Genomic DNA, 56663 nt, shown 5'->3' on the forward strand with positions numbered 1-56663 from the left:
ACGAAAGACATTTGGTATGAGTTTTGTTCGACTTTCCTTAAAGAAACAAAATGGAACTCATCTTCAATAGCTCCTAAATTACAGCGCTCACATACTAAATCAGAATGAGCAGTGTATTTATTAAAACTTTTTGAATTTTCAGACTATGTGGACAGACATCTAAACTTTACAAGTGCTTTAGTCAAATCTTTATCAATTAGCACTTAAATACTGTTCTTGTTCAAAAACAGTTTTATAAGAAGAATACGTTTAAGAAATACAGCCATGTCTAAATCCACTTGATGTGTCAAACATATCGGTGATAGAATTGCCAATCTTAACGCAGGCACAAACATTCTTGTACATGCTTTCTAGAATGTTATAAAACTTTCCATGAATACCATATTTTGGAGTAGGTGATAAAGTAATTTATTTCTATCAACCGAATCGAATGCCTTGCGGAAGTCAATAAATGCAGCGTAAGAACGGTGTTTAGGTTTTCTGAGATATGTTTGTGCTAATGACTGAAGTAGTAGCTTGGTTTCGTACTAGAAGGTATTTACACGTGTTTTTAACACATTGCAGAAAATGAAATTACATATTTACTTCCTTTGGCAATGACATTGTTAGTAGGCTATTATTACCACAGTGTTTTTCAGCCATGAATATCTCATATTAAATATAAAAAAAGTAATATTAAATTATATCTTCGGAAGATTTTATGTTTTTCGAAGAGGTTTGTAGTGCCACAAACACGCCATAAATATTCGAATGGCGGCTTGTTCTTTATGAGAAATTCATCTTTGAAGTGTTGTTCATGAGGTTAGTGAGTAAAACAATGGGTGTTTCCTAAGCGTTCGAAAACCGATAATAAAAGGACACTTTGATACACATGAGTTAAACAATGACCGCTCCCTCTAACTGTACTCGTTGCAAGACTGTAAAATGTTGGCTACGGTAATGTGTTGCCAGCATTAATGAGTAAAGACACCAAGCTTCTAATAGACCAGGACAAAATGATTTGTCCCCCGGGCGTTTCAAAGATGAATACGATAAAATAGTACTTTTGAGCTTAATAAGTGTAGCAGGAAGTTCAGAAACCAAAAGTGTTGTTTTATGAAATAATATTTCGTGTTTAATGGGAGTCTGTTTTCCAGCGTCTGTTGGTCATTTTCAGTCCAGTTGGATATTGTTATTAACGTAATTGTCTGTCTGCAATTAGAAGAGATTAAATGGATTATTACACTTCTAAAGAAACGTGAACGCGAGTGTGTGACTGGTTGTAAAAGTAAGGACTGATGGCGTTTTCATACCCTCTTAAAACCTAGCGCCAGGTAGGATAACAACATGTACCATCTTATACCGTATTTTGTCAGCACGTGGGTAAGGGCATCGAATCACCAACTTTCCTCCAGGCTTCATCCACTAATGTGGTCCGATGTGGTCCGATGTGGTCCTACCATTTTGTTCATTAACTTTTATGTTGATACACACCATCAAATTTGAGTTAGAAATCCGAGTTTCAACAACACGTGTTGCTCGGACTGCCAATGTGATAAAGCCTTAGGCCCTTTTCGCAACGACGGTAACTGAATAGTAAAAACATCTTTCCTACTCCACTCGACATTTTCAGGGTTAGAATCAGGGTTAGAATATTGGCCTTCAGTAACCCATGTTTGTCGTCAGAGGCGACTAACGGGATCGGGTGGTCAGGCTCGCTGACTTGGTTGACACATGTCATCGGTTCCCAATTGCGCAGATCGATGTTCATGCTGTTGATCACAGGATTGTCTGGTCCAGACTTGATTATTTACAGACCGCCGCTATATAGCTGGAACATTGCTGAGTGCGGCGTAAAACTAAACTCACTCACTCACTAGAAACATCAGAACGCTGAACCAGAGATTTGAACCCTAATTGTCTTGCACACTTACGGGCATATAGGCGAACCCAGCCCAGTGAATTGGGGCACATCGAATGACACTGTCGTGAAAATAAAACGGGGTCTTGTGGAAAACACAACTTATCTGTCGACAGTATACAGTGCACATTATGAAAAACACGTGTCAAGATTGTCTAGTTATGTAATAGAATTGCAGACTTCCTCTATATTATTATGCCTATCTCCCTATGGGCAAAGCAAGGGAAATATAGAAACTACAAAACGCTATATTCTGCTCTGTGCGTTACATGTAGTCTGTGGTCAAGTTAGGGGTAGATTTTTTAATGTATGTTTTAAGCATGATTCATTCATAACCAAAATAAACATTACAATGTGGATGTTCACTGCACATTAGCGTTACGTATGGTGATCTGTTTCAGTCAATATTCAACTATTACAAGATATATGTTACAATACTAATGTTGTGAAGTACTGTACGGAGAGTTATTTAAGCCATTGTTTCGTCATTACCGTTGCATGAGATAATGATGTTCGCTGTTCAATTTCAATGTATACGTTGTTTTGCCAGTAATCCGCCCAATCCAAATGTCACTACCACTAAATATTTCTGTGCTAAGCCCCTATTAGTTGCATTCAAAGGCAAAAGTTACTATCACATAGATTGATTGACTTCATCCTCACAAAATTAACCCTCTGGTGATGCAGGCCCCACTTGCACAAAGCAATCGCTACGATGATCTAACTATACGCTAACATAGACTTAAGATAGTCGTAGCGCACAGAACCCCTTTATGTGATCATATCTTCACCCTCAGGATAAGGTTACCAACAACCTCTTTCACAAAGCCCCTTTAGGCTAAGATCATCGTAAATAAAGACTAAAACTTTTGTGACCCTTCCATAGTCAAAACAATTAATAATGATATACAGTTATAAAGCGCCTGCATCCACGCACTTGTGCATGCTCAAAGCGCTAAGACATTCTCGTAATCCGCTTTAACAGAAAGAAATTCCAAGAATATTTCGGGATCGGACTTTTCACGAGGTACAGAATGCCACGAGCAGCTATCTTTATGATTTTAAAGGTAGTAAGAACGCACACTGAAGATTCAAGTAAGCGTTCCTATGCAATCACGCAAACACAGTTATTGTTAACACTTTGTTATCTAAGCTAAGGACGGTTCTTGATGGAGACTCATGGGGTTTCCTATTCAGGCGAATACAGGGCTTTCGACAGGACTATCGAGTGTGTGAGTGAGTTTAGTTTTACGCCGCACTCAGGAACATTCCAGCTATATGGTGGCGGTCTGTAAATAATCGAGTCTGGACCAGACAACCCAGTGGTCAACAGCATGAGCATCGATCTACGAAATTGTCAACCAAGTCAGCGAGCCTAAACACCCGATCCCGTATAGTCGCCTCTTACGACAAGCATGGGTTACTGACGATCAGCTGACTTGGTTGACACATGTTATCGTATCCCAATTGCGCAGATCGATGCTCTTGTTGATTACAAGGCGCGTAGCAAGCCAATTCTTTCGTGTAAGCCCGATAGGTTGCAAAGCTTTATATTTAGATAGTATAGAGGGCTTACCCAGCCTTTTTAGCAAAAATTACCTGTAAGCCCAGGCCTTTTTATCATGGTAGCTACGCCCCTGATCACTGGATTGTCTGGTCCAGACTCGATTATTTACAGACCGCCGCCATAATTATAGCTGGAATATTGCTGAGTGCGGCGTAAAACTCAATCAAAATACTAATACCATTCAGGGTATTTAGACAACACAATGGTTTTACATTCGCTTCTCCCTGAAATTTATATCAAGGTTTATAAAAGCTCAAGTTCAACTTACTTTTCAGGTGCCCAAGGCCTCCTTTTGTGATTGTTCGTCACCGTGTTTAAATAAGCTGAGAAAATCACATTACTGTGAAGCTTTACTTCGTCTGCAATGATCTCTAATTCCTTACTGAACGCACTTTTCAGTACACGTTTGATCAGACGAAATAAAATTGCCCTGCCATTTACTGTCTCAGGAATGGGAGATGTGGGTTAGAGACAAAGCTGGAATGAGGCTTAACATGATAGTGTGATAGAGGTAGAATTTGTTTGTGGTTTAACGCCACACATAGCTGTATGTTACCGGTCTTCACGTCTATACCAGCATGTGCATCTGTCTACGCAACTGAGATACGATCATATGCGTGAATCATATAAGCGAGCCTGATCCGGTTAGTCACCACTTACCACAAACGTGGATTGCTGAAGATCAATTCTAACCTGGGTCTTCATGGGTCAATTGAGGCCGAAGAAGAGGTAGGAGGGTGACTGAGGAATTGATGATGATTTGTGAGTGATTAGATTGAGGGACGGACGGACGGTAGAAAGGTCACTGACAGATTGGTGATGATGAGTGGGCACTTACGACTGAGGAAGGTAGGGAAGGAAGTGGTTAAGGGAAGAATGACGTGAATACTGCGTGTGTAAGTTGGGTTTCACGCGGCTTTTAGCAATATTCCAGCAATATCACAGCGGGGGACACCAGACATGGGCTTCACACATTGTGCCCATGTGGGGAATCGAACCCAGGGCCTTCAGCGTGATGAGCAAACGCTTGAACCACTAGGCTACCCAACCGCCCCCTGTGAATACTGAACATGAAAGACTAAGCAAAGTATGGTGTAATTGTGAGTGGAAATGATGGAGTCTGATTGATTGAGGGATGGAGTGTCATGAGGTAGGGGTGGATGGAAACACATACAAGAGTGAGACATGATATGAGGGAATAAAAATCTGACTCCAGATCATAGGTAGATGTTACTAGGGGTGGGCAATAATACAGGTTAACCAGTATATAGCAATTCAAACTTCACAATACCATATATTGCAGTACACTTTTCGCGAACCGGTTCACTGGATACAATCGGTAATTTTCTTGACATAGTCAAAACTAATAATAACATTTGTATTTCCTTTATATTATAAACATCAATAGCTTTGAAAATGTTTATCGGTCATATAATTGCATTTGCGTGACTTTTAAACCATATAAATAAAAAAAAATAGATTGGTACCGGCACTCCTTGTAAGGATAAACAAACCAGAATTCCTGCAGACGCTTTTTCTTGAGTTCCAAACTTTAGAGCAAGGTCTTCAATTTGGAAACATTTTCAACTGATCTTCCGACAGTGGCCAATGGCATTGTTTCAAAAGAAAGGAAACAGTAATTTCATTACCTTAACCAATGTGTTACACTTTCACAATATATTGCAATACATATTGTAATAGGCCAACACATATCACAATATACAGCAATACGAAAATTTTGGCAAAACCCAACCCTAGATGTTAGCTTTTTTAACACCCACATTCACTATCATTCATCCAAAAAGCACAAAGTATACAATTCATTCCATGACGTAAGCAAGCAAATATGATAACAATGACGTAAAAATAGATTTATTGATGACATCTGATACAAGAATGGCATTGTGATGGAGAATGCTAATGTTGATGATGAAGCTGCTGAACCCACCTCTACCTGGCTGACTTTAGCAGAGACATGATCTTACAGGCTTGAACACCATCAGCTTACAGAGCACAAAGACCAGCAAATCACACTGGGTGTGGTTGTACAAAGCAATCTTAGCACTAAGGTGACCCTAACTCCCATACCTTAACATACACTTAGGTAGTCTTAGCGCTAAGGTTGTTTGTACAACAGTACCCTGGACCACATGTTTTGCTGGGACTGGTGATACGCTCCAGGGCCTAGATTTTCGAAGCTCTCTTAGGGCTAAGATAGTCATAAGTGCCATACATTAACATTAACTTACGACTATCTTAGCGCTAAGAAAAATCTTCGAAAATCTAGGCCCAGGAAGACATTCCACAACGATTCTGTAGCTCTACAACTGATGTCCATGTTAAAGTATCGAAGTAATGATCACCATAGCATTACAACCTCTGAGTGGAACAGGACTCGGGATCCACTTGCACCAACAATCATTGTGTTAAGGCTACTATAAGTCTTTTTTAAAATGTGGCAGCAACAATAGCTTCAGCGTGAAGATCTCTTAGTGCAAGCGGAACCAGGCACAGCAGCATGTGTTTTGAGTATCCAGATCGGTCCATCGTTAGGTCACATAACAATATCATCTAGGTCAACACACTGAATCATGTAATGTCGGTGGAAACCCATCACAGACTTGGTGCCACTATGTCAAGGCTCCAAACACTTCTGTGGCAATATCGACATGGCCGATCTCCTTCAGAGCTATTTGTAATGCTCCGATTGTTGCCCTCTCTGGCTCGTTTTCCTGACAAAGAGAAACTTTGTATGAAGTATGCATTGGTAATTACATCGCTTTCAGCATTAATACAATGGTAAGGTCACCAGTAATGGAATTATACACCATAACCAGCATTTGAAATACCTGCTTGCCTGTGGCCGGGCCGGGGCTATTTTCAACACTGACTGCCAGATTCTCAAATTCACCTGCCCAACGGTCGGGTTAAAATTTAGACATGTATATGAAGATATTCATCATATTTCAGGATAATAAATCATTATTAATTCACTCGTAAAAATAAATGATGAATTCCCACTGGATGATAAACTACGTCGCTTGTCAAACCTAAATTATCTGACCTTTGGTCTGGTTGAAATATTGGGGTGTTTCATACCCTGCCATAACCGTATGGTGATTTGAACAAGGAAGCTTTGGCAGGAGACACAAATGCTTTTACCTAAGGTTACCTAAGCACACCAAATTACTTATGAAATATACTATGCTTATCATAAAATGCATTAAACATAAGTGTAGTTAGATGTTTGACAATTCTAACACATACAACACATCAGTATAAATGTATTACCTTCAACAAGTTGCCCTTTTCTGTCTGCAGACACTAGTGTACAATGAACAAGATATATAATCTCTGGCTGGGATTCATATTGACTGGATGGTCAGGGAGTGATAACCCAAAACCTAAGAACTCGTGTTTTCAGATTTTTATACATGACCTTGACCAAAAACTAAAAAATGTTGACAAAGGGCACATTTTTGTCAAACAAAGGGAAGGTGTAATAGAGATATCGATTATGTCAAGTTGGCTGCTTTTCACTCAACTGGACTGAGTGAGTACATGGTGTAATTGGCCGAGTGGAAATGATGGAGTCTGATTGAGTTGAGGAGGGATGGAGTGTCATGAGGTAGGGGGTGGATGGAAACACATACAAAGGAGTGAGATATGATATGAGGGAATAAAAATCTGATTCCAGATCATGGGTAGATGTTACTAGGGGTGGGCAATAAGCACAGGTTAACCAGTATACTTGTAATTTCGAACTTCCTATTACCATATATTGCAGTACACTTTTCATGAACCGGTTCGCCGGATTGCAATCGGTAATTTTCTTACGGCTGACATGAGTCAAAAGAAGCTAATAATAACATTTGTATTTCCTTTGTTTTATGAAAACATCAATGGCTTTGAAAATGTTTATCGGTCATATAATTGCATTTGCGTGACTTTTAAACCATATAAATAAAAAAATAGATTGGTACCGGCACTCCTTGTAAAGGATAAACAAACCAGAATTCACCAGGCGGCTTTTCTCAAGTTCAAACTTTAGAGTAAGGTCTTCAATTTGGAAACATTTTCAAGCCTGATCTTCCGACAGTGGCCAATGGCATTGTTTCAAAGAAAGAAACAGCAATTTCATTACCTTAACCAGTGTGTTACACTTTCACAATATATTGCAATACACATTGCAATGCAGCCAGTACATATCACAATATATAGCAATCACGAAAATTTTGGCAAAAACCAGCCTAGATGTTAGCTTTTTTAACACCCACATTCACTATCATTCATCCAAAAGCACAAAGTATACAATTCACTCCATGGCGTAAGCAAGCAAATATGATAACAATGACGTAAAATAGATTTATTGATGACACCTGATACAAGAATGGCATTGTGATGGAGAAGCGTAATGTTGATGATGAGGCTGCTGAACCCACCTCTTCCTGGCTGACTTTAGCAGAGACATGATCTTACAGGCTTCAACACCATCAGCTTACAGAACTTCTAGCGACCAGCAAATCACTGGACAGGTGTGGTTGTACAAAACAATCTTAGCACTAAAGGTGACCGTAACTCCCATGCCTTAACATACACTTAGGTAGTCTTAGCTAAGGTTGTTTGTACAACAGTACCCTGGACCACATGTTTTGCTGGGACTGGTGATACGCTCAGGGCCTAGATTTTGAAGCTCTCTTGGGGCTAAGATAGTCATGAAAGTGCCATACATTAACATTAACTCACGACTATCTTGCGCTAAAGAGAGCTTGAAAATCAAACTGGAAGACATTCCACAACGATTCTGTAGCTCTACAACTGATGTCCATGTTAAAGTATCGAGTAATGATAAGCCATAGCATTACAACCTCTGAGTGGAACAGGACTTCGGGATCCACTTGCCAACAATCATTGTGTTAAGGCTACTATAAGTCTTTTTAAAATGTGGCAGTAACAATAGCTTCGGCGTGAAGATCTCTTAGTGCAAAGCGGAACCAGGCACAGCAGCATGTGTTTTGAGTATCCAGATGGGGTCCATGGTTAGGTCACATAACAATATCATCAGGTCAACACACTGAATCATGTAATAACCGGTGGAAACCCATCACAGACTTGGTGCCACTATGTCAAGGCTCAAACACTTCTGTGGCAGTACTCGACATGGCGATCTCCTTCAGAGCTATTTGTAATGCTCCGATTGTTTGCCCTCTCTGGCTCGTTTTCCTGACAAAGAGAAGCTTTTGTATGAAGTATGCATTAGTAATTACATAAGCTTTCAGCATTAATACAATGGTAAGGTCACCAGTAATGGAATTATAAACCATAACCAGCATTTGAAATACCTGCTTGCCTGTGGCGGGCGGGCTATTTTCAACACTGACTGCCAGATTCTCAAATTCACCTGCCCAGCGATTCGGGTTAAAATTTAGACATGTATATGAAGATATTCATCATATTTCAGGATAATAAATCATTATTAATTCACTCGTTAAAAATAAATGATGAATTCCCACTGGATGATAAACTTCATTAAACTTGTCAAACCTAAATTATCTGACCTTTGGTCTGGTTGAAATATTGGGGTGTTTCATACCCTGCCATAAACCGTATGGTGATTTGAACAAAGGAAGCTTTGGCAGGAGACACAAATGCTTTTACCTAAGGTTACCTAAGCACACCAAATTACTTATGAAATATACTATGCTTATCATAAAATGCATTAAACATAAGTGTAGTTAGATGTTTGACAATTCTAACACATACAACACATCAGTATAAATGTATTACCTTCAACAAGTTGCCCTTTTCTGTCTGCAGACACTAGTGTACAATGAACAAGATATAAAATCTCTGGCTGGGATTCATATTGACTGGCTGGTCAGGGAGTGATAACCCAAAACCTAAGCACTCGTGTTTTCAGATTTTTATACATGACCTTGACCAAAGAACTAAAAAATGTTGTCAAACAAAAGGAAGGTGTAATAGAGATATCGATTATGTCAAGTTGGCTGCTTTTCACTCAACTGGAGTGAGTGAGTACCGTATACCGGGAAATTTTCGAGGTATCTAATTTTCGAGGTTTTCGAGGTTTCCTAACTTCAAACCTTTGGGTTAGATTTCCTATCGATAAGCATTTCAACTGCTAGTAACCAATGACTTCCTGACATGCGCATTAACTCTTTAATGCCTGTCTACAACTAATCTTAACGTTCAGTGACCCTGAACGGCCTGAATGAACAAACAACAGAAATGCGGTGTCTTGCGGTGTCGAGATTATTTAATTGTGTTGTAATTGTTGGTCCAGAATAACATGCATTATAAAAAATAGGTAATTCAATCAGTGTGTTACATGTGAAGTCAAACCAACTGTCAATACACTCGATGTCACTCTCTGGCCAAACGGACCGCATCGGCGATGCCAGGTTTGATGAATGCGCATCTTTAAGGGGATTGTTTACACAAACATCCTGGAGTGTCATGGCGTCATGTTTGAACACTGCCGACAGAGTGTTTCATGGGTAATTTATCACAACAAAGGAACAAAGGGTTGTTTTCATTACTATTATTTCTGCCATGGACTTGTATGCCCGGTAGTTTTATGCCGGAGAATATGTAAATACTGTTGCCATTCATGTGTTGAGGACGAAAAACATTTTCTTTTACAGTGTCCTTTTTATGAGAACATACGTCTTACTGTATTACCTAATATATTCAGTAACACATCTTTTACCTGTAATACTTTAGATTTTAAATTTAATTTTTTGTTATTTTCTACTGCTTTCTTATCTAACTTAGGTTTAATGTGTTTTAAGATGTTTTATCGTCGTAAATGTTTTAAGAATATTTCAACTAATTCTATCTAGTCATTATTTTATTAAATATTTTTACAATTTTATGTACCTTATATATACATTGTACTGTACGGTTATTTTATCTTATTGAAATGAGTTATATTTTACAGTTTTATACCGTGTCTCTTCGGTCTATTGAGGCCCTGCATAATCTATTTTATCTTTGTATATTTATTGTGTGTATACCTTGTAATTTTATGGCGTGACACGTTAATAAACAATTCATTCATTCATTCATTCAGTTATAACAGTCAGACGGCAGTTATCACTGGCTACTTGTCCATAGTTCACTGAGTATTAATCCGGTAAGTCATGTTTCTGGGCACTTTCTTCTAACCTCGAAATTAAAATTGTCTAAAATATTTATATATTTTAGGCCCCCAAACCTCGAAATTTAAATCACCTCGAAAGCTCTGGGGGTCTCAAACCTCGAAATTTTAGTACCTTGAAAATTTCCTGGTATACGGTACATTAATGTGGTAGGAAAGCCCACAGGTATGCGTATCTAAGACATTTACCACTTTGGTTAAACCCATGGTGATGGGTATGTTGCAGACAATCCTAGAAACATAAAGATGACGAAAAGGGAATTCAAATTTCTGCCTCGCAGAAGGGAAACAACTGATGACAGCAAATTGTTGAGCTGTGCGCCAATACCAGTGATGAACTAATCGTGAAAGTGACACTCACCATCCACACGGTCAGCATCTTGAGTCCTGCCAGTTTGGCGACCTTGTCACATGATTCCTCAAAGTAGCACATATCATCTTCTGGGAAGTTCAGTTCTGTCCCCAGCTTCTTCCAGTCATCTGCCAACTTCCCTGCCACTAACTCCAGCTGAACTTTCGTCAGTTGCTCCTCGGCAGGCTCGTCCTTGTCTGAAAACATAATGATCAACATATTTGCTGAGCATGATCATTCCATAATGCCATATTAGCAGAAAAGTGACTGTAACTCATAGTGGAGTTCCGATGATTGAAAAAAATCGAAAATCGATCGAAAGGAGGATTAAAAATGATTATCGATAGGAAACAAAATATTTATCGTTACACTAACTATTTAATTTGATGAATATTCACGAACAAACATGCGCTCAACAGCGTAAAGCTATGCGCATTGTAGAATTTTAACCACTTTTATTGTTTAATTACAATTCAAGTGTCTTACTTGCATGCGTGCATTTCACTGCATGACAGTATTAGTTATAACGCAAATTATCAAATCAAACTTATAAAGCAATGAAAGTTTAAGATGAAGTTAAATGTCAACAAAAACATGACCAGTCAACCTCTCTTGATATCTTGCTGTTTAGTTGTTCAAACACACACATATTTTCAACACTGACTTTGACCTTGACATGAATGTCATGGTGTATGAAATATGCAAAACTAGTACTAAAGAAATTGCTTATTGAAAAAAAGTCAAGGGAGGTCTTGAAAGTCTATGAAGAAAATCCAGTGAACCTTTCTTAAAATATCTTGCTGACAATTCAGGTTAACATGCTGAAATCTTCAAAGTGTCGTCGTGACCCTAAAAATTATGTGAAGGTCACCAAAATCGACTGGGCCCTTGGCCTTCCCTAGATGAAGCTTGGTGACAAATATGAAGAAAATCCACTGAATATTTTTTGCGATATCTTGATGACAATCTTAACATGCGATTTAACATGCTGAAATCTTCAAAGTGTCTCTGTGACCTTGAAAATTAAGTGAAGGTCACCAAAATCGACTGGGCCCTGCGCCTTCCTGGATGAAGCTTGGTGTCAAATAAGAAGAAACTCCAGTGAATGGCTCTTGAGGTAACGCGCTGACAAGCATAACATGTAGGTTAATATGCTGAAATCTTCAAAGTGTCTCTGTGACCTTGAAAATTAAGTGAAGGTAACCAAAATTGACTGGGTCCTGCGCCTTCCCCAGATAAAGCTTGGGGTTAAATATGAAACAAATCCAGGAAACAGTTCTTGAGATAGCTTAACATGCGGGTTGACATGCTGAAATCTTCAAAGTGTCGCCATAACCTTTAAAATTATGTGAAGGTCACCAAAATTGACTGGGCCCTGCGCCTTCCCTAGACAAAGCTTGGTACTGAATATGAAGAAAATCCAGAGAATGGTTCTTGAGATAGTTTAACGTGCGTCTCCTTGTGACCTTGAAATGAAGGTCAAGGTCACCAAACCTGACTGGCACCTTCCTTTTACTGTGATGAACCTAGGTACCAAATATGAAAAGAATCCCGTCAACAGTTCTTAAGATATTCCAATTCGTACGTACGGACAGAGCCTAATACTATATCCCCCGCAGCTAAATGCTTGTGGGGATAAACATTAATTAGAAAAAAACTGTGGAAAAACCCTTAAAATTGGTGATTACATTAAAACTGTATATATTTCGATTATAATCGATAATCGTTCACCACAAGTCCTCAAATAATCAATAGTGGATTTGGTTTCCGATTTCCAACACTAGCAACTCGTATACAGTGAGACCCGGGATACCCTGACCCCAGTCAGTTTTCATAAACACCAATCTCTTACATTATAAAAGTGACTGTCTAAAATGGATATGCAGTTTCCGTTTCCAGATGGTAAGTGAGTTTGGTTTTACGCTGCTTTTAGCAATATTCCAGCAATATCACGGTGGGGGACACCAGAAATGGGCTCCACACATTGTATCCATGTGGGGAATCGAACCCGGGTCTTCAGCGTGACGAGCGAACACTTTAACCACTAGGCTACCCTACCGCCCTTCCGGATGGTAAGTCTTACAAACCAACGGGCTAAATCAACACAAAAATGACTCGCTTATCCACGTGTCTTGACATGAGACAAGGTCTGCTAATCCGGATTCATGACGATCAGCAGAGTATTGGTGGTGATTTGTAGGCCTATCTGACACTGAGTGAATTGTAATTGGCAAATCAAAACAACCACGCTGTTTTGGAAGTGATTTTAAACCAGAAGTGTATGCTCGGTACCGTTTCAACACCAAGGCCTGGATGACAGTAATCCAGATATTCAGTTATCCAGACGATTCACATGAAAACGAATGTGTCCGGGTATCCGGGGTCTCGCTGTAATTTATAACTACGACAGTCATGGCACTACAAACATTGTGTGGAGTGGGGCCAGTGTCTTAGCATGACAAGGGCCTCATTCCATAAACCCAGATTATCACTAAGGTAACTCATATAATTTTTAACTACATCAGTCGAAGCTGTGAACATTTTGTGGATTGGGGCCTTAATATATGCTTGAAATCTTCTTAAAAGGCAATGTCCATAGTTCTAAGACTAAGCAAAATTTTGTCATGGTAACAAAAAATGAAGGAGTGGTGTGGATGGTAATCAAGCCCTTTCTTTTTAGTTATATTTTATTCGTTATATCATTGCTTGTCCCCAGTCCTCCATTTTATGATTTTGACCAAATCCAACAAATAAAAAATGACCATATATTGTCTCAGTCTTCATACTTAAAACAGAATTATGTTCTACAACATTGACACCTCTGACCCCTAATGCCTATTACATTGTTGCCGCACACATCTCAGGATATTCATTTGAAAACTTTGGGGACAAGAAATGCAGATAACCCCACATCTAGGCATTTGATTAACTGAAACACATTTCAGTTCATGGAAGACATAATTATGAAACCTCATGCAGGGTTTGATGTTTTGGATTTGAACCTTGAAAATCTGGACCATGTATTAAAAAAATTGAAGAACTTTGTACCTGGTTCATTGCCCTGTTTGAGGTCCTCTTCATCCTGTGTCTCTTTAATGGCCTCCTCCTCCTCCCCAATCTCTGTCTTCATCTCCTGTTGATCTCCATTCGTGTCTTCACTTGACTGGGACTGACAGATAGAAAATCAGCAATGAGGGAGTGACTTGGATGTGATGACAACTTAGGAGGAAAGCATAAAGTGATGCTGGTCTTAGAAATTTAGGACTTGGGTGAAACCCAGGACCATTGGTATGGTACTGACAGTGCTTGACACATAGCGAAACATATACAGTCAGACCTCCTTAATACGAACACTTTGGTTTTCTAAAAAAAAACGTTCGGATAGTGAAACGTTCGTACTGCTGAAACCACAGTATATGCACCGAGTTACTTCCCCTTGATATCTTTCCTTACTATCGAGACTCTGAGGTCATAGATGAAGCCTATGTTTATGAAGGAAATTATAAGCTTGTAAAACGTTATTGCTACTACATCCCATACACCATTTAAAAGATCTAATCCTACTGTTGATAAATATGAAGTTTATTTTTATAATGTTATTCAAAAACTATGGCGATTATATACAATATATAGGGAGATGATTTGGTGCCCGGTGAGTAGCGTTCGGAAGTCTGTGGATTCGGATTAACGAGGACCGGATTACCGTGGCCTGACTGTAGTTGGAAGAATATTGCTGAGTGCAGCGTTAAACCAACCAACCAATAATTACGGGCTTAGTTGACTGGTCTATCTGTGGCCCTGGTCAACAGTGAGTGATACCACAGTCAGCCATGTTCTATCTATATTGTTGTGGTCTGTCAACAATGAAATTTGGACCAACAGGCAAATGGTCCACCATTGATTGAAAGCATGAACAAGAAACCAGTAAACCTGACCATCCGGTCTTCAGTAAAAGTGGCAGTTGTACAAAGCAACCTTAGCACTAAGACAAGTCTATGTTAAGATATGGGAGTAACTAACACCTTACAGCTAAGATCACTCTGTACAATAGCACCCAGATCCAGATTTTAATCTGCTTTTACTAGACATTGGTTCTGGACACCTATTTTGACCTGGATTGGATAACCGATGACCTCTCTCAGTTTGGTCACGTTGTGACGAAACTACTTGTTCATTCATAACAAACACGTGAATTCATTCATTCTTCAACTTAGATGCATTGTGGGAATGTAAACATTGTGGGAATGGAAACATTGCGAACGTTGCCGTGTCGCTGTTTAATTGTGAATCGAACTGAGACATTATATCCGTTGAAAAACATACACGCAATGTTTCCACCAGTGATGTTAGCCGAGTCAAGCAGTTGCAAACCAAGAAACGGGGTGCTACGGAGTAGTTTACTGAAGGATGCTGTACGAGAGGCGATGACAACTGACATGCATCGTGATGTCGGTTACCAAGGGGACAGAATGGCGTAGTGATGTCAATACAGTGTGACGTCATGCAAAAGTGTACGTCAGAACAAATTCTTCCGCAACCTCTTTATGAAACCACAACAATACCAAAACTACGCTATTTTGTCAATTTAATGCATGTAAGACGTGGGTAATAAATAAAATACCAGACTCGGTCTCATTACATACGAATTATACAAAATTCGTGACCTTTCTATGGTTTCTGACCTCGCTTTCGCTCGGTCAGATACCATATGAAGGACACTCGTTTCGTATAATTCGTATGTAATGAGACCTCGTATAGTATTCTCTATATTATGTCATTCTTTTGGGAATATCTATATCTGCAGCACTTTAAACCACAAGATTTTCTTTTACAGCAATAAAACCTTACTGGCATTTCTGTGGCCAGTTTCTTGACCATCAGTTCCAGGTATTTGGGAATGGGTATTGCTGGAGTGTTGTTGTGAGTGAAGAAATGTGGACATCTACGGGCAAGGAGACGTAAAGCCTTCCACTGGAAACTTTGTTCGTAGATGAGTCTAAAAGCAAGCATGATAAAAACATCAACAACTGATCATATCATCTTCAAAAAAAAAAGTTGTCATAAAGCAGTTTTTTTAAGTGGAAAATAATCAGAAGCTACCTTTTACAAAGTGGTAACAAAAGGTGACAATACTTGTCTGAATCTATTTCACGCACTGTTAGTGTTGGTTGGAAACTGTAGGACCGCTGATTCCCACAAAATACAAAAGACACACTCAGCATTAATACAGTAACACATATAGTAACCAAGAATCCCCACAGGATCACTTCCTGACCACAGGGATGTTTCAGCCTGAGTACTAGAGTGAGTTTAGTTTTATGCCGCACTCAGCAATATTCCAGCTATATGGCGGCGGCCTGTAAATACTAGTAATCGAGTCTGGACCAGACAATCCAGGGATCAACAGTATGAACATCGATCTATACAATTGGGATACGATGACATGTGTCAGCGAGCCTGACCACCCGATCCCGTTAGTCGCCTCGCACGACAGGCATGGGTTACTGAAGATCAATTCATACAGCAAGGGCAGCACTTACTTGTAGTTGTCTTCAATCATCGCCTCAGGGTCATCCTGCTCAATGGCTTCTCCAAAGAAGTCATCAAGCTGGGGTAGAAAGTCTCTGAAAAAACACAATGTGAAACAAAATATTAAAACACTGAATTATTAACAAACACTACCATGATTACAATCTGAAACTTAAGGTCAAAAGAGAGCATCGTATTAACAAATTCAGTGTTGAGTGTTACATGATCTCAGTATCATGGATATCAAGGGATATGATATCAGTGTATCCCAGCATTATGATAAAGGATGGTATGACATGATAACAGTACAATATGATGATGGATATCAAGGGATATGATATCAGTGTATCCCAGCATTATGATAAAGGATGGTATGACACGATAAAAGTACAATTTGATGATGGATATCAAGGCATATGATATCAGTGTATCCCAGCATTATGATAAAGGATATTCTGACATGATAACAGTACAATAGGATGACGGACATGACCTAACAGTCATAAATCAAGACGCTACCTCTTTTCATTCTTGCAAGCATCCATGTTGTCTGGATTGATGTTCCATAGTCGAGTCAGCTCTGCACTGCCCATCTTGATAATCTTCCCACCACCAGCTTTTAAGTCGTCCCCAATACGTCGACGCTTAGCTCTGTACATTCAAGACGGAACAATGAGATACAGATGAAGCTAATAACCTGCATAAGTCACTCAACCCTAACATAGATAAATGAAAGGAGGCAGGAGTCCAGCATAAGCGTACCTGACTTTCATTTTCGGGGCATCCTTTGGCGTCTCCCTCTCATAGCTGGGGCAGCCCTCATTCTTCCAGTTGTTCCAATTCTCCTCCCTCTGCAGGATGTGCTGTAACATGGACAATATACTGTTACATACAGAAGGTGCTGTAACATGGACAATATACTGTTACATACAGAAGGTGCTGTAACATGGACAATATACTGTTACATACAGAAGGTGCTGTAACATGGACAATATACTGTTACATACAGAATGTGCTGTAACATGTACAATATACTGTTACATACAGAGTGCTGTAACATGGACAATATACTGTTACATACAGAGAGCTGTAACATGGACAATACACTGATACATACAGAAGGTGCTGTAACATGGACAATGTACCGTTACATACAGAGTGCTGTAACATGGACAATATACTGTTACATACAGAGTGATGTAACATGGACAATATACTGTCACATACAGAAGGTGCTGTAACATGGACAATATACTGTTACATACAGAATGTGCTGTAACATGGACAATGTACCGTTACATACAGAGTGCTGTAACATGGACAATATACTGTTACATACAGAGTGCTGTAACATGGACAATATACTGTCACATACAGAATGTGCTGTAACATGGACAATATACTATTACATGGAGAATGTGCTGTAACATGGACAATATACTGTTACATACAGAATGTCCTGTAACATGGACAATATACTGTTACATACAGAATGTGCTGTAACATGTACAATATACTGTTACATGGAGAATGCTGTAACATGGACAATATACTGTTACATACAGAATGTGCTTGTAACATGTACAATATACTGTTACATACAGATTGCTGTAACATGTACAATATACTGTTACATACAGAATGTCCTGTAACATGGACAGTAATACCCGTTACATACACAGTGCTGTAAACATGGACAATATACTGTTACATACAGAGTGCTGTAACATGGACAATATACTGTCACACATACAGAAGGTGCTGCAGGATGTGCTGTAACATGGACAATATACTGTACATACAGAAGGTGCTGTAACATGGACAGCATACTCGTTACATACAGAAGGTGCTGTAAATATGGATAACATACCGTTACATACTAGCGTTGCAACATGGATAATATACTGTTACATGCTGGCAGAAGGTGCTGTAAAACATGGACAATATATACCGTTACATACAGAGCGCTGTAACATGGACAATACACTGATACATACAGAAGGTGCTTGTAACATGGACAATGTACCGTTACATACAGAGTGCTGTAACATGGACAATATACCGTTACATACAGAGTGATGTAACATGGACAATATACCGTCACATACAGAAGGTGCTGTAACATGGACAATATACTGTTACATACAGAATGTGCTGTAACATGGACAATGTACCGTTACATACAGAGTGCTGTAACATGGACAATATACTGTTACATACAGAGTGCTGTAACATGGACAATATACTGTCACATACAGAATGTGCTGTAACATGGACAATATACTATTACATGGAGAATGTGCTGTAACATGGACAATATACTGTTACATACAGAATGTCCTGTAACATGGACAATATACTGTTACATACAGAATGTGCTGTAACATGTACAATATACTGTTACATGGAGAATGTGCTGTAACATGGACAATATACTGTTACATACAGAATGTGCTGTAACATGTACAATATACTGTTACATACAGATTGCTGTAACATGTACAATATACTGTTACATACAGAATGTCCTGTAACATGGACAATGTACCGTTACATACACAGTGCTGTAACATGGACAATATACTGTTACATACAGAGTGCTGTAACATGGACAATATACTGTCACATACAGAAGGTGCTGTAACATGGACAATATACTGTTACATACAGAATGTGCTGTAACATGGACAATATACTGTTACATACAGTGCTGTAACATGGACAATATACTGTTACATACAGAGTGCTGTAACGTGGACAATATACTGTTACATACAGAATGTCCTGTAACATGGACAATATACTGTTACATACAGAATGTGCTGTAACATGGACAATATACTGTTACATGGAGAATGTGCTGTAACATGGACAATATACTGTTACATACAGAATGTGCTGTAACATGTACAATATACTGTTACATACAGAGTGCTGTAACATGGACAATATACTGTTACATACAGAGTGCTGTAACATGGACAATATACTGTTACATACAGAAGGTGCTGTAACATGGACAATGTACCGTTACATACAGAGTGCTGTAACATGGACAATATACTGTTACATACAGAGTGATGTAACATGGACAATATACTGTCACATACAGAATGTGCTGCAACATGGACAATATACTGTTACATACAGAATGTGCTGTAACATGGACAATATACTGTTACATACAGTGCTGTAACATGGACAATATACTGTTACATACAGAGTGCTGTAACATGGACAATATACTGTTACATACAGAATGTGCTGTAACATGGACAATATACTGTTACATAGAGAAGGTGCTGTAACATGTACAATATACTGTTACATGGAGAATGTGCTGTAACATGGACAATATACTGTTACATACAGAATGTGCTGTAACATGTACAATATACTGTTACATACAGAGTGCTGTAACATGTACAATATACTGTTACATACAGAATGTGCTGTAACATGGACAATATACTGTTACATACAGAGTGCTGTAACATGGACAATATACTGTTACATACAGAATGTGCTGTAACATGGACAATATACTGTTACATACAGAGTGCTGTAACATGGACAATATACTGTTACACATGGAATGTGCTGTAGCATGGACAATATACTGTTACATACAGAGTGCTGTAACATGGACAATATACTGTTACATACAGAGTGCTGTAACATGGACAATATACTGTTACACACAGAATGTGCTGTAACATGGACAATATACTGTTACATACAGAATGTGCTGTAACATGGACAATATACTGTTACATACAGAGTGCTGTAACATCTGAGTGCTGTAACATGGACAATATACTGTTACATACAGAGTGCTGTAACATGGACAATATACTGTTACATGGAGAATGAGCTGTGATGTGCAGTATGTGCTCTGAGACATTCGTAACATGTACAATATACTGTTACATGGAGAATGTGCTGCAACATGCAACACGTTCTGATACATGTAGAATGTGCTATAACAGGCAGTATGTGCTCTGTGACATTTAGAATGTGCTGTAAAATTGAGAAAATGTTGTTAAATACTGTACATGCTCTGTGACATGCAGAATCTGCATTAACTGACTGACTGACTGAGTTTGGTTTTACGCCGCTTTTAGCAATATTCCAGCAATATCACGGCGGGGGACACCAGAAATGGGCTCACTCATTGTACCCATGTGGGGTTTCGAACCCGGGTCTTCGGCGTGACGAGCCAACGCTTTAACCACTAGACTACCCCGACGCCCCATGCATTAACCATACACATTAGCCTGACCACACCTACACTCTCCCTACCTGTCCTGTAGCAATAGCCTCTCCACCTCTGGCAGTGTACTTGTGATAAGCTGATACCTTAGCCCCACTCATCCCTAAAATCCGTACCTATACAACCTTCCTACATCAACTATGTTAGCAATGTCCCCCCCCTCAGGCAATGTGTCTGCGATCAGCTGATACCTCGGCCCTATCCACCCCTTATCTACCTCAACTGTGGCAGCAAACTTCTCCCCCTCAGGCGGCGTCTCCCTGATCAGCTGATACACCTTCTCCTGGGCATTCTTTAACCAGTTGCTCTGATCATCATTCAAGACCTGGGTAGCACTAGGTAGCATTAAAAAAGAAACCAACATTTAGATGTCAACAAATGCAATGCATCGATAATTTGATCAGTTGTTTACAAGCTTATGCCATGAAATCTTATCTAAGGAGCATGGTGCTCATCATTTAGTTTATGTTAGACAATACTATAAACACAGATTGAACAGATAGTAAGTGTTTTGTTGTGACTCACTTCTTGAACTTGACCTGAAGGTTGAGATACTGGAAGAGGATGAGGAACTGGACCAACACATAGCGCCGGAAGTTGCTGTCACTCAGCTGCAGATCTAACAGCTGAAATAGTGAGTGAGTTTAGTCTTATCACTCTGCTATAGATTCCACTGCTAAAATACTCAGAGCATCATGCCTCAATACCAGAGTGTACCAAAACAAGTCTAACACTTTTGGTACATTTACAGAGTGGATTACTGTGTAACTTCAGGCATATGTCTACCCTGGAACACACCCCGGGTATATCGAGGAAAATGCTAATAGTGAGTGAGTGAGTGAGTATAGTTTTATGCCACTTTTAGCAATATTCCCGCAATATGACAGTTGGAGACACCAGAAATGGGCTTCACACATTGCATCCATGTAGAGAATCGAACCTGTGTCTTTGGCATGACAAGTGAACGCCTTAACCACTAGGCCACCCCACCGCCCTGTAAATGCTAATAGACACACAGGGTGAAAACAGAATGACTGTACCTTTTCACTGGTGAGGTACTTTGCAAAAAATGTCTGTGTTTCCAGTTGTTTCCTGGCATTGGGGTTCTTCCTCTGGGACTTCAGATCATCCAGCTTCAGACTGTCAAAGGCTGCCAGCACCTCGTCTGCATTCTTTAATAACAAAAGTCACAATCAGGACTGAATGGCATCAATATCAATAAAATCTTGCCAATATTGATCATTCTAGATTAACTAAGCATTACATTGAGAAAATCATGAGAGCTCAGAATTATAGAGAAAAGAATTACCACAACAAACTGTTTCCATGCAACTTTCTCGTAGCATTGTGCCGGTTTTCGGAAATATTCCTGCAGTGACCAGAATCTCCTATAAAGGTTGTAGTCTATGGGAACACCACTAGAGCTGCAATGAAGAGAAGACCAACATAATGATGGGGACTTTCGGAATAAGATAAATCAGGACATCACTGAAACTGGAATAGTGTAAAGGGAGATAACCACGAGCAACTAGGATATATGACAGATCAGGATGTCATTAAAGCTTGAACAAGGAAAAGGGAGATATTCACAGGGAACTAGGATATACAATAAATCATGATGTCACGAGAGCTGGAACTATGTAAAGGGAGACAACCAAAGGAAATTCAGGATATAGGTCAGATCACATGTCACTGGCACACAGTAAAGGGAGATAACCACAGGGAACTATTACATACAATACATCAGTACATCAGATTGGAACACACTTGGATTGTGATAATATTATCACTTCCTTGACTGAGGAAATCCAGTTTGTATTGGAAGGTTTTTAAGTTTACCTGGAAAAGTCATCCATTTCCCCTTCCTCAACATCCATACTTTCATCCTTGCTGTCATCCTTCAGCTAAAATCAAAACAGCATATGTTCAACTCCAGAAATGTCAACTTCAGAAATATTACTCCAGAAAAATTTGTATTCACATATCATTCCTATATAGAATATTAAACCTGAACATTTGCCAAGACAACCTTTACACTTTAATCACTTAACACTCTTTACTGGGAAAGGTGTTCATGTATACAATTCAAATTCAAACTGGTTGCTGAAGTGATTTCCAAACAAAAACCTCAGAGAAGAATCTTACTTAGCTAAACTCTGTGCAGTTACATTCTTTGAATAGTACAAAAGATGGTAAGGAGAAAATACCAATGCAGTTTTTACCTTTATTTTGCGTTGATCTGACTTGACATTGTACACAGTGACGTTGTCCAGGTTAAACTGACTCATGAGGTTGAGAGCCGACTTCTCTGACAGCGGGAAGAGTCGGGACAGAAACAGTTGAATCCGACCACAGAAAACTGTGTTCTGGGACTTGCTGAGACGACGAATTAAATCTACAATGATGACAACAGGGTTCGTACAAATTATCAGCCATCAAAGTTAAAGGCCTTTTCAGGCGCTTTTTAAGACCCAATCAACAATTTTAAAGAACTATAGAAATAGATATAACACATAAGTAGTTGAATACACACAAGGTTGGTCAAATGTGGGACCGACCATCAGAAAGAAAAAAGTCTTAGCTACATCACTGCACTGGGCAAGTTTTGCTTCACGATGGAGATTAATCAACACTCACTGTCAATGCAAGTTATTGTTATTATGCAAAATATTGTTTCCTGTAAAATCATAACTTGACAAGTTTTGCACAATATAGGACATTTTCTGGGGAATCACTGGCAATTTGGGCCATTTCAAGGCTAAAACTATTATAAGGACTTATTAGGGTAAAATGTCCAAATTTTAGGCTTTTTCCAGCCCGTGTGAACCCAGGATAATAGAGTCTTTGAAACCAAATTCTTTTAAACATTATTTTAAATAAAAACAGTCTGTGTCAAAACATTTTACGTCACCTTAGCCCAAACCTTTGTTCTGGCATATTTTCTCCAGATTTCTCTCAATATTGCAAACAATACTAAAGCATAACTTCAGACTCTCGTCTTATGAGCACTGGCTTTGGGGGTCATATGTATTACAATATGACACGCTTCATGTCCCTTTGAGGGGCGGTGGGTAGCCTAATGGTTAAAGCGCTGGCTCGCCATCAAGACCCGGGTTCGAATCCCCACATGGGCACAATGTGAAGCCCATTTGGTGTCCCCCTACCGCGGATGTTGCTGGAATATTGCTAAAAGCGGGCGTGAAACCAAATTCAGTCAGTCAGTCAGTCATGTCCCTTGAGCTTTAGAACTTGCTGTTTGTGTACCAAGCCTTTTACCTGGGTTAATTTGATAAAAATGATACATATATAAAGTATAATATTTATTTTGGGACTTGCTCCTGTTTAGATTTTCTCTTGAAACTGATGAGCATCAAAACTCCAATGTATACTTATGTATTTGATCGTGTTAGAGGACCCAAACGTAAGCAAATGTAAGTAAGCTAAAGGGGCTGGCTGTCAGTTATTTTAACATATCAGCTTTATACTTTGAATTTTGACATTTCTGTTGGATCTTTTATCACTCAATAATTACACTAATAATAGTATTAATAATTTTATAAAACTAATCTGAGCATTACATATGGATATAGAATCAGTGTCAGGCCTACCGCTTTCTGCTGCAATTTAGCAGCTTCACATTTGGTGTTAGTCTGTTATTACATGTCTTACTAAAATATTTACAGTGAAAAGAGACAGCAACAGTACATTCTAAATATTGTAGTAAAAAAAATCACAACATACCATTGCACATTCGTAGGAGATAGTTTTTTCCTGCATCATAAAACATGCTCTGAAAAAAAGGAAATATGTGTCAATTTGCAAAATTGAGTTCACAAAGACAAGTATACAATATTCATGGCTCGTTAATAAACTCATGCTATTTGTGCACATTATCAGAAAGTCACTGGAAAATGCTTGATAAAGTCAAAGCATTCCTATCAGGATGGGACAATGAAAGGAAAAAGAAGTCGAAGTCAACCCTTCCCTTATTGATTCTACAGGTACTACATGCCATGTTATTGATGACAATATACGAGGCCTTCAACAAGCCTTCACTCACAGACTTCCACGTTGTCACTTTCTCCTCCACGATGTTGAAGACCTCCTCACACTTGTCCAAGGTCATCATGTCAAAGATGTCTGACAACATCAGGAATGGAGTGGAGGCAGAGCACATCTCTGTGAGAAATAATGAACACAGTCATACAAAGATCAAATAGTCGAAGATTAATGTTTGCTTAACACCACACTCATCAATATTCCAGCTGTAGGACAGCGGCCTGTAATTAATCAAGTCTGGACCAGACAATCCTGCAATGGGTGAGGTGAAATTGGGTTTAACGTCCTGCTTGAGAATATTTCGCTCATATGACGACATGCATGCGTGTGTATGTGTATGTGCGGCTGCTTGTGAATATTGTTAGCAACAATCAATGCATATTGAGTACAGTGAGTGAGTGAGTGAGTGAGTGAGCGATGCTTCATTTTATGCCGCTTTTAGCAATATTCCAGGAATATCATGGCGGGGAACACCAGAAATGGGCTTCACACACTTCGACCACTAGGCTACTCTACCGACTCGTATTGGGTACAATGACACACTATCAACCAAGTCACTGAGACTGACCACCCTGACCACCATTTTGTCATTTGACCAGAATAGTTGTCGAGGACTTGTTTTACCTTATCTCTCCTCTATATTGTTACATATGTAAAGAGAGACTGACAATTAGTCCTTGAAATATAGTCATGTTTAAGGTTTAACAAAACTAGTTCGATAAAGAACACTTTAGCATCGAGTTCCTTGATGACTCTTGATTTCCAAGCAAATAATTAGGAGATAAACATACTGCGTTGGAAAATCAGAGGTATATAATGAAATTGTAATGTATGTTGATCTCCATTCTACCATAACCGTGTTATTAAGATTTTAAAGAGATATTTACTGTGTTGGAAAATCAGAGATATATAACATGGTCATATACCTCTGAATGACTTTAATTAACCAATCACAATCTAGTTTTTACTAAAGTCATGGTAGAATTTGTTAGATCATGAGTTGTGATTGCACATATCTTCTCAATCAATTATGTACAATCCATTACTGTCCAAACATCATTCCTTCAGGCTGGCTCAGGGGAGATAATTCATAATTCCTCATAGGTCTTTTCTTTTTAATGAATGCAACACCAGTCTTTATCATGACGTACATGTGTACATTCTTATAAATGTTGAATTATATGTTTTAGGCATCAAATGTTTTTGGCAGTGTTTTCTCACACTATAATTAGGTGGGTTGTGTCAAAGAGACAATTTGAAAGCTTGAATGATGGCTTGTGTTTAAGATAAAGTTGACTTTAATAAGTCAGGGACATGTTTTACAATTGTTCATGCGATAATAGGGAAATCCAAAGATATTCTTAAGCATCCAAACACCCATTACATGACGATATTTTGTACTTTAAAATTCATCTTTGAAAAACATATTTACTATTACTATTATCCAATGGTTTCCAGTGTGAAGTCTATTCCTGTTTGGAAAATGTCTTTTCCTAACGCTCACAAAATTATCTACCTCACAAATAAAGCAGTTACTCAAAATATCACCTCATAAAAGCAAAGTTTTTAGGATATAAAAATAACAGGTGTGGCATGTATTTTCAATTAGTTCAATTGCCAGCGATTTCTTCTATTGTGACCAAAAGATGCCTACCGATATATATCCACATACAGATATCTGTTACCATGGAGACCTATAGATACCTACATACATATCCTTTATGAATCATCGTATCTGATACCATGGTTAATTTTCATTATGAACTCACCTTTCGATGCAGCTTCTACAGAAAAGTGTATCAGAGCCTTGAAGACATCATAGCCCTTTTGGAAAACCTGAAGTGGAAAACTAGTCACTTAGCAAACAAACTACTACAAATTCAAATATATATCATTAAACGATGCAATGAAGCTTTTGAGACCAGACTCATGGTGTATAGTTCTGACATAATTGCAACCCATAAGAAGTTTTCTGTTTCTTGAGTGAATTCAAATTGTCAGTCCAAAGTCTCCACTTATTGTGTTGCGATATGGCAATGCAATATCGTATTCTGATCCAAGGCCCGCGATGCAAAATACTGATTTACAACTTCTGTGTCAATGTCTCTTATAAACCAGGGTCGGTGTGGTAGCCTAGTGGTTAAAGTGTTCACTCACAACACCAAAAACCCATGTTTGATTCCCCATATGGGTACAACAGGTGAAGTCCATTACTGGTGTCCCCCACTGTGTGTGATATTGTTCAAATAATGCTAAAACTGGTATAAAACTAAACTCAGTTACTTAAAGAAAACACAACAATTTACAACACTGAAAGCTTCTCCAAACAAACCTGTCTGCATCATGTACATGAGATTGGAAATAAAGCTTGCATTCATATGTCTCCATATTGTATGGGAAAGCATCTTGGGATACCAAATAAGGCAGTTCCTGTTTCCACTATGGTCATGTTTCTTATAACTGTGATCATCATAAGTCTATGGTAAAACATACAAGAAAGATTCCTTTGTGGACTCTGGCAACATTGGTCTACTTACCAGAGCTTCCTTCAGTGCATCTCTGAGAGACTGATCCAGTGCCAACTTCTTTTCTGTTTCACTGTAATGTCAGTCCGAGTTAAACAGTATGCATAAATGTCAATGCGGGCATCTTAAAACCAGAACGTTACCAATTAAGGAAGTCCCTGGATTTAAATATGCAACCAGCAAACCAGGCTGCTATGTTGGCTACTTTGAAAATCAGTTGTGATCCTCTTAAACAGACTCAGGGGTCATCATGATGTTTATTTGAACCCACGATCGCAGGTTTCTAAAGAGCCAAAGGGAAGCAACACTGCACTGAGGATTTGTAGACATGTTTGTTTATATAAGTACAGTCAAATCCCGATGAGTCGAATGCTGGCATCTCGAATATTATGCATAACTCGAAGTACCTGTCGGTCCCAATCATTCCCTGTTATAGTTGTCATTATTTGAATACCGGTTACATGAATTCGTCTCATAAATACACACGATGACTCGAGAAGGAAATTTGGTCCCATGAGATTCAAACAACAGCAATCTTGTACACATAAGCCGAAGTCAGTCAATGAGAATTTATTGGTGTAGCAAACTGATCCAATTAACAAACCACTGCGGCTCACACCTTTCCGCCATTGACGGGTGAGTTCAAAAGGCAGATTAGTGATTTAACGGAAATCACTGTCTGTGCTAATCAGACTGGAACTGATAAGGTGCCCCTATAAGTGATATGGAAATCATTAGATAAACAAATGCTTAGGTGGAGGAATTAGGACTGGATTATCTTTTTTTCTACCCTCATAGACATACCTATGTCTTGAATACATGGATAAGTCGAATTTATAACTGGGTCCCCAGCGATTCGACTCATCGGGATTTGACTGTAGTCACACATCAGGTAACCAAATTCTAATCATTTAGGGAGAAATTATGCAACAATCTTTTAGGAATAAACTGCACACAAAGCTTTCAAGGGAACTGTCATAGATCTGTGTATTGACAGAAAAGAATAAGAAAATCTTATAGTTGTACTAGCTAAAGGTTGATCCCGGTAAGTGACCTCAACATATATATTTTTTCTGACTGATTTATAACATTGATAACATGAAACATGCACTACCCATATGATAAATCATAATATCATGTCATTTACAATTTGATCATAGCTAACAGTACTAATCTTGTATTGGAATACGAATGCTACACCAATTCTTTTAAATCCAACATGATAATAATGTCTATTCACCCGCCAGAATACTTGTCAATACCCTCAAGAGTGGTTTGGATGTCTTCACTGGTACTTGCATGATGGAGAGATTCCTGAAATACAAAATCATTTGTGCAACAGTGAAATCATGAACAATGATGAACATGATGTCATAGAATAAGGTAGAGTTGTATGATAATGCTAAATATACATATATTTGAAGAACGACTTCATTCTTTGAAAAGATATGGAGTCACTGTATCATGATCATACAAATGTGGCTGAAAAACTGCTCTAGTGACATAATATTTTAACATACTCCAAAACGGACATGTATTTCAAATTGTGCATTGTTGAGTCCTTTCAATAAGTCCACTACAAATAATTGTTGAGAGACGGTTAAATAACTATTTCATAACATTAAAAAACACATGTAATGAGAAAGGAAAATTGATCAAATGTGTCACAAATGTCCATAACTTGCACATGTATCATACTATCAAACAAAACATACCATGCTAAACACCCCTTGACTAACTTCAGTGCCAATCTGTATAAGTGGCCAATACACATAAAAAGTCCAAAAATTCATAGGGCAGTCCACATGGTCCCATTGGCCAAGGTGTCCATGTGTATTACAGATTAGAAACAAGAAGGGGTCCATAACTGCAAATCTTCATTTCATCATAATGATCAACATTGAGATGGTTTTCTACCACTAGCACTGACAACAAACATGCCAATGTGTTGTAAGCCTGTACGACTTTTATAAACACTCAACTCTGGCAATTTTCTACATATGTAGCGTGTTTATTAAAGACAACATACACTATTATAAAATAGAGATGTACATTATTTTCACACGCTTATCTATTTATTTGTTTATATATTTGGTGCGATTATGGAATATGTTCGCCACCTTATTTTGTAACTATTTTACCATGTTTACCAATAATTCTTTCCTCTAATACTCAGGTTTGGGTTAGGTTAGGTTAGGTTTCTTTTTCTTTTCTCCATAGATGTGTATGCGATGATCTGATATGATCATGGATGACTACGACAACTCCACAACAACCACCGCGGAAGTGTAGCCTCGAGTCGGACGGTGGCTGTATTTCTCAGCTTTTATCATTGTTTATGCACGAAAACCGAGACGCAGTCATGGAAACTGTTTTTAGTGATACATTTAAACGGTGGTGAAAAGATATTACAACACGTATAAGAGCTCTTCATTAAACCTTCTAATAAACGGCTGAAAAAAAACAAGATAACCACCACCACACATACCGTAAACGTTTTTCTACAGCCTGAAAAGTCGAACTGCATGGAGGCAGCCATGTTTGTTTTTCTACACATAAAGTGTGACGTATTTCGCAAGCACCAGAAATCGCTGGTACCGTGTCAACATCGAGAAACTTTTAAATCTCTTCGGGTGTACATACTGTGGTTTCATCGCTGCAGTGAATATACAGATCGTGTGGCTTTATTTCAGTAAGCATGTTTTAATGTAATTGTGACTGCGACAGAATCATAAAGTATAAAGCAAATTGCAGATCGCTCATCAGCTGTCTAGTGTCTCTCGTATCGTGATTCTTCTTACGTGTCTATGACCGGCGGCACCTTGTTATTGGTCCTCCCTCCAAGTGATGGATCGCGACTGAAAAGCTGTTGAAAACAGCAATATACCTCAGCTCACTCATATCTGACAACCACTCAGGGAGATCCAGGTTAAAATTGGCCTTCAGCCGCCCATGCTTGTAGTAAGACTAAGTGGGGACCAAGAGGATTTAGTGGTCAGTGTCGTCGGCTTTGTTGATGCATGTCATTATATCCCAGTCGCATAGGTTGATGCTCATCATGTTCATCACTGGATTGTCTGGCCCAGACTTGATGTTTACAGCCGTATAGCTGGAATATTTGTGAGTGTAGCGTTGCAATACAAACAATCAGATAACGACTATATATATGCTTTTATTCTTTGCTACAGGAAGACATTCAACAAAACTGTGTGATTAAAAGGAGCAGTGCTTGTGATGTCCAGATTTCCAGTTGAACCAAATGAAGGTCGAAGACAAGTATTTCCAAACATGAAGTCAGACAAAGTTTCTTTGCCCATGGGAACAGGGGGCGAGACGAAAGAGGAGGTTTCACTGCTTGGCATTGATCTATCCAACCTCTCACGGAGCATGCAGTTTATAATTCTAACTGTGGCAACCTTCTTCTTTTACCTCATCTATGGCTATCTTCAGGTAATTATATCTGTAGTCATGGCAACACCATGTACATTTATTAGGTTCAGGTGAAATGATGTTTTGTTTTGTTGATATTTTGATACAAGACTATGTTTGTAATTTTTCAGAATATTACATAAGTTTCAGTTCAAAATTTACAGGCCTTGCAGGTCAGAATAGCTCTTCAGCAACCTTTGTTTGTAAAGAATGATTCAATGGACAATTGGAAGGCCACAGTCTGTGTTGATTCATTGCCCAGAAAGTATCAATCTTGAACTCATGGTATGACGTGATCATATTTTGATGTAAAACATGTTTATATTCTTTCAGTGTTCACACAAATTTGAAAAGTGATTGAATCTGTCATTTTATGATCAAAGTGTTGGAAAAGTACTTTTGTTTTATTGTTTTATTAACAGTTCTTGAAAAAACTTGGACTGTAAATAAAATCAGACTAGTTGAATTATGGAAACCAAATCATGGCTGATAATTGTTAACACTTGAGTTTTTATGAGTTGTTTTCTTCCAGTCTTTTACAAATAGAAAGGAATACTTTTTCTTCTGTCTATTATGGCTTGCATGGCAACAGTTCCTTTGCACATTGTCTCACTGAATATAGTTGGTTGTTATCATCATGATCATGTCACACATAATTCTCAATGGAATCAAAAGGAGGTTTTGAATGGCAGATCGACCTGTGACAGAAACTAGGTGGAAAGTTTGCTTCAAATCATGGCAATGTCATGTTTAAATCATGGGAAAGTGTTTTTAATGAAAGAAAGACTAACTATTCATGTGAAGATCTCAAAAATTTATAATCTGTTCTGTTTTGCTCAGTGATACTGGTGTCACTTGATCTCAGTTTCAGATTTAAAGAGATTCTTGAAAACACATGTGTTTCTTCGGCAAGTGATTAGAAAGTGCCTGAATCTAGAGTATAAAATCTGAATAAACCCTGTGTTTAAACAATTTCTATTATTTGAAAATGAATTATAAAATTCCAAGTACTTTGAAAAATCTAAAGCAGCGACTATATTTTATGACAGCAGTAGTTAAGTTTGTTAAACACATCCTCGCCCATCAAATCTGAATAGCTGAGAAAGAAGTGAGGTTTTGTATCTTTGGGTCAATGTTTTTTGACACAGGACTAATTTGTCCTTGTCCTTGAAAAATCGCCACCAAACTTTCCATGCTATAAGAGGCTGTTATCTTGGATTGAACAGTCAATCCATGCTTTTGATTATCTGTCAATCTACCTTGACGATGTGTGAAATATATATGAAATTTCTATTTCAATATGATTGGACCGCCCCCATGGTGTCGTGGTTAGAGTGTCTGCTCAGACACCGGAAAGATGATAGTTCAAACCCTGGCTGACTCATACTGAAATGTGTTAAAGATGGTACTTGTTCCTACCCAATACTGTGTTGAAGGCAAGGACTGGTTGACTTGAAGCCTGTATTTTGAGTGGTACCAATGTTAAACTGCAGCATGGTATTTCAGTTGGCTAGCATTAGAAAAACTCATGGATTGGTCTTTGAGTACAAGCACACACACACACACACACACGTGCAATAACCTGGAACAAGATGTTAAACCCTGTGTGATTCAATCAGTACATATTACAGATACACTCACTGGTCCTATCAACATGATAAAGATAGGCTGCCATGGTTTCAGTGAAAGACCATTAAAGCCAAACCAATTTTATTTCTTGTTTTACTGGATTGTTGTCCTCAGAAAACCTAAAGGCAGGAGAAAAACAAATAAAAACCACCAGCCAAAGTAATATTCCTTTTACTACTAAAAGCATTTGACTTTTGGCAATTTATGAAGTGTATATGGGGGAAAAAAAACAACAATAAAAATATTTACTTTTTCTTATTCTGACTCATGATCTTTTGCTTATCTCCCTTTCCTTTTCGAATGGTAGTGGAATACTTGAATCCCTTGGAATTCCCAAAGGGACGTAAAAATACACTCACCCACGAGTTACCTCCCTTTTGCCCTTTTCCAGCGGCAAAGGATCTTTTCGTAGCCCATCCGGAAATTACAGAGGAAACTCAGGGAGAGGCCGCACTCCCAGAGGATCCAGGGGAACTAGACGTTGATATCAAGGTTCGGAACGACTGGAGTCTTCCATCCTACGCAATGGATGCTCCATCCAGAAGTGTTCCGGCTCATCATAAGGGAAATAAGATCCCCTTGCACAGACCTGTTTGCCACGAGGTTCAACAAACAATTACAGACGTTTGTCTTACCGGTTCCAGATCCTCAAGCCTGGGGAACAGATGCACTGAGCATATCTTGGGAAGGACTAAACACTTACGCGTTTCCACCCCCGATATTACTACCGGAAGTACTGCTGAAGATCAAACAGACACAGGCGCTACAACTGACTTTGGTGGCGCCATACTGGCCAGTGAGAGTATGGTTCCTAGACCTAATAGAAGACCTCGGAAGTCCAACAATCAAGTTACCAGATTGGCCGAACCTACTCATACATCCGCACACCAAGCAAGTCCATGGGAACCCGACAGCGTTCCAGCTACACGTGTGGACCGTATCAAAACAACATTTGAAGAAAAGAGGATACTCCGCCAGGGCAGCCAAGGCAGTAACGCTAGTGTTACGCAGATCTACTTGTAACATGTATGATGACAAGTGGCTGAAGTTTGAGACTTATGCAAGGCGGAAAGGCTTCACTGCGATGAAAGCTACTCATCCTCAAGTGGCGGAATACCTGTGTCATCTTAGACAGACCAGACATCTGAAAGGTTCGACATTATCTACATACCTCGCTGCCATCAGTACAGTGATTACCATGAAAACAGGCATCAAGTTGATGAAAGTACCAGAATTACTTGCTCTGCTGAGATCTTTTAAACTGGAGGACCAGCAAAAGAAGTTCAGAGCTCCGGCCTGGGATCTGAATGTAATTCTACGTCATCTTACGAGTGATGCCTATGAACCTCTAGACCAGACTACCTTCGAGCTGCTGACACAGAAGACTCTGTTCCTGCTTGCGCTAGCCACGGCAGCTCGAATATCAGAGATACATGCGCTGGACTTTGGTCGAACCAGATTCGACAAGGGGCAACATGCTGCAGTTCATCTAGGACTTAGATGGGACTTCATTGCCAAGAACCAACTACCTGGTCAGCCAGATAGACAGTTCCACGTACCAGCGCTATCTACAATCCTCGGCCCAGAGGATATAGAAGACTTATCCTTGTGTCCGGTCAGAGCCCTGAAGATATATCTTCAAAAGACTGAGACAAGGAGACGAAAATTCAAGAGCCTGTTCATCCCATTATCAACAGAGACATCAGCAGAAGTCTCAAGAATGATGATATCGTTCTGGATGAGACACGTCATATTGAGAGCCTATAAAGCAGCAGGACTAGAACCTCCTAGAGCTTCCAACCCACACGAAGTCAGAGCACTGGCGTCAACACTGGCTCTGCACGGAAATTGCTCTATACCAGCAATTATGGAGGGCTGCTTTTTGAAGTCGGACACGGTGTTTGCCAACCACTACCTCCGAGACATAGCCACTGAAGACATCTCAGGCATTCACCAATTTGGGCCTCTCGTTGTAGCACAGCAACTAACGGTTCCTCAAAGGCGTTGAGTTGGAAAATCTCACCCTTTATCACGTTGACTTGTTGATAACTTTTACTAAGGAAAAAGTATTAGTTTGAAAGTCCATGTGCACAGTCTAGGACAGGCTAGCATGAGTGATTAAAGATCCTGTACGGGTAAAGATCTTACCTGTACGTGAAGGGGTCGCAACTCATTTATGATAAAGATCTTATCATAATCTATGGGTTGTTATAAGATATCTAGTAATAAGAAGATACTCGTTTATCTGTAGCCACATGAATCAACATGATTCAACTTGTCTGAGACTGAAGTAAGACAAGAAAGTGGTCCCCCCAAGTTATAACGGAAGTTGGTAGAATAGGATCACGGAAATGCCGTTTCTCAGTTCCCATGGGGGGATACAGGATGTATGTAAGGACAGCTGATGAATCCATGAAGTGGCTTGACCCACCACCAATCCGTCGGATTCTATAAGCAAAAGATAATGAGTCAGGTTAAGAAAAAATATGTAATTTTTCAAGTACAATTGATATTTTATACTTATCCTGACTCATGACGAGAAGCCCTCCCAACCTCCACGCTGAAGACAATTTGTATTTCACAGCAGATCCAAGTGCATGGGCAGAAAATCAGGAGAGAGTGACAAGTAAGGCTGGTAACATGACTGTTTGCGCTGGAAAAGGGCAAAAGGGAGGTAACTCATGGGTGAGTGTATTTTTTACGTCTGCTTCGGGAACTTCAAGGGATTCAAGTGTTCCACTACCATTCGAAAAGGAAAGGGAGATAAGCAAAAGATCATGAGTCAGGATAAGTATAAAAATATCAATTTTACTTGAAAAGTTACATTCTTGCACATTTACATTTTTGGCCAATAAAAATATTAAAATTTTATGTTTTGAGTGGGGAAAATTATGGGTTTTTTTCTTTTCTTATTTGTGCAAAAATACGACCAGTGGATCCGTAAAACAAGAAATAAAATTGGTCTGGCCTAAGCTGCCATTTTCTCATTTTCTTTCAGGAGCTAATTTTTCAACTAAAAGGGTTCAAACCTTTTGGCTGGTACTTGACATTGGTGCAGTTTGCCTGCTATACACTGTTTGGACTCGCTGAGCTGCAGTTTAAGCAGGACAAGAGTAGAAAGTAGGTTTTGTTTCCCTGTTTACATTAGAGTGTATAGTTATTATAATATTCATACAGTGTATACAATACTGCACTTATCTACCAGTCTACGACTTTAGCCACTAGTCCAAATCCTGGTCTACAGAAAATGATTGCTATAGCCAGACTGGGCTTGTAGACTCAAAGTCTTTTGCACAGTTCTGAGTAAATATAGAGAAATGTAGCTTTACATCAGAGAGATCTGTCAACTGATAAAGATTGTAAGTATGGTAAGATTCCTTTTTTTAGTGAGTTATGACCTTTTGATCATAAACAGTAAGAAAGTTTAACTGAATGTAGCCATAACTGTAACTGTCCCGACATTTTGATTTCATGCATCTGCAATTCTTTGTCTTTTACATAAGATTAAGAAAGAATACATGAAAGAATTGCTACTTTATCATATATCTTTGAGTGTCAAGTTAGTGGTTAGGTTATCTGTGTTTGTAAGTGAGTTTAGTTTTATGCTGCACTCAGCAATATTCCAGCTATATGGCAGCAGTCTGTACATAATCGAGTCTGGACCAGACAATCCAGTGATCAACAGCATCAGCATCAATCTGTGCAGTTGGGATACGATGTCATGTGTCAACCAAGTCAGCAAGCCTGACCACCCGATCCCATTAGTCGCCTCTTACTGTGTTTATGTACGGTACTACCAGAGTTATGAAAGTTGTATCACGAAGATGGGTGTGTTTCTTCTTTACAGGATACCCATGCAGGCCTACTGGTTACTGGCCTTTCTGACGGTAGCCTCGATGGGATTGTCTAACACATCGGTCGGCTACCTCAACTATCCCACTCAGGTGATATTCAAGTGCTGTAAGCTGATCCCAGTACTCATTGGAGGAATTCTCATTCAAGGTAATCTAACTGTATATTTCATGATGACATTTAGGATATTAAATATGTGCTCTTTTCCAATTCATGGTATGTGCAAGAATGTTCTAAGTACTGTCAGGCAGTGGGGTAGCCTAGTGGTTAAAGTGTTCGGTCGTCACGCCAAAGACCCAGGTTCAATTCCCCACATGGATACAACGTGCAATGCCCATTTCTGGTGTCCCCTGCCGTGCTATTACTGGAATATTGTTAAATGTGGCGTAAAACTGAACTCAGTCTCAGAAGTGTCCTATATACCCTGTCTGTGGCATAACTTATGGCTACAAACATAATTGAATTTCCATGTCTCACAATTTGAATCACACTCACAGTCCTTCTGGTCCATGGTCTGATGCCTGTCCACATGACCAAAGAGGTTAACCCTATCAACAAGCAGACATAGTAAAGATGTCATCTGTTAGATGATTCCACTCCCTGCTGCCTAATCCAGGGACACGTTCTAGGGTACCGAGTCTTTTTTATCCCGAGTTTTATGTGAACATGCTCAGCCTTGTCTTGAGTAGCGGTTATAAAATGCCCTGTGATGGGATTCGATCCATGGACCTTCTGATTTGAGGTCCGACACTTTAACTGTAACTAAAGAGGTTAACCCTGTCAACAAGTTGACATGCTAAACTAAACTCACTCACTCACTCACTATTTCTTCAGGTCAGATGGCAACTCAGATAATCAGTGTATTGATCTAGTATCAGATGCCAACAGATGCAATGTCCTATTCTTTATTTCAGGAAAGAAGTTCAACGCTATCGACATGACAGCATGTCTAATGATGAGTATTGGGCTTGTCCTGTTCATGCTTGCAGACTCGAGTGTCTCGCCAAACTTCAACCAGTATGGTAAGAGTTGTCCCCCTTTATCACTGTCAACTAGAACACCAAGTTCATATTTTTATTTCTTATTCTATTGTCTAATCATGTCCATCAAAATAAAGAAGTTGACATCCATCAAATTCTTGCCTTTATGTTCATCACATCATCTTACATCAACCCAGGAATGAGGTGGTGCGTCCTGCTTATAGCAAGGTTATCTTGAAATTACAATTGTCATGTCAAGAAATTAAAATGTTTACCTCCACCAGGTGTCATACTGATATCTCTTGCCCTGTGTTCTGATGGAGCCATTGGGAATGTCCAAGAGAAAACACTCAAGAAGTACAGTGCCTCAAACTCAGAAATGGTAAGTGTGGCCACTATAAGTTTTGATTTGATGGATGTTTAAAACTTCACAGAATAGTAAAAAAAGGACAATATGTCATGAATAATGACCTCAAATTGTTTAAATTTGGTGTGTTTTTCAGTCTCAGTTTCTTTTTAACTATATTTATGTTTCCTTTCCCCACCCACTACCTCAACAAGTTAACCATGGAGATATGGGAATATTATAACAATATGAATGACCAAATGGGTGCAGCAGTTGGTGCAAGACTTGGCAGCTGATCACACACATTCATGCACTTTGCTAGTTGAGATTGCTATTTCATTTCATGACATTGTATTTCTTTAAAGTAGAGAAAGAACAGCAACTGTTACTGGGGATAGCCTAGTGGTCAGTGCGTTTGTTTGTTATTCCTAAGGCCTGGGTTCAATTCTCAACATAGGTAGAATGTGTGAAGCCCATTTCTGGTGTTGCCACCACACTATTTCAGGAGTAATTTGCCATCAACAAGATTGGCTTGCTTAGGATTATAAATGGGCTATCCTAACATCACTTGTTGAAGATGTTGAAGTTAACGTGGTATAGGGCCCGTAAGTAGGTCACAGCACTTCACGAGACCTCAGTACTTCTGGTGACAAACAATGTTTCATACCTTTCGAATGGTCTCATGGTTGTCAGTTGACAGTAAGGAACCGATAATCCTTGCAGGAATAACAAATTTCCAATCTAACCATCCCCAAATTAGCCAACTAGTAAGACTGTCAACAGCTGTGACAGCCAAGCATGGTTGTACACTTGGTCGTATATTTGGTGGTCGCGCAATTTGGAACAAGAACTGGTTCTTGAATATATGCTTGTCACCGGAAATCTGGTACCGGAAGTAAGCTGGGCTCTGTCTCACATATCGCAAGTTGGTGCGCTCAAAGGGAGGCGGGAACCAGCACAGTATCAGAAATAGCGCCTCCCAACACTTACAGGGGTTCACTTCCCAAAAGACAGACTCAATGAGTACACTAATTAGCTGAGCCATGCTGTCCACCCCTATTTAATTAATGAGCTGACCTAGAGTCACTTCAGGGAATAGTAACAGCACACTCCTATCTCCTGTGCCCTTCTCAAAACATACTAATCCTTTCACTGAACAGAACAGAATAGAACCGAAATTTTATTCTCAAAAATCACATATAGTGACACAGAGAACATACAGCATATTGATACATATTATAACATTGAACAAAGTCCAGTTTTGATAAAATTGTCAACTTTAGAGTAATATTGAGGTCCTATTGTTTTCTGTGACTGGTAACATGATATAGATTATAGGATGATTCAGAACATGTATTACAGTGTAAATATACTCATCCTCCTCAGTCACTGCTAAGGGTAATGTAAAACATTATGTTGCATGATGAGTACACTGACCTCATCTGAGAAAATGCCATTTTCCTGGTTCCTGTTTACAGCCAGCTTATATGCTGTGCAGTCACTTCAGAAGTTTATATACTGTGCAGCCAGTTGATCACTGCTGCCTGCACTATGTTCAGTGGAGAGAAAAAAACATAAATGTCTACCAGTGTTGCTGGAATATTGCTACAAGCAGCATAAACCAGGCTCATTCACACAAGAAATAAATAGGGGAGAGATGGTTTGTATAAATCAGTAATCTACACCTGTCACAGTCAGCTCTAAAACTCCAGCAGATGTCAGGAAAAATTCAAATGAATTTCCAAATTGTCAAATAAATATGACAAAATGACAAAAAGAAGAAAGTTTTTTAGTAGGTAGTACCATACTGCATTGAATGTTGAATTACAAAGTTAAGACATGCTTGAATGGATCACAGTTAGCTTACAGAGGGCACTTCACCTGACTATACTGGATAAGTCCTGTGTGTAGCTGTAAAATTCATGGAAAACATTTCCCATGTGGTCTTGATTCCGTTTCAGGTGTTGTATTCCTATGGAGTTGGCTTTCTCTACATTTTGGTAGGACTCAGCGTCAGCGGCCAGATAGTTCCAGCGTTTGTTTTCTGTCAGGACGTAAGTTGTTACTCGTGTGTTAGATAAACTTACTCCATACCATGCATACTAGTGGATTGGTAATTTTTCTTTTTGATGGAAATAATATTTCATGTTGGTGGTATGTTTATGACCCAGCTTTTGTATTTAGTGTGAATTGTGTATTTGTTCTATATTGTTGATGGAATAGGGGTTGGTTTGGTTGGTTGGTTGTTTAACACAGCACTCACAAAATCATTATACAAAATTCAAAGCAATTCAATTACAAGTGTACAAACAGTTTCTCTACACTGATAGTCTGGTAAAATCAAATGAGCATCTACTGTGAACAACACACATTATTATACAGATTTTGGACATATTATATACAATTACAGCTGAATCTTGAACACATATGCATCCTGATGATATCACTGAAAGCTGAAGATAACATCTATGGGGTGAGCGAGTGAGTTTAGTTTTACACGCCACACTCAGCAATATTCCAGCTATATGGCAGCGGTCTGTAGATAATCGAGTCTGGACCAGACAATCCAGTGATCAACATCATGAGCATTGATCAACGCAATTGGGATACAATGATGTGTCAACCAAATCAGCAAACCTGACCATTCGATTCCTTTAGTCACCTCTTACAACAAGCATGGGTTACTGAAGATCAATTCTAACCCTGATCTTCATGGGATGTGTTACAGCATGTAGTGAAGACCTACGGCTATGCAGTCTTGTTCTCCATGTCTGGTTACCTGGGTATCAGTGTCGTCCTCACCCTGGTCAAGTCTTTCGGGGCACTTGTAGCTGTCACAGGTAATATTTAGTCAGAGCCATGAAATAACGTAAACCTAAATAAAGTTAGTATGAACAAGTTGAATTGTTTACCTGCATAGACTCTTATGACTATCATTCTGTCTTTCCAACCTGATCATGAAATGCCAGGCCAAATACTCAGTGCTTGCAAAGTATCAGATGAACACATTTGGTATTCTATGATCAAAATGGATACATAATATAGAAGTTATTTAAAATCATGAATTTACATGGATGACCACATGGGAAGAATATTTATGATCTATGACCTGTCTGAATTACGTCTTATTGTTGAAATTGACACTGTATTAATGGTTCACTATTGTTTCAGTGACCACATGTAGGAAAGCTGTTACCATCGTCCTCTCGTTTCTCTTCTTCACAAAACCATTTACATTCCAGTAAGTATAAACTGTTTCCTAATGCAGCTGGGTCCATTAAGTGCACTCAAGGTGTACTCAAGTGATCAGTATTAAAGTACAGGTGTTTTCAGGTTTCCAATATATACAGGTGTACTCAAGTGATCAGTAAGTACAGGTGTATTCAAGTGGCCTATAAGTACAGATGTATTAAAATTGCCAACACATACAGGTGTATTCAAATAACCAATGCATACAGGTGTATTCAAGTGACCAATAAGTACAGTTGTATTAAAGTTGCCAATACATACAGGTGTACTCAAATGACCATAAAGTACAGGTGTACCAATTCAAGTTGTCAATACATACAGGTGTATTCAAGTGACCAATACATACAGGTGTATCCCAGTGACCAATAAGTACAGGTGTATTCAAGTGACCAATAAGTACAGGTGTATTCAAGTGGTCAGTAAGTATCCATGTTTGAAAGGATCAGCGTGGTCACAGACACACATGCTGAGCCTTCAATACCTGGTGTTGGTGTGTTGTTAAATACCACACCAAGCAATATTCCATTGATATGATGGCAGCCTTTATCTAATCAGCTCCAGACAATCCATTGATTCACCCTGTGTGTATCATTCCACAGTAACATCCAATCTTCAAAGTAAGCCTGACCATACAACCTAAAGTGACGTTCAGCCAGCCCAGTGGTCTCTTTGTGATGCACTAGCCAAATCTCTTTGGCTGGCCATGTATTTCAGAGGGACCCTGATTACAGTCCTCAGAGGGAGAGTAAGGAGCAGAAGTTTGTGGGACTTCAACCCTTGCATCTCATTAAAAAAGGGAGATAATTCAGTGACATGAAGTGCAGACCACTAGACATTTTTGTTACATAATGTTTGTAAATACTACATTTTTCTGTCTCAAAATGCCATATAGACTAGATGAGTGTTGTATATATGTAATATCACATTGTTACATCTCCAGATATGTTTGGTCGGGTCTGGTGGTGGTGCTGGGGATCTACCTCAACCTGTATAGCAAGAACAAGGTGTCCTGGGACCAAAAGTTTAACAAGTTCCTCCAGAGGTGGAGACTACGACCCAGGGAGTTAGAGGCAGAGAATATTGTCTGATCTGTGATACATTTGTGGGAATGTACATTTTCTATGGTTTTTATTGTGGGTTATCAATGGATATCAAAATCCAGGTAAAGGCGGCATCAGAATGCTACATGAGTGTTTTGAAAAGATGTTGAAATCATGAACAGTGAAATCCTCAATTTGTTCATCATGTTGGGTACCTGTTCTTGTGGGTTTCACTAAGGTATTAAACCTCGGACACCTGCATCATGTCCAGCTGTCCTCCCACATCAAGCAAACACACTGTGATATTAGGGACATCTCACTAAACATGAAAGGTTTTTGTTTGGTAAAATATTTTATTGAAATAAGTAGGTTTTTTAAAGCCACATTTAAATGCTTATAGGGTACCCCAAGGGGACTTTTCTTCAGAGAATTCATAACCTCTACAGGTTTGTATTTTTGATGATTTGTAGAAATAGGCTTCCTAGCTGTTACAACTGATATCGGGTTTGAAAAAATAACACAAACAATTCTTATCATTGATGAATGCTTGTTGTTTTTAAATGAAGGGCCTTCACCTCTAACATCTACATCTATCAGCTGCTAGATCCATCAGGTGAATTACCACTCGTGAGCCAGGTGATAAACAATATGATCCGCCATTGACGAAACTAGGCTTCTCCCATTCTCGCGGTATTACCAGGAATTAACGTTATTGAGTGTAGTTAGAGCAATCCTGTCGGAAAGGGCGAGAAAAAGTAATGATATGTCCAAATTGGTATAAACTCCCCAATATTCATGTCACTGCAAGATTTTGTTCACTCACAGACTTGGTCCACTTCCTAGTTACCAGTCGGTGATGTAAACAACCGGTAAGTGTTGCGCATCGGCGATTTCGGCAGAAAACGTGTGTACCGCGAGAATAGGAAACCCGCGAGAATAGGAGATGGACCTATACATTGTACCTCCTCCACTCCAAATAAAAAATAGAAAACAAAGTAAGGGACACCCCCACCCACCCCCCACTCCAACATGTAGAAAATCAGGACACCCACAACCCCACCCCCAAGTACATTTTTCCAAATTTAAAGATCCCTCTTCCTCCCCAGAACAAAATGGGTGACCCCCCTTAGAATCATCATCACCCCCCTTGCCATAAATTATGAATGGTCCCTTGCTGAAATATATGGTATACATTCGGCCATCTGTATCATTTTGTGCAGTTTTCAGATCCTGCTGTTGTTATAAAACATGGTACAGTTTTGCCATCAGTTTGCTGGCCTGAATATGTATCATACATCACTGCGAAACATATGAGTGTGTTTCTTGTTTCATATAAAACATTGTGTTGGAAGAATGTTGAAGTTGTGAAGTAACTCTGTGTAAGGTTTGTGTTGATTTGTAGTCCACCTTTCATGATCTCTCATTGGTAATACAGAGATCTTGTTTCATGACAACAATGATACCAGGGCCAAGATTTTGAAGCTCTCTTAGAGCTAAGATAGTCGTAAGTTTATGTTAATGTATGACTATCTTACCGCTAAGAGAGTTTTGAAAATCTAGGTGCAGGAGTTAGCTTATAAAAATGTTCTAGATTCATCTCAATCGTATGTAAAAGTGTTTTTAGTGTTCATGGATGTCAGTTCTTAAACATAAACAGGCTAGTATTGATTCAACAGACTGCTAGTTCAACCATTAATACAATACAAAACTCAAAACAAAAATACAAATCTCAAAGCCTCACTCGGTCTGTTATCAGCTGGTGAGAAAACAGTAGACCATTTGCAGCGAGGTGTAATTTTTTCAGTTTATGGAAACATAAATGCAACAGAAACGTTTTTCACACAATCAATTTTTACTGAAGCATTTGCAATATTCTCTCAAGTAAAGTGTGAGTCTATTTTTCTTTAATTTTCTGTACTGCTGTAAAGTTGAGTATGGACATGTAAAACACAAAATAACATTGATGACCTTACCTCGAATTGAGGATGAATCTGAACTGTAGAGATGATTTGCATGTATTTCCGACAGCTCTGTAGTGTTGCTAGCATCTGTATGTGGAATACTGATGTAGAAATGTAATGATTGGGATGATCTGTTGCCATAGGCAGTGATATTTATACTGTCACAGCATGTGGGGACACCTTAGGCAAGTGACTTTGTTTGAAATATGCCTCGGTTTCTGCCAGCAGTGAATGGGTACCCGGTGGGTTGAGATGGAATTGTGAATGTTAACCTCACACTTCACAGGCAGCTAGAGTTGTACACTCCCCATGGAGCTGGGAATGAAAATTGAGAGCACACTGATCCAATGACAGGGTAATAATGCTGCAACATAATGACGGTTCACAATGTGAATGGAAATATGCACATTATATACTGGACAAAATAAGTTAGGGATATTGGTATTTTTATGTTTGATATTTTATCGGTGTGTCAATGAATAAATTGATCATTATTCATAATTTCAAAATTTACATATATCCCTAACTATTTATGTCCAGTATAAATATACTACATTATTAGTTGTGATGATGTTGGTCTCTGTATTTAATATGAAACCACATTCACTGGGGCTTGTAATGCAAAAAGCAATAGCATCAAGGTATATATCGTCACAGCGGGGATCTTAACACTGTATAAAAGGATGCATTCAGAATCACATGCATGCAAAGTGTGTCCAGCTTTCTGCCTTGCTCCAAAGGAAGAGATTTGCACCAAATAAACATATTGTCACTTATTAGCATTCTTTTTATGACGATTAAAGCACCTGTATTTTCAAAGTGCCTGGGAACTGTTTCTTCTATTATTTTAGGTACACTTTTAATGTTTCATTTACTTTTGACTTATTGTTAGTCTCATGTGTTAGCAATAACTGGTGATATTGGTATGTGTTTTAGTGTGAATGTGGTTTTAATAGAAAGAAAGGTGGTATTGTTAAATTATGGATGAAATGATACTCGGTGACCATGACAGGCATTTTTTGTGTGGGAGTGAAAGAATTCAGCATAGTGTTTTGAGGTTTTCGTGATATACTGGTGGAAATAGATTTTCCAGGAGTTCAGTACATGTCTCAAAACTTGAGTTACCTTCATATCTGTATTTATTTTTTATATATGTATATATTTTTTAAAGTGATAAATTGACAAAATTTCAAATTGCTGTTCAAAAACTACTATGTAGCGAATATTGATGTGGATGTGAGTAAATTGCATCATGTTGAGAGCATTTTGGAATATTTTCATATCTGGATACCATGAAGAACAACAAATTAGAATTGGAACTGGCCTTCAGCAACCCATGCTTGTCGTAGGAGACGACATGATCAGGTCGTTGATGGTCAGGTTTGGTTGATGAACGTCATCAGGCTTGGTGATCCTCATCGCGTATCCTTGTAGAGATGGATGATTGTGAGGATCGTTGATGGATGATCATGATGTAAGTTGTCTGGTGGTCAGGACTTCGTTGATGAACGTCATCGTATCCTTGTAGAGATGGATGATCATGATGTAAGTTGTCTGGTGCAGATTCGATACTTAACAGTGAATGTGAGTGAGTTTAGTTTTACGCCGCACTCAGCAATATTCCAGCTATATGGCGGCGGTCTGTAAATAATCGAGTCTGGACCAGACATTCCAGTGATCAACATCATGAGCATCGATCTAAGCAGTTGGGATATGATGACATGTGTCAACCAAGTCAGCGAGTTTGACCACCCGATCCTGTTAGTTGCCTCTTACAACAAGCATGGGTTATTGAAGATCAATTCTAACCTGGATCTTCGCTGGTCCAATACTGACCACAATCATAAAACTGGAGTCTTCCTGGTTGTGGTTTTCAACAAGAGGGAGCAAACACTTCCTTATGGCTGAGTTCAATATGTTTTCAAGGTATCCCGTTGATGTATTGATTTTTTTAAGGTCTTCATAAAGTTAAATGTCTCCATAGTACACACTGCCAAGTTGACATTGCAGATATCCATCTGTTGGTTGATCTATTATATATAGATATATACTGATAGAAGAAGTCTACAATCATGAATATTTTGGCACATATACAGCTTGAAGTTTGGCCTCCATGGCTAGTAACTTTCAAATCTGACATACCCTACTGTGAATGGCATGGCACGGGTTGTGTTAAAAGTGCAATATGTGCAAAAATTAATTTGAGTTGAAAACAGAGGTTTCTTAATCATGTTTAAACGAAAAAACAAAAGTATGTGAGGTTTTCATGGGGATGGACTGGTCATGAGATACGAAAATTGTTTTAGGCATGTCATTGTATAATTATTTGAGTAGCATTTTAGGAGTTGAGAAGTGCAATACTGACAAACTTAATGGATAACAACTTCTTTTATTTCATGAGTGATTTATTTCGATACAGTTTCTTGTACCGTTGCCAAGCACAGATGATTCCTGCTTGACAACGGTACAAGAATCTGAATCGAAACATCGCACTCATGAAATAAAAGTTGTTATCCATAAGGCCATACCAATTTTATTTCTTGTTTTACGGATCCGCCGGTCATATTTTTTCAAGAATAAGAAAAAAAATATTAGTTAATTTTCCCTGCTCCAAAAATAAAATCCTCATGTTTTTATTGGCAAAGCATGTAAACTTACAAAAAAAATTGTTGATTAGTTTTTTGCCCCATACACTTCATAACTTGCCAAAAATAAAATACTTTTAGTATGCAAAAAGAATATTACTTTCACTGGTGATTTTTATTTTTTATTTTTTTCCCTCCTGCCTTTAGGATTTCTGAGGACAAAAATCTGCAAAACAAGAAATAAATAAAAAAATTGGTCTGGCCTAAAGTTTGTCAAAAAATCTATCATATACTGCTGAAAAAAGCAGACCACCCTATTCTTTGATATTGCTATAGTTGTTCAGTTATCCCATGAAACAGTAACTATAGTAATATGAAAGAATCAGGTTGTCCTGTACTATTTTTGAGTAATATATTTGAGAGGGCTGTGATTACATTGATTTAAGTACTAGTTTGTGGACTGGGTCTGCATGCACAATGTGATGTTGGTTGAGGAAGTGGATGATGTCTGACTGTGCTCCTGTTGTCAGGTGCATCTATGGGGCTGATCCTTTCGGTCATTGTCATCATGGGGATGGACTGGTCAGGAAAAACAAAAAGTATTTTTAGGCAAGCCATCATATACTTCTTTGAGTGGCATTTTAGAAGTTGTACAATATTGACAAACTTTATAGATGAAAACTTCTTTTATTTCATGAGTGATGAGTTTTGATACAGTTTCTTGTACCGTTGTCAAGCACAGATTATTCCTGGTTGACACCGGTACAAAAATCTGTATCGAAACATTGCACTCATAGTCACTGTTATCATGATCTGATCTTGAGTTTGTATGAAACAATTGTAAATATCAAACATGGATTGTTCAGAGGTCTTTGTATTTATTAAAATACTAACTACAGTGTTTGTGTTGTTCTGTTGTCATGACATTCTGAGTGTTGTGCCACCACCAGCAGGACCTTATGTTAATGGCTGTTCACAAACCTTCAGCTCATTATCTCATACTCAAGAGTGACATAACAAATTTATCATCAAAAGTTGCAAAGAGATACAAAGGGTGACGTCATGTTTGACAATGAGATTTTCAATGTGACAGCCATCATATTTTCACTATGGCAACTCGTGAGCAAGTGTGAACAATGAGTGAAGCCCATTTCTAGTGTCCCCCGCCATGATATTGCTGAAATTTTGCTCAGTGTGGCATAAAACCCAACTCGCTCTCTCATGAACATGAGCAAGATGAAATTATGATGTAAAAAAACCCAAGTGACATGATGTCATAATATTAATGAGTGAGTGAGTATGATTTTAAGCCACTTTCAGCAATATTCCAGCAATATCACGGCGGAGGACGTCAGAAATGGGCTTCACACATTGTGCCCATGTGGGGAATCGAACACGGGTCTTCGGCGTGACGAGTGAACGCTATAACCACTAGGCTACCCCACCGCCCCTGATGATATTAATACAGTACTGACATGACTTCATGATTTCTGTACAGGCCAGGCCACAGGGTCTATATCTGCTTCCATTATGCACCCTCCTTGTTATTGTAAACATTAAGTGTCATATCGACGGACCAGACATACATAAAATCACAAAATCTTGTTATGGTTTGATAATCTGTTTTATTCACGACTGACAACTTTCACTCACTCTATATATATTCAACTTTGCATGGCAAAACAGACTATATACATTGACTTTAAACAAATACATTACACTGTAGGAATCTACCAACCATGACAATATACTACTCAAAACAAGTTACAGTCTGATTTCATTTGAGACCGATGAATTGCCTACTAACACAAAATCTACAAATTGCAACCAAACCAAATTTTGCTCAGTCACATGAAATCGACAGACCAACTCTGATGATTGTCTCATAATTTTGGACACCCGAATAAAATTATGAGACAAATCATCAGAGTTGCTCTGTCGATTTCATGTGATTGTGCAAAATTTGGTTTGGTTGTAATTTGTAGATTTTGTGTTAGTAGGCAATTCATCGGTCTCAAATGAAATCAAACGAACTGTAAACAACACCTGATATTTTTCATGCATGACTGGTTAATCTTTTGCATGACTCATAAACAGCAGTCAACAATAAATTGTGTTCTGTAACTTCTTTTCGGTTGTACACTTAACACGACTAAACAGGAAGCATAGAAACTAACAACTGTACTTTATTCAGACTAGTTCATGTGTGCTTTAATCATATACACAAACTCTGTATTAACCTGTGTAAAACTAATTCAAAAATAAACTAGAATGCTATCATCCCCACCCACCTCACTGTATAACCCTCATTATTTCATTGTCCCTATTAACAAAATCACAATGGTGATGTCTTCTTTCTCTACTCATTGGAACACACACTATTCCTAACCCTATCAAACACTCATGAGTTATGTGAATCACATCTGTCAAAAGTTAATCCGCACAGATGAAATGATTCATTTATTTAAAAATGCAAGAACAGGTAAAGCAGTCACAACCATACCCTCTATTACAGAAAGAACATAGCCATGATTCCTTTCAGTAACTAGTGATTTAATGAATGCTTTTGTTTGCAGTATCTATACACATATAAGCAACAATATGGCCATTTAATGTTTCCTATCAGTAATTAGTGATTTAATGAATGCTTTTGTTTGCAGTATCTATACCCATATAAGCAACAATATGGCCATTTAATGTTTCCTATCAGTAATTAGTGATTTAATGAATGCTTTTGTTTGCAGTATCTATACCCATATAAGCAACAATGTGGCCATTTAATGTTTCCTATCAGTAATTAGTGATCTAATGAATGCTTTTGTTTGCAGTATCTATACCCATATAAGCAACAATATGGCCATTTAATGCTTCCTATCAGTAATTAGTGATTTAATGAATGCTTTTGTTTGCAGTATCTATACCCATATAAGCAACAATATGGCCATTTAATGTTTCCTATCAGTAATTGTGATGTAACTAATGCTTTTGTTTGCAGTATCTATACAAATATAAGCAACAATATGGCCATTTAATGTTTCCTATCAGTAATTAGTGATTTAATGAATGCTTTTGTTTGCAGTATCTATACCCATATAAGCAACAATATGGCCATTTAATGCTTCCTATCAGTAATTAGTGATTTAATGAATGCTTTTGTTTGCAGTATCTATACCCATATAAGCAACAATATGGCCATTTAATGCTTCCTATCAGTAATTAGTGATTTAATGAATGCTTTTTTTGTTTGCAGTATCTATACCCATATAAGCAACAATATGGCCATTTAATGTTTCCTATCAGTAATTGTGATGTAACTAATGCTTTTGTTTGCAATATCTATACAAATATAAGCAACAATATGGCCATTTAATGCTTCCTATCAGTAATTAGTGATTTAATGAATGCTTTTGTTTGCAGTATCTATACCCATATAAGCAACAATATGGCCATTTAATGCTTCCTATCAGTAATTAGTGATTTAATGAATGCTTTTGTTTGCAGTATCTATACACATATAAGCAACAATATGGCCATTTAATGTTTCCTATCAGTAATTAGTGATTTAATGAATGCTTTTGTTTGCAGTATCTATACCCATATAAGCAACAATATGGCCATTTAATGCTTCCTATCAGTAATTAGTGATTTAATGAATGCTTTTGTTTGCATTATCTGTACCCATATAAGCAACAATATGGCCATTTAATGCTTCCTATCAGTAATTGTGATGTAACGAATGCTTTTGTTTGCAGTATCTATACCCATATAAGCAACAATATGGCCATTTAATGTTTCCTATCAGTAATTGTGATGTAACGAATGCTTTTGTTTGCAGTATCTATACCCATATAAGCAACAATATGGCCATTTAATGTTTCCTATCAGTAATTGTGATGTAACGAATGCTTTTGTTTGCAGTATCTATACCCATATAAGCAACAATATGGCCATTTAATGTTTCCTATCAGTAATTTGTGATGTAGTGAATGCTTTTGTTCACAATATCTGTACACATACAAGTAATGATATCGCTATGCAAATATTAAGATGAAACCTAATGTAGATGAGAATGTAATTTCAACATGTAACAAAACAGACTGATAAATACATATGGATAAATGGACTGTCTCATTAAACTCATAGCTCCATGCTAGTGATTTTAATTAGATTGGTAAATTGATAAAGAATGATCATTAGCGTAAATTTTAGAAAAACACAAATTTAGTACCAGTAATCTAAAGAATAAATTAACAAATTGATTTTAAAACTAGAGTCACTGAATACTTTGTGGTAATGTCATGAGATCCAGTTACAAATACATTGAGCAATTGAGCATCTATTCTGCTAAAACATAATAAAGATATTAGTTTTAAAGCTCATAGTATTTCTCAGTCTGTAAATGAAATACTTAACAGCTGGATTTTTGTATAAAACATCCCAACAAGCAGAAAATATATACAATAACACATGCATTTCGCCAAATTCAAGGTTGGGCAAGCTTAGAAATCATTATAATTTGAACAAAATGAACAAGACTGTATAAAAATGTATTCAATATTTGGTAATGTTCATGCTGAGCTTGTTAAGGTTGGTGCAAAATCACCATCAGATCTTATAGAACCTTTCAAATATAGCAATCTGTAGACATCAGATAGTACAGGGTTGAGCAGTACATAGCTACGATGTCACAGCTTAGTAAGATTGATTATACACTATTGAAGCTAAATTCAAAGAATATAGTAAATGACCAGTGATTTTTTAAAATAAATAAACAAATGTGACATCAAATCAATCAATATCACTTGACAGCTTTGATAGGATTAAGAACTTAATCCAACAAAACCAGAAAAAACACATCAACTGTATATCGCACAAATGTCAAATGCACTTCAATCAGTAAAGTCACAGCCAGATATCCAACTTCATTTGGCAATAAATGAGAAACACTGTTTTGATGGCTGACCAACAGAATATCACAATTCAAGTCACTCAACAACAGAAAATCAACATATTCTTTCATTTTCAATATCAAAGACATCAAGCTTGCTGGCAACACAAACATCAAACTGGTATGATGTCTTTCAGTGGCATTTAGACGTTGTACATAGATGTCCAAGATATTTATATGGATTAGACTTCTTTTTATTTCCCACGACGTTTCAGGACCATTCCAGGTCCCTTCATCAAAGTTCACCTGATGAAGGGACCTGGAATGGTCCCGAAACGTTGTAAGGGAAATAAAAAAGAAGTTTAATCCATAAAAATATCTTGGACATCACACTGGTAGCTTAAAACATGACATATGACACACCGTATACAGACACAATGCTCAATCTTGCAGAGTAACATATGTATAAATCGCCTTACCAACCTGGTCCAAGCAACAAAGACTTCAGATCCATGAACTCAAACATCCTTCAAATTTTCAACATCATATTTGGGGTGAATCTCTGAAAATGTTGGGGATTTGGGAAGCTTTCCCCACAAGTCTCTCAGTAAAACAAAAAAAGGTTTAAGGATAATGCCCTCAGGACCTCAAGCCCCTCAAACATAATAAGTCTTTTAACATTTTTCTCCATGTCTGCCACGATGTTTGGGTTGTGCTCTGCTGAGACTACAATACACTGATGCTGGATGCTTACGTTCAAGCTGTACAACAGAAAGGTTGCTATATTCATTGATGGAGACTGAGCCATTTGCATAGAAGTCTAGCAAATCTCACCCACTCATACACAAAGCTGAATAGTATTACTAGTTACATGAAAACTGAAATGCTTAAAGACCCCAGCTTCAATGACGCATTAGCTTTAGGAATACACTTGAATTGAGACAGAAAAGGAACTATACTTCCCTCATGATTGTTTATTAAACACAAATAGGAGGTGGGATGTTTAATAGGATATCATCAACAAGAAAACATTATCACAGAAATAACTTGGCCATTAGAAGTCGAGAAAAAAACAACATATCACTAATGCATGATCCTAAGACTTCCTGAACTTGAACAGTTTGTACAGGGGTGGAAATAACTTTAAAATTGCTAGTGTACTCTGTTACAGTGGCACATGTAATATCACTTGCCCTAATAAATTTTCCACTATACCGTCCGTTTTCTTGTTGATTTTTTAAATAAATAACATTATTAACATTGGAAAGTCAACTGGACACCGGTACAGCGTGATATACAAATTTGCTTGCCCGACAGAAAAAAACACTGGACTCGGACGTCGGGCAATGGGTTATTTCCACCCCTGTTGTAGCTGGAGGCCACTGTTTGTATGTAGTTTAACATCACACTCAGGTGTATTCCAGCTATATTAATGCAGCCTGTAAATGATCAGTCTGACCGGACAAACCAGTGATTGATATTATGAGCAAGATCCTACCCTGACTAGGTATGATTACACTTATCAGGCTCTGTGTTACCCAATCTTTACTCAGAGTTCATATCAACGAAATTACAGAAACAAACACATTTAACAACATTTTTTAGAGTACACAGGTACTGGAGCACAGGTGGGATTTAGTTGCATCAAGTCCAATGTCAAGGACATGATCATTGATCAGGGGAGATAACTTCTGTAATACACCAGTTGCAGACATGGAAGTGTCTGGACGTAATTTCATGTTGATGCTGCCCACATGAACATATTTTTTATTGTGTGCCAGTTTACTGTTGACATTGGGTACTCCAGTCCAGGCCCCGATTTCTCAAAATAAATTTAAGTCTGAGTTTTCATTTAAGTTACAGTTTTTACTCAAATTTGAGAAAACACAGGAAAATGCATTTCCTAGAATGAACTGGACTTGATATTGAATGTAAACATAGTAGACAATCTGAGTTTGGTAGATACGTTATTTGAGTTGTTGTGGAATTTTTGGTCTTATAAATGCAACTGAGTTAGAAATTTCTATTGAGAAATCGGGCCAGGTCAGGTTTCCAGGCACAAGCTGCCGAGTAAAGTCTTTCCTGAAACACAAATCCCTTATCCTCTTGGTTCTTATCAAATATGACATGTTTCATTCAAATTGTACCCAGCTGAGGAAGTAAAATATACTGCTGTACACTCAAGTGTTCTGTAAAATCAAAATTAAAGGTGAACATGGCTAATTTCAGTCAATAGTATATTAAAGAAACCCCTTCCAATATGACTTCCACACAACATCCATGCTATGCATATGTTTAAAAACGTTCAAATATAACAGGAATATTTTTGTGTAAAACATTTTCCATAACTACATGCTTATCTACAAATATCACAGAAGCGAAAGTGCATTTGACTGCACGAAATGGTTTGTAAATGTATGTACATCAATAAATGATTGAAAATGTAAATACTTGTTCAGTTATATAATAATCCTACATCCAGATTCCATCAAAGACACAGCTGAAGATAATTTCTTGAGTTCAGTCTCAATATTAAACCACAGGCAAACTGTAGCGCAAATAGGTTGCACAACAGAGAGAAAAATGACCAGTCTTCCTATATACGAGCGAAGCGAGCAAAGGTTAGCAACATACTTCCCTTGCTTCGGTTCAGCTTATTCTTGTTCCTTCACTCCGTTGAGTGACAGGAATAATGGAGGCATTTAGATATGCCACGAGTGGCGCTTAAAATGTTGAATGAAATATGTTTTACGTGAGTAATTATTAAGTATGAGGTTGGAAATCTGAGAGCACAACCCTGTGAAGAAATGGGTGTCTACCTTTGATGTTGGCGATATTTTATTTTGCATTTAAAATATTTTTCAAAACGAAGTGAGGGAAGTACATTGCCAAGCTTATGCAAACATTCTTGTTTCGGTATATAGAGTGGAACCCTGCTTATCTTGACCCCCTTGAAAGTATTCAGATTCAACAAATATATCTTTTATAATTAAAGATTGATTAAATGAATTAATTAAACTGAATCCTGTTCATTGGGCTGTGATACTAATATTAGGCAACGTTATATGCCTAGGAAGTTGAACACATAACATTCATATAGTTCAGCTGTAAAATTATTTGTAAGCATTAATTCACACTTTCATCTGTGCTTTTTATGCATTTGCATTCACAACATTTCCACGGGGTCTGATTTACTATCAATATTTTTAAACAACCCTTTGATAACAAAAACACCTAGATATTTACAAATATGATTTTCAACTTAGACAGTTCTCACCAAGACCACTATATGTTTTTCACATTAGATAACACTACATTTTTAAATAAATTTCTTTTAAAAAAACACATCTTTCTTTCTATTTCTGTCATAAAACTTATATTTTGGGGAAAATTCATAAATAAGAAATTGAAGATGTTTCACTGTTGATGATTACATTATATATTGATATGAAATGTAACAAGAGCAACTGAAGGTGTTTTTGTTCATGATGTACATTTGTAAGCCGAACATGTCAGTATATACACATGTATACACATAAGCCTTAATTAGGCACCACCCGATGCAGTATCCAGTTCTCAAAATTCCTGACAAACAATGAAACCCTAACTTGTTGGCATGTTGGATGCATGTATTGCCAAAACTGGAGTGATTTGATCCAGGCACTCCACTTGGAATGTAGCAGAGGATCCCCATAATGAAAATCAGACTTATTAGAAACACAAGGAGAAGCCTCAGCCATCAGATCATCAGCATGAGAAGCCTCCGACATCTGATCAGCACCACCATGATAATCCTCAGACATATGATCAGCAGCATGAGGAGAAGACTCAGACATCTGATCAACACTACAAGGAGAAGCCTCAGACAACTGATAAGCAGCATGAGGGAAGCCTCAGACATGTGATACGCAGCATGAGGGAAGCCTCAGACATCTAATCAACACAAGGAGAAGCTTCAGACAACTGATAAGCAGCATGAGGGAAGCCTCAGACAACTGATAAGCAGCATGAGGGAAGCCTCAGACAACTGATACGCAGCATGATGGAAGCCTCAGACAACTGATAAGCAGCATGATGGAAGCCTCAGACAACTGATAAGCAGCGTGAGGGAAGCCTCAGGCAACTGATAAGCAGCATGAGGGAAGCCTCAAACATGTGATACGAAGCATGAGGTAAGCCTCAGACAACTGAGAAGCAGCATGAGGGAAGCCTCAGACAACTGATAAGCAGCATGAGGGAAGCCTCAGACAACTGATAAGCAGCATGAGGGAAGCCTCAGACAACTGATAAGCAGCATGAGGGAAGCCTCAGACAACTGATAAGCAGCATGAGGGAAGCCTCAGACAACTGATAAGCAGCATGTGGGAAGCCTCAGACATCTGATCAGCAGCATGAGGGAAGCCTCAGACTTCTGATCAGCACCACAAGGAGAAGCCTCAGACATCTGATCAACACCACAAGAAGCCTCAGACAACTGATAAGCAGCATGAGAGAAGCCTTAAACATGTGATACGCAGCATGAGGGAAGCCTCAGACATGTGATAAGCAGCATGAGGGAAGCCTCAGACATCTGATACGCAGCATGAGGGAAGCCTCAGACATCTGATCAGCACCACGAGGAGAAAACACAGAGATCTGTTCAGAAGTGTTTTCAAGGTTGACAGTAATTGTATTTCACTGCATAACGTGACAGTTGTAATGTGACAATGTACATCACTGACTGGGTGCTGACTGGAAATATGTTCAGTGTTATCAAAATGATTGTTTTCAACCTTCTTCAAATAATGCCAGTAAATTGGTACCAAATGCTAGCGTCTGCTTCATTAAGTGTGTCATATAGTGCCAGGCATTCTGTTCATCACCTTACTACCCTTCTGCGTGTTCAACAGTGAGTAACTCTGATCACCTATCTGTAAAAGAGGGGGTGCATAAATAACACTCATGTGTATCAACAATGAAATAAACCAAACCATAACTCATGTATCATCCATATTGTAAAACAATGTGGTGATGAAGTAGTCCCTTAGGCTGGTGATCTAAACAAACGTTCTATCATCTAACACTAACTCTTACAACAAACCTGAGAAATCTTGCATCTTGATCTTATAGGAAAATCACTACATACACACTACATGTGTGTGAGTGGACCATTCACGGAACATTATGATTGTAATCATACAATGAAAGACCATCTCAATACATTTGCATCAGGAGGAAGTGAGGTTGATCACAAGCAAAGTGTAATGGCATGTTTACTGGTGACACAAATGCTAGCTTCAAAACCCAGGGTGAAATGGCAATGATCAGTTTTTCTTCAAT

General features: G+C 38.4%; 2 protein-coding genes across 2 annotated transcripts; one reads left to right on the forward strand and one right to left on the reverse strand.

The window, feature by feature from the left end:
- Positions 1–5323: 5323 nt before the first annotated feature.
- LOC124285831 (THO complex subunit 1-like) lies at positions 5324–29946 on the reverse strand. The gene is made up of 19 exons (XM_046722101.1): positions 29874–29946; positions 28626–28699; positions 27398–27458; positions 26630–26696; positions 24862–24980; positions 24543–24591; positions 23024–23196; positions 22641–22705; positions 22111–22225; positions 21842–21973; positions 21327–21427; positions 21019–21136; positions 17291–17391; positions 17048–17179; positions 16540–16623; positions 15848–15995; positions 14048–14168; positions 11009–11196; positions 5324–6199 (listed from the first exon to the last, which is right to left on the reverse strand). Exons 1-19 carry the CDS (start codon positions 29940–29942, stop codon positions 6098–6100), a joined length of 2019 nt encoding a protein of 672 aa, XP_046578057.1. The 5' UTR covers positions 29943–29946; the 3' UTR covers positions 5324–6097.
- An 18-nt stretch (positions 29947–29964) lies between these two features.
- On the forward strand, positions 29965–42223 carry LOC124285832 (adenosine 3'-phospho 5'-phosphosulfate transporter 2-like). The gene is made up of 10 exons (XM_046722102.1): positions 29965–30077; positions 30574–30835; positions 35442–35563; positions 36291–36445; positions 37210–37317; positions 37560–37657; positions 39583–39675; positions 40350–40461; positions 40793–40862; positions 41811–42223. Exons 2-10 carry the CDS (start codon positions 30620–30622, stop codon positions 41956–41958), a joined length of 1122 nt encoding a protein of 373 aa, XP_046578058.1. The 5' UTR covers positions 29965–30077; positions 30574–30619; the 3' UTR covers positions 41959–42223.
- Positions 42224–56663: the final 14440 nt, after the last annotated feature.

This window comes from Haliotis rubra, unplaced genomic scaffold, assembly GCF_003918875.1.
Source record: "Haliotis rubra isolate DU_JTF1 unplaced genomic scaffold, ASM391887v1 Scf37, whole genome shotgun sequence".
Classification (NCBI taxonomy): Eukaryota; Metazoa; Mollusca; class Gastropoda; order Lepetellida; family Haliotidae; genus Haliotis; species Haliotis rubra.

Bases quoted from the DNA above. Each gene is read 5' to 3' on its own strand.
- LOC124285831 (XM_046722101.1), bottom strand. From the start codon at position 29,942: ATGTGTAGAAAAACAAACATGGCTGCCTCCATGCAGTTCGACTTTTCA. The intron at 24,981-26,629 runs GTGAGTTCATAA...TATTTCTCACAG, and splicing joins TGTAGAAGCTGCATCGAAAG to AGATGTGCTCTGCCTCCACT. The intron at 23,197-24,542 runs GTATGTTGTGAT...TCATCATTGTAG, and splicing joins TCTCCTACGAATGTGCAATG to ATTTAATTCGTCGTCTCAGC.
- LOC124285832 (XM_046722102.1), top strand. From the start codon at position 30,620: ATGTCCAGATTTCCAGTTGAACCAAATGAAGGTCGAAGACAAGTATTT. The intron at 37,658-39,582 runs GTAAGTGTGGCC...ATTCCGTTTCAG, and splicing joins GTGCCTCAAACTCAGAAATG to GTGTTGTATTCCTATGGAGT. The intron at 39,676-40,349 runs GTAAGTTGTTAC...GATGTGTTACAG, and splicing joins CGTTTGTTTTCTGTCAGGAC to CATGTAGTGAAGACCTACGG.